The sequence below is a fragment of the Salminus brasiliensis genome, chromosome 3 (assembly GCF_030463535.1).
Source record: "Salminus brasiliensis chromosome 3, fSalBra1.hap2, whole genome shotgun sequence".
In the NCBI taxonomy this organism is placed as follows: Eukaryota; Metazoa; Chordata; class Actinopteri; order Characiformes; family Bryconidae; genus Salminus; species Salminus brasiliensis.
In genome coordinates this window covers 29,336,053-29,407,375 of record NC_132880.1, presented here as the reverse complement: position 1 = coordinate 29,407,375, position 71,323 = coordinate 29,336,053, and the positions used below count along the sequence as shown (strand labels likewise).

The 71,323-nt window shown below is 40.8% G+C and overlaps 4 protein-coding genes across 7 annotated transcripts; 1 reads left to right on the top strand and 3 right to left on the bottom strand.

The window, feature by feature from the left end:
• Positions 1-15,149: 15,149 nt before the first annotated feature.
• pdia8 (protein disulfide isomerase family A, member 8) lies at positions 15,150-23,656 on the bottom strand. The gene is made up of 13 exons (XM_072675853.1): positions 23,190-23,656; positions 21,870-21,948; positions 21,568-21,685; positions 20,778-20,885; positions 20,372-20,501; positions 20,076-20,189; positions 19,153-19,278; positions 17,741-17,923; positions 17,500-17,608; positions 17,237-17,365; positions 16,940-17,019; positions 15,882-15,939; positions 15,150-15,786 (listed from the first exon to the last, which is right to left on the bottom strand). Exons 1-13 carry the CDS (start codon positions 23,609-23,611, stop codon positions 15,697-15,699), a joined length of 1,746 nt encoding a protein of 581 aa, XP_072531954.1. The 5' UTR covers positions 23,612-23,656; the 3' UTR covers positions 15,150-15,696.
• A 60-nt stretch (positions 23,657-23,716) lies between these two features.
• gon4la (gon-4 like a) lies at positions 23,717-40,531 on the bottom strand. 3 transcript variants are annotated; one of them, XM_072675850.1, is made up of 28 exons: positions 39,828-40,531; positions 39,651-39,716; positions 38,925-39,136; positions 38,755-38,829; positions 38,599-38,649; positions 38,047-38,097; positions 37,856-37,951; positions 37,657-37,770; positions 37,108-37,278; positions 36,331-36,538; positions 36,050-36,151; positions 35,797-35,837; positions 35,564-35,673; positions 34,846-35,050; positions 34,626-34,712; positions 32,865-33,033; positions 32,474-32,603; positions 30,374-30,521; positions 30,096-30,257; positions 28,355-29,881; positions 27,848-27,935; positions 27,655-27,743; positions 27,329-27,526; positions 26,987-27,130; positions 26,416-26,682; positions 25,849-26,021; positions 25,280-25,382; positions 23,717-24,800 (listed from the first exon to the last, which is right to left on the bottom strand). In XM_072675850.1, the coding sequence occupies exons 1-28, from the start codon at positions 40,075-40,077 to the stop codon at positions 24,723-24,725; spliced, it is 5,115 nt and encodes a 1,704-aa protein (XP_072531951.1). In that variant the 5' UTR covers positions 40,078-40,531; the 3' UTR covers positions 23,717-24,722. The 3 variants fall into 3 exon arrangements, with proteins under 3 accessions (XP_072531951.1, XP_072531952.1, XP_072531953.1); XM_072675851.1 differs by having other exon boundaries at positions 30,141-30,257; XM_072675852.1 differs by lacking the exon at positions 23,717-24,800 and having other exon boundaries at positions 25,274-25,382.
• A 1,192-nt stretch (positions 40,532-41,723) lies between these two features.
• On the top strand, positions 41,724-42,428 carry LOC140551088 (C2 calcium-dependent domain-containing protein 4C-like). Its single transcript, XM_072674455.1, has one exon. The coding sequence runs from the start codon at positions 41,724-41,726 to the stop codon at positions 42,390-42,392; it is 669 nt and encodes a 222-aa protein (XP_072530556.1). The 3' UTR covers positions 42,393-42,428.
• Positions 42,429-44,476: 2,048 nt separating this feature from the next.
• ints3 (integrator complex subunit 3) lies at positions 44,477-69,839 on the bottom strand. Of its 2 annotated transcripts, none has more exons than XM_072675848.1 (29): positions 69,558-69,839; positions 64,902-64,985; positions 61,593-61,676; positions 59,964-60,077; positions 59,206-59,290; positions 59,048-59,114; positions 58,232-58,373; positions 54,624-54,753; positions 54,324-54,421; positions 53,237-53,428; positions 52,826-52,913; positions 52,604-52,683; positions 52,375-52,466; positions 51,791-51,897; positions 51,546-51,665; positions 50,965-51,094; positions 50,768-50,822; positions 50,364-50,467; positions 50,000-50,164; positions 49,361-49,514; positions 49,096-49,164; positions 48,903-48,978; positions 48,538-48,651; positions 48,220-48,268; positions 47,973-48,140; positions 46,683-46,813; positions 46,509-46,581; positions 46,180-46,333; positions 44,477-45,468 (listed from the first exon to the last, which is right to left on the bottom strand). In XM_072675848.1, exons 1-29 carry the CDS (start codon positions 69,639-69,641, stop codon positions 45,391-45,393), a joined length of 3,087 nt encoding a protein of 1,028 aa, XP_072531949.1. In that variant the 5' UTR covers positions 69,642-69,839; the 3' UTR covers positions 44,477-45,390. The 2 variants fall into 2 exon arrangements, with proteins under 2 accessions (XP_072531949.1, XP_072531950.1); XM_072675849.1 differs by having other exon boundaries at positions 46,713-46,813.
• Between the last annotated feature and the right edge of the window lie 1,484 nt (positions 69,840-71,323).

Genomic DNA, 71,323 nt, shown 5'->3' with positions numbered 1-71,323 from the left:
GAATGACACCAGGAAGATCATGATGTGAGCAGCTCCTGTTGGAAGTAGAAAACAGAAAATGAATATAATTGTTATAAATTCACAACAATAGTTCCCAATTTTATTTGTATATATAAAAATATATTTTATTTATTCAAATTAGAAAGTGGAACTTTATTAGAGTAAATTTGAGATTTTCTGAATCTATCTACAATCAATGGTAATGTATTATAATCTTGTTCATTTGTTTCTAGCTGCTTTATGACTTTAATGAGTAAGTTCTTCGTGTGACATGTTGATTCCAAGGAACACATAATCCCTTACCTTTGTAATAGCTGGTATTATAGACCAGCGCCCAGTCATCTAGCGTCAGCACTTGAAACAAGGTGGTGATCGTGCTGAAAATACCTCCAAACCTCTCCGGGTCTGTCTCACTATACAGGACCCGGAGGAAAATGGTAAACATGCTTATTACCATCAGCATGATGAGTGAGGTGGAGCCAATAGACCGCAATGACTTCACAGCTGTAGCCAAGATCAACTGAAGCGTGTGAAAGGAGCTGGAACAAGAGAAATAGTCCCAGAGTTAATATATGGGAGTAAACCGAACTTCCCAAAAATGATGATGGTACACTGACCAAAGCTGTTCATGATCATTTTATTTATTTATTTAATTCTTTGTTGATTGGTCTTTTACATCTGAACATATTCTATATTGTAACCTAATCTATCATTACCTAATCGTGCCAACATTATTAGTATAGATTACTTCTCTATGAGAGATAATAAACACTATGTATCAATTAGTAACTCAAAGTGATAGCCACAGATATGGACATCCGTAACTTCCTGATTAATACAAAAATGGAAGACAGTATCAGAGTGTGATCCACAAACTGCTAATTGAAACACCATAGTATTGCTTATTGGCTTAACGAGTTTGTGAAAGGTGTTGTTCATGCACTACAGATTCCTTCTTTAGTGTGGCTGTATCTGCTTTTGTGGTTTGAAGTAGAAAGAAAATTGACAAACTTTTTAGTCTGATGCCCGAACAACCTCGTTAATGATCTGTGTATGTTAAAGAGAATCTTTAAAAATGCTCTTGGCTCAAAATATAGACAGAGGGCTTGGATTTTGAGGATGTGGGTTTATAGTGTTGTGGATGAAAGGGTTTTGACGTATAGCTCTGTACGATAGCCTGCATCTAACTGCAGTTCCTGATTACTGCTTCAATTATCAGTGACATCAGTTCACTTCATGTCAATTGAGGTGTACTTTTCCTTACCGGATGGCTTTGAGCAAACGGAAAGCTCTGACTGCTCGTGCTCCTTTCATGATCTTCAGAGCCCGGAAGACGCTGGAGGTCTGTTTACCACCTGCGAATCCAGTGGTTTGCACCAATGGCAGTGTAAAATCCACCACACTCATAACAATAATGATGAAATCTGAAAGAACAAAAAGACACAAACAGAAAAAATCAAGACTCTGAATAAGTTCTCACGTAATCTTTTTGCTATTATTTTGGTTTGCAGGAACAGGCTGCCACTTTAGGACCATGTTCACTACTCTCATAAGAGATGGATCAGCTCACCCATGTTGTTCCAGGAGTTCTGGAAGTACTTGTGTCCCCACGCCAGGAGCTTAAGAAAGAACTCCATCAGGTAGATACCCAGAAAACAGGCATCTACCGCTGAGAACACCCAACCTAGTACAGCCATGAAAACACATCAGAATTTTATATTAGAATAATGACCAGACCTTTAAACATGACTTATGATCACAATACTGTATTAAAATAATCATGTCTGGCATGTATATGATAACGTTACCATTTGTTTAATATTGCAATTTACTGAACCACTGAATTCTGGAACATGTCTAGTCGAGTGTATCTACATAAACATCTGTGAGTGGTCATGTAAGCCACTGCCCTCATGACTCCATAATTACCAGTGATGAGGTCAAATTTTACCTCGACCAAAAGACAAAATGTGACAGAGTGAATATGAGCTCTATACAGTGTATGACCGTACCTGCTCTCACACTGAGGCTGGGGAAGGCCTGGGCGATCAGCAGCGTGGTATCAAGTACAACCACGAACAAGATGAAACTGGTGAACAGAGGCGTCTGAGTGAAGTTAAAGATCAGGTCGTAGATCTGCTCGACCCGCGTCCACAAACACTTCACTGAGGAATCATCAGCCTGAAATTCATCCCTGGATTCATCCTCTACAGACAGAGAAAGAGAGAGAGAGATAATGATGAACATGCCTGTTTGGGTATGTGTGTGTGTTAAAGAGAGTATAGGTGTGTGTGATTGTGGTTGAATTTCTAAGTAGATGTAAAAGCTCTGGCAGATTTACCGTCTACTGAAAGGCCGTCATGTTCAGGGCTGGAGTTGGTGTGTCGTCTCGACCGACAGCTGCTAAAAACGATGTGAACGCAAAGGATGCTGAACACGGTAATCATCGTCATCTGTAATCATATCATTTATCATTTTGGTGTTAATTTTTATTCTGAATTAATAGCTCTTCCACAAAAAATAATAGAATTCTAATCTATTCTATGGTGTAAAATGTTTGTAGGTATGGCTGAATAAATCCCTCACCCCCACGAAGAAAAGAGCTCGGTCTGGCAGTAGAGGAAGACCGTGAACATGCAGCTCGAAACGGGCAGAATGCTCACAGTACGTGCTCTTGTCAACTTCCCTACACACGCATACAAAAAAAGAAGCATTAGACAGATACTTAACACAATGCACTTACTCTTTGTCAGCCATCACCCTATCAACGATCTGAACACGTCAGTTCTCTGTTAAGCACACGTAGTGAGGAGATACTACCAGAACTTATCCATATTCAGAACAGAGAATTCTCTATAAGCTTAGGGGTCACGTACTTCAGGTGAATTTCCCCTACAAAGTAAATCTTACTGACATGAACTTGTGCTCACTCTACTGACTGTCTCTAGGTCTTATAAATGCTCCATGAGGAGGAGAGAAATGACTCAGATGATGCTGCCACTCATCACTATGAAGCCCCTCTTTAGTGAAGATAACAGAATTGAAAACAAGTGGACGTACCTGTTGGAGACCTCAATGATGAAGAAGAAGTCCGGACTCAGCAGACCCTGAGGTGTTAGGTCCCCACAGGGAGAGTTCTTCTGACACACCCATCTATACAACCAAACACACACACCACATACACACAAACACACACAGTTAATCATCGTACAAAACCACAGGAGGGAGCTGTTGCATCAACTCAACTCAGTCAATCACAGTTTCTCTCTCTCTCTCTCTCTCTCTCTCTCTCTCTCTCTCTCTCTCTCTCTTGCACACACACACACACATGCTTCATTTAAAATAAAAACAGCAGTGGGATCTCTCACCTGACCCAGTTGATGCTGCCATTCATCACTACAAAGCCCTCTTTAGTGAAGTTAACAGCTTCCTTATGCAACATCCACACAAGACTCTCCTCAGAGCTCACGCTGATACACACACACACACACAAACACACACAGGGGGAATTTGAGCATTATCCTAATAGTAAACATAGCAATTAGACAGACTGACATGTTTCTGTCCTGATTCAGTCTTGTGTAAAAAGCTACAGCAGCAACACAGTGATCTGAACTGTCACAGTAAGTCTATGTGATGTAGATACCTGTCATTGAAGCTGTTGATCTTCAAGATTTCCTCCTCACTGTAGTAATGGATGTTGCTTCTTGAATAAGGTCCACCGCCTATTATCTTAAAGGTGTAGCTATTGTGAAACACACACACACACACACACACACACACACATATTAAATATAAAAATAATTAAAAGGAGCCCATTTATGAAATCAATTATATTATAATAGACTGAAATTGATTACAGTGGTACATTATCAATACCTTACAGTATCATTTACACCCAGACATCAGTAATAGAACAAATATATGGAATAATGATTATAATTCTTACCTGCCCGTGAAGCTCTCCAACTCTCCTGAGATGTTATTCTTGAGAGCAAAGAATGGATAGAAAACTAGTAATGGAGAGAAAAAGAGAGGGAGAGAGCAAGGGAGAAAGAGAGGGTTAGGGTTAAGCCTCCAAATAGCACCACACCTAGCATACTATATACAGAGCTATGAGCACCTATGTAGCAAAGGAATATTTGGGATGTCTGACACTGATGCCGCCTTCATGTCTCCAGAATAATCATAAACATGAATTTCTGACCTAAAAAATGCACATCAACGTCCTTCGAGTCGTAATTCTAAGAGGGAATCTGAAAGTATTTGTAGAGTTTTGATTCAGAGTTTCGGTTTCTGACCTTTACTCATTCTACACGGAGGAGGAAAGGATGGTTTTAGAGCTCCATGGCAGATCATTTTCAATCTTAAACTGACTTTTAGGAATCACTGACTAGGCCTTAGACACTTGTTTACACATGTGACCTCTGAATTATGGAAGCAGTGCAGTAAGATTGTATTTTTACAATGGGGGGATATGTTAAAAAAGACCCCAAAAAGATCAGATGAGCTAATTGGCTCAGAGGAGCCAGCTTTGCTAATGGGAAACAGGAGCACCTGATGAGCATGTAAAGCCAGCATCACATAGGGAATCTTTCACACAGCAGGATTTATCAGTCAGATCATTTAAACCAAAACTGAGGACTGTCCTTTGAGAGGAGAGATGATGAAATTTCCTTTTGGAAAAACATCATATTTTTGTTGTGCAGCTTATTGAGAAATCCTCCTGTGTGAAGTTCTCCCCAGCAGTCTACAGTGCGAGAGAAGACTTACGGTCTTTGAAAAGGAAGCATGGCACGCCCGGCTCAGGTTTTGGGCAGGCAAAGTACCGCCGGTTTAGCCGGGTGCTCTCCTGAAGAGTGGCGTTAACGTCAAACGCCAGCTGGCTGCCCGGCAGACACTGAGAGATGCTCTGAAAGACAGAAACAGTGAATGGTTAATGCTGGCATTATTGATGGGTCATTCTCATGATGCTTATTTTCTGCTTCTGCATCCATGAACAAGATCAAGGGAACAAAAAGGATTTCATTGTTTTTCAGTTCATTCTAATCTGTTGGTGAAGGACCTGGACTGCTTCACTGCTGCTCACACCTCTCAGATCAACAACATAAGAACAGCTGAACAAACTGCACTTCCTGTTTTAGAAGGTGCAGGATGTTCTAAGACGTTCCTCTACGGTTCTGAAGGGAACTTGAGGACTATCTGAACCTGATACGGTATTGTAGGCAAGTGAATGCAAGAATATGAGAAGTAGAAGAAGAGACCCACCGTGTTCTTGTAAACATGCTGGTCCTCGAAGATGTCCGCCACGCTGCGCCCATTTACTCTACCGGAAACTGCACTCTGTGGGTGCTTAAGGCCACAGGAAACCACCAGGGCCAAAGCAAATAGAAGGGTCAGTATTCTGACCATCATTCCTAAAATACAGTTAAAAAATGAGAGTCAGTGTTTAAAACATATAAAATCATTTATTTTAGAATAAATGTAGAAAATGATTGTAATGTAAGTGATTTGTAGCTTCACAGGTTTCACATAATTAGTAGGGAGTTAGAACACTGTAATAAAAATGAACATATTTAAGTTATGTCTAGAATGATGAACACACTCATGTAGGACTTTAAACAATAAAGAAAAACTGCTCAGGATAAACAATGAAATTATAAATAAACTAAAACTCATAACCTCTTATTTTCTACAAGGTGATCAAATGATCAAAATGAAATTCTTAATTGATCTTTTTGACACTTCTTCCTCCAAACACTTGAAATACTGAATAAAACATCTAATGAATATCTAATAAAACTAAGAGTGAAGACTAGTTATACTGTTATTCAGTAATAATCATATCAGCACATTCCTCTCATTTCTGTTCAGAGAAGGACAAGTGGAGTTATGAAAGAACTACATTTTGGGAAGAGGAACATGCCTGAAGCTCCTCCTCTCTAATCCAACGTCCTAGAAATTCCACCTCTACCTTGTTCACTATACAGAGGACTCACCTGATCCCGCTGATACGTCTTTCAGCTCATCTGATGTGATAATGAGCTGAACGTCTCAGCTCGGTTTATTAGAACACTCTACCTCATTATGACGTAATAACTGTTACGTTCCAATGGAAGTTACTATGGAAACAATAATAGACTTAAATAGCTCATTAAAACAGACAGAAAATCAGAGAAAGTACATGAACACGATCGATACAGAAAACACACTGTTGGAGTAGAAAGTAAAGCAGCTGATTTTACACCAGTAAACGAAGCTTCCAGCAAGAAAAATATATTTATAAGAAAAAATGATCTAAGACTGATTAGACTAAGCTAAACTGCCTAAATTTCCTTAATGTGCAGATTCTCCTTCTGTGTCGTAAAAAAACAAGCCATGTAATTTAATGTCGTCTTCTAAATTATTAATTTAATTAATTATATTTTCTATAAATTATACATTATAAATTAAGCATTATATTTTGTTAATGTAATATATAAAAGGTGTTTTTTTCACCTGTGGTTATTATCGAATTATTCTCAAATTAAAATATTTGCAAATATATATATATATATATATATATATATATATTCATAAAACATTTTATTAATAATAAAAATAACATTAACGGTCAGAACATTAATGTTTAGAAAATAATTAATAAAAATCTCTGAATTTAATCATTTTATCAGGATCCACATGAAATTCAGTGCATTTATCCAGTACATAAGAAGCTCTTATTCACTAATTCATTTATTTAATCTCAACACGATTCTGTAAAGTGTTCATGTTCATCTAACATTGTTCGTTAATTACTGTAAAGAAATGAAACCAAATAAATCTATTTCCTTTAGGTTTTATTCAAATGTGTTTAATATATCTCTAAACTTACAGTTTTAGCATAAATGTTAGAAAACTATCATCAGTAGTGTTGGGAACTGAATTTGGTTGATGATCATTTAATCAGGTCTTCAGTACGATGTGTTGAGATCACAGTGCGGGTCACACAGGTAAGGACAGCGCATTTAGTGTTATTTGAAATATTTCCATTAAAGCAGAAAGTCTTCAACTTTTTACACAATGATGTGTTTAAATCACACAACCTGTGTCAGAGATACACTGTGTTGTTTTACTGGACTAAATTCATTCTGACCAGCTAAAAATACACCAACCAGATTAATTCACATGTATGAAAAGATTTCATAGTAATTTTATCAGTCGTTTGATCATTTATTCATTCATCATTATATTTGTATTTTCTTTATTATTATCATTATTATTATGTTTTTATTTAGCAAATTATCCATTAAAACGCCATGTCAACATTAATTTAAATTCATTAACTATTAATTAAAGTCAGGAATTTGTGAATTTTTACTTGTATGAATTTTATTAATCACAAATTCAATCATCAGGTGAAGAAGCTAAATGAGGCAGCTAGCTCTTTCAGAAGTGAGCTTCTCTAGAGTTAGATATCCAGCCTGTAGTTTTCAGCAGGACGTGTTTAACAGCTTCACCCACTCTCCAGAAGTTTCTCCAACAACACCATCATTTCTTCTCCATATAACTAGAGCTAGCTCTCCATCTGCTGCTGGAGTCTCTCTGAAGAAATGACTCTGTCTTTGTCAGGATTGTGGAGCTCCAGCTGACTACGTCCTTTCTTCTGCTGCTGCTAAGATGAGCTAACTTAGCTGTGAGTAAATGATCTTTCTAGAAAGCTTCGTTCAGCTCAGGATAAAGTCAGCTTTAGAGGGAATAACTACCTTTATCGTCTCGATGCAGCAAACACTGATGATCACATCTGCAAAGTTCTTGTTATTGATCCAGAAGAAGCGTTTCCAGAGTCTCAAAGAGCAAATTCTAGAAGAGAGAGACGAGCTTGTTCACCTTCATTTCTAGAAACTCCTCTGTCCTGGATGTCCCACCCTCACGGTTTGCTGTGACAGCGAGCGCATGGCCTGTCAGCTGTGCGCGGTCACGTGGAAGAGGGGCGTGGTCCAGGCTCACCCGCGGATGGAGAGTCATCCAGTGTCTGTGTTGAACGGTGCACGAGAGCGGGATCCCCTTCCTCGCCTCCCGCCGCACCTCCTCTCTTCTCTCCTGCACTCACGGAGACTGAGTAACGAGGACAACTTGGGACTTACCATCAACAGAACCAATCAGAAGGTACACAGAGTTCAGACTCTTGCAGTGCAGAATAAGTCATAGCTGTGTAATGGTTCAGTAATCTAACTAACCTCTCATTTCAGGTGGAAGCTGCCCAAGAGGATGAAGCCGAGTTCATCAGGAAGATCGGTAAGTGTGTAAGACAACATGGCTTGCTTTGTTAACAACATGGCTTGCTTCTCATTAGTGAGCAATGTTTGTACACAGCCATAACCACTGTGCATTCATTTCTTCAAGATGCGTTACTAAACCCACCTCTACTGAATTCAGCTGAACAACAAATAAGAACATCTGCATCTTAAGTTTATCTTACATTTGCCTACATTTAAGCAATTAAATATGTTTTAGTGTGGACTTATTTGTTTATATCTCTCTCACTTCAACAGAACTGGAGATAAGTGAGAGCAAGCCGGAGGAGGAGTCTGACCAGGAGGCTCTAGGAAGGATTTTCAGTGGACAGAAACACAGCAAACGGTAAAAGATGGGTTTCAGAAATACCCATATGTTGGTCCATCAAGCGTGACAATAAGATCAGCATATTATATTCCCATACTAATCAAAAGACCATTCTCTCTAATGAATTAGCGTTGTTTATGTTTATAGAAAGGTAGAGCTGATGGCAGACTATCTCAGACTATTGGCCAGCATGGAGCAGAGCCAATTCTCAATTGAATCAGAAGCCTTTCTGCTGAACAAACTTGTGGAAAGCAGCTTTAAGGTAAGGAGCTTTTCCATATCCATGCCATTGCATTTACAGTACAACTAAAATATAAAGGCCAGTGGACTTCAGCTGGTTTATTATTAACACTTTAACATTTAAGTAAAGAGTAAGAAACATTATTCAACTTTTTTAACTTTAAATAAGAAAAAAGAGAATTAATATAATTAAGAATTCACAACAATAATATTAGAAAAATCTTTATTAACAATTTTAATTAAACACAGTAATGTTTGTGTTAAGCTGTGTAAATGTCAGTGAGCCAGTGTCTTAAAGCATCAGTGAGCTGCATATGTGAGAGAACACCAAAACTACATTAGTCCTTATAGAGTTACTGACACAGTTCATTTTGTTTCAGGGCAGGGAAGAGGAGACTAACAGCGAATAACCTCAGACCTGCACCCAGCTGCTGACCATATGCAACACTCCACTCCACCTAACGTCCAAACACAGGTCTGTTCTGTCCATTTAACTCCGCCTTAGCTGCTGCTGCCTATGTCAAAATGCAGAGACTCTACACCCGCAGTAATTTCTTGAATCCGGTGTCAACCAGAGGAGGATGGGTTCCCCTGCTGAGTCTTGGTTCCTCTCAAGGTTTCTTCCTCACTTTTCAGGGAGTTTTTCCTTGCCACTGTCGCCCATGGCTTGCTCATTAGGGGTCTTGTCCCGGATTCCTATCATTAATTAGCAACACAGTGACACCCTTTTATCGAACACACCTAGTCTTCTGACTAGGTTATATGCAGAAGCCACTCCATTGTTCTGCTGGGTGACTCTCACGTGAGCAGTTGCTGTGAAACGTGGAGCAGAGTGATTGGGATAAACAGCCTGATCTGAACCCGATTGGTGGGACGTTTGTGGACTTCTGTGCTAGTCATAGGATGTCCAAAACAAAAACACCATGTTCAAACACAGGGTTGCTCAGAAGTGTACTTGGTACCAGAGCACCTTGGGCCAAAGGTCAATGATCAACCTTGTGCTCGTGTCATCTGACCTGAGGCCATATGTTTCGGACACTCGGGTAAAGAGAGGTGCTGATTTATCAGCTGATCACTCTCTGGTGGGGAGTTGGATTAGAGGACTGCCAGATTAACCTGGTAGGCCCTGACTTTTGGGTAGTCTCAAGGAGGTTCTGAAAAAAGCTCCAACAATTCAGAAGGGGAAGGAGGGACACTGCCTAAAATGCTCAGAACAGGCAGTGAAGCTCTGACCTCAGCTGAGGATATTGTTTGACGCTGGAATGAACACTTTGAGATACTCCTAAACCTGAGGAACATGCCGACCGTTCAGCATGCAAAGCTGGAGGTTACCAGGGGTGTCAGAATCCGGCAAATGCTACTTAGATAGTTGAAACTCTATCCTGTGGCAATGCACCAGGAGTGGATGGGATTCACCCCCAGTTCCTAAAGGCTCTGGATGTTGGGGGGCTGTCTTAGTTGACATGCCTCTGCAGTGTTGCATAGACCTCAGGAAAAGTACCTCTGAAGAGTTGAGTGCTGTTTCTCATTTTCAAAAAAAGGGGACAGTAGAGTGGGTGCCAACTATAAAGGCATCATACTCCTCAACCTCTCTGAAAAAGGTACTGGAAAGGAGAATCTATCCAATAGTTCAGATATAGGAGGAGCAATGCGGATTCCGTAGTGGCCTTTGGAACGATGGACCAGCTCTTCACCCTCTCTAAGATTGTTGCGGGGGCATGGGAATTCCCCACTGCAGTCTACATGTATTGTGTGGACTTGGAGAAGGCTTACAGCCGTGTTCCCCAAAACATCTAGTGAGGAGTGCTCTGGGAGTGTGGGCGGCTGGGGTTCTTGTACTCTCAGTGTGAGAGCTGTGTCCATATTCTTGGCACTAAGGCAAGCTTGTTCAGTGTTGCCATTGGACTCCGTCAGGGCTGTGCCTTGTTTTCACTCCTGTTTGTGGGTAAGAGGGCTTCTTTCAGAGGGTGTTGCTTTTCTGCTGCTTTTTGATGATGTTCTGCTGACTAGCTCTCTGAAAATTAAAATGATTAATGCCCACAATGCAGGACAAGGTTATAGAATGATAGCTACTGTTTTCAGGTAGTTTCCTCAGTTTGTAATGTGATTAAGAAAAGGCAGTTAACAAGAATGGTGGATGTAAACTTAAGCATTAGAGTTTTTCAAAGAAACCCATTTCTCCACCAGCAGTGTGTTTAATAAAGTTTAACATTTTTTAATTCAAAAATTTTAAGCGTGACTTGTTTTGTTGAAATGTGACTTTTTAAAGATATTTACTCACACTCTTCACATTTTAACCAAATGGTTCCACAAATAAATATGCTTGTGTTTGAATCCATAATTAACAGCAACTTTGATAGTAAGTGATTAACAGTAAACAATATTAATCATAATGAATTATTACTTAATAAATAACTGCAGAAGAAATGTAGGAATGTTTTTTAGTGCTGAATCATCATGTGTAACAACTGTGCCTGGGTGTTGGGTATTGCCCAGCAGCCAGAAACAGACAGCAGGGGCAAGGTTCAACACTTCTTAGCAGAGGTGCATTTAATGAATTAGAAGAAGGACTCTGGGGACACGGAAGAAGAGTCGCAGCTCCAAGTGGATTTGCGGAGGAGAAGGAACTCTGGGTAGAGTGACGTGGATCAGCGGATGGCCCAAACAGCAGCAGCCTTGTGTTCATCCGCCCAGCCCGAGTCCTCGTTACTAGGTCTCTGAGTAGGAAGCCGGTGTGCATTTTAGGACATCCTCAGCGTCAGTCCTCAGGCATGGACAGAACGGCATCATATCTCCTACTGAATGATTAGACAATACGACCTCAGACAAAAAGGTCTGGGAATAAACGCTGTCAGACAATCCAACAACTGTACAGGTGTCAGGCTGAATGTGTCGGAGCCTGGGAGGGTCAACGGGTCAAACCATAATTATTAAACATCATTTCAGGCCATGATTTTTAATTTGTCTCATGATTTTCAACTGTCCGCTTCCTCGTTTTCTCTGACTGGCACGAGAGACCTAATTCACCCATTTTCTTTCATATGTATGTTTGTGAAAAGCTTCCTGGGTTGTTTCCAGTTCATGCGCGCTCACGAGATTCCCACCTGTTCCACTGCGGTAAAGTTCATCTTCCACCTTCATGAGAGGCTCATTCGGCTCTTCCTCGCCATTTATCAAAACAGCAGTTTCGCATCCATATGATGAAGACAGCAGAACTACAACCTCAACCTTTACTGAATTTCACTTTTATTATTTGACAAACATCAAACCACGAACCGCACCCCCCTACACACTACCCTCCGTACTACAACACTAATTGTTGGTAATTAATAATTTATTTTATAATTAAGCTCAAAGAAAACATGAGCACGAATTGCAAATAGTTCCTTGTATTTATTTTTACCCGCGGTCCCTCCCAGGCTCCCTACCCTGCAGATATGTGAGGCGCATGCACACGAAAGGGAGTCGGATTGTGGCGGGGAGGTAGAATTCAGCACGACACCTGTACAGTTGTTGATTGTCTGACGGCATTTAGTCTCACACCGTTTTTCTGACAGTTTGCTCCGTTGTTCAATTACACGAGATCTGAGACCCGACTGTGGTTTTCCCGAGACTCGAAGTCGTTCAGTACGAGGAATGATGCCGTCCTCTCCCTGCCAGAGTACGGACACTGAGGGTGTCCTAAGCTGGACGAAGGGCACCGTTTAATGTGGAGATTCTTTCACTCATCAAGCCTCTCCGAGTTGCTGCTTTTATAAGGTCGTGGTGGGCTTGGGGAGTGCTCCTGGACCCTGCCCCCTTCCACGTGACCGCGCACAGCTGAAAAGGTAAATTTAACATATTTATCTAAATGTGTGTTAAATGCACCGCTGTGTGAGCTGAGTCACACATGGCGCGACTTACGTGAACTCCTCACGCATGCTGTATTTGTGTCCTGTTCGAGTCCTGATTGTAACAAACGGAACCTCACTGCCTTCTGTTGATCCCAGACCATAGTCTTCTTCCAGCTCATCCACAAAGTCTTTCCGATTAGCCACGGAGAAGAGCAGGCCTCGGGAGCTGTACTGAGATGCCACCTTCATCACCCTGACAAAGATCAGAGCAATGCCTGAGGACATTTTTAGATTTAAAGCACCTCTTACCGCTTGCTTATAGCAAAGCAGCTCTCTTACTCCCTCATGTTTAGCAGGTATTAGCTTACATTAGCTTTTGTGCATCACTGAAATGGAAGAAATAGAGGTCTGCAGCCTGATCAAGCCAAAACAACGGATTTAGAGACGAGTTAGGTCTGATTATTCCAATGCAACATCAGCCACAGGTCGGGTTCAGGTTCATGAGTTCTTTCTCTCTTTTCTTGTGCTCTTTTGAGGCTAGAGATTGGAGATTGGTTTGGGAATGGAAGTGGTCAGTACAAGTCAGGCCTGATCGGGTCTAGTCTCAAACCCGTGTATATTGGTCCAACTGAAGCTACGCTGAGGGTGACCTTCATTTACACAGTAGCCAAGCCTGTACATGAAATAGGGATTGAAGAAACTGGTAATGAAATAAATATTTATATATTGTAGAAAGATATTAAATCAAAACAAACAAGATAATGATAATATTAAAATGCAATATATATATTCTAAGTGTCAGAAGATCGATTGATAACACATAATACATAAATATAAGTGGAAATACATAAAACAATAGTTAAGCAGTAATTAAAAATAAAAGATAAGATTAATGAAAAGATAAAGGGAAATAAATAGAAAATAAAAAGGAAAAAAAAACATACCAAAATCATATAAAGGTAAATAAAACAGTTTCAGGCTGTATGGATGGTTAATAACTACTCAGTGGTTTGCTTGTAGGTTTTACAATTTAGTACTGTGTGTGCTTTCCTCATTGTTTGAAAAAACAGTTTAGAAATCCTGAAAATGTAATCAGTTAATACTCTGCAAAATATCTGTAGAATAATTTGAACTTTTACCTTTTTTTTTTTTTTTACAAACTTTATATCCCTACCTTTTATATTTTAGCAACGCTAACAACTGTCACCAGGTTCACTGATACAGTGATACAATACTGTGAAAAATACTGAACATTATAAGCCATAATTCCAGTCCTAGAATGAACGAGTTAGGTCTGATTATTCAATTACAACATCAGCCACAGGTCGGGTTCAGGTTCATGAGTTCTTTCTCTCTTTCTTCTTTTGAGGCTAGAGATTGGAGATTGGTTTGAGATTGGAAGTGATCAGTACAAGTCAGGCCTGATCGGCTCTAGTCTCAAACTCGTGGATATTGATCAGACTAAAGCTCCACTGAGGGTGACCTTCATTTACACAGTAGCCAAGCCTATATTGTAGAAAGATATTAAATGCAAAACAAACAAGATAATGACATTATTAAAATTTGACCGGTTTGCCTTTGGTTAGGTAGTTGTGCCGAATTCCGACTCCCCTTTGCATGCACTACGAGCACAACAGATTCTGCTAGAGATTACTACTGTTCTCAACTTCAATTCTCATGTCTGGCACAAGCACTCAGGGCATTTCTGTCACATGTCAGCATTCTCATCTTTGTTTGGCAGTTAAACTGTAAACAAAAAATCCTGAGAACGCACTGGATTATAAATAAGCGCCACCACCCCCCTTATCTCTCAAGTATAAAGCATTGGAACTAAAGTACTGGAACAACAGTGTCAAAAGTTTTTTCACTTTTCATACACAGATAATAAAAGAAAAAAGTAATTACCTGGGGAGATTGGTAATGATGTCAGTAACTACTGTTTTGGGGATGTTCTTCACAGCTCTAACAGAGTTTTCGTCATCCACTGCTGTTGGTTTCCTCAACCCACCAGTTCAGTGTCTGGTTGTAAGTACACCATTGTTTTTTTTTTGTTGTTGTTCAGGAGTCTTGGCTATGCTCAATGCTTCTGCAATAGCTCTGCTTTATCCTTAAACCTATAGGCAGCTCTGTGGTCTTCATGCTGGTTTGTCCTTTTTAACACCAGACGCAGAATTTACAGACTCAAACCAAGTGTAGACATTCAGAGCTATTCATTATTTAAATCATGCTAACAGGGAACACCTGCCTACAAAATGACACGTTTTTCATCCTTAAATTCCTAAATGATCACAATGGTATGAATTCATGCCACATGTACACAGCTGCCTTTACTTGTGAATGGAAATAATTTGAATTATAGAGAGTAAATCAAAATGCAAACAATAAAAAAAAGATCTTAAACTAAAGGCTCCCATACTTTCAGTTGAACAACTGCAGCTCATGTGTTTGTCAGTAAAGTAACAGGATAAGGAGTGATAAATATGATCGGTTTAATAAGAATATTGAGAAATAATGACACAGTGTGCAAATAAAAAGAAATAAATGTGCAACATGGACAAGTAAGCTGCCTCAAAGCGTAGCTGGTGGTCAGTCATGGGTAATGATAGAGTAGAGAAGGTGAGAGAATGCATTATGTTGTGAAAGATAAAGAAAGCAGCAGTAACATAAACAGAGGATCGTCAGTGCACAGCATAAGGCCCCAGGGAATTCCAAAGGTCATCCGAATGAATAGACATCTACGACAAACTCAAATGTATCTATAGAAAAATTCACAGGTTAAAAGTAGAGGAGACTTTTTTATGGCCCTGGTAAATGATGAATGGTGCAGTCCTGCCTTAACTTCTGCCATAACTTGTTGAATTCGCTCTTTACCCTCCATACTGCAGATCTCTGAACTGTCTAATTGAGTGATATGTATGGCTAAATTTCCCAAAGTCTTCAGTGACCAGTATTGTAGCAGACCCACACAAACAAAACCCTTTAAATCAACTGTATTTCCCAGCATCCCCTTTCCAACATTTCAGAGTTCTTCCTTTAGCCCGTTCAGCACCAAGGAGCTGGTAGCTTCTCGTTTTAAAAAGCTGATAAAGTCCTTCACTTCGCGGATGCCCTGAAACGGCAGCAACAAAATATAAATTTGTTTATGCTATGACTCGCTATGTGTGATTATAAACATCTGCATCTTGTGGTGATTGAGAATGTTACCTCATATCGCTTTGGTTCATTTTTCCTCCCAGCAGGAACAAAGTATATTGTGGGAAATCTGCAGGAAGTTCAAATTCACTTTTAAAAATACGTACAGCTATTAAATTAGGTGTTGATGGCAAAACAGTGACTACTATATAAAACACAATGCGGTTTCACAAATGACAAACCAGCCTAAGACAGGACTGCTGCAAACTTTTTACCATCAAATGTAAGACTACATAAGGCTTTTTAAGACAAAAAGAAAATACTACAATTTTTCTGGCAAAAACAACAAAAAACAGCATTCAAGGGGAGCAGTACATCGTTTTTCTTTTCATACATGGATGTGTGTGTGTAAAATTCTACTGTTTATATGGGATGAGGATGTATGAGGGTTGTATTGCAGATAGCTAAACAACTAAGGACTGCTGAAGCTGTAATTTTGACGGTGGTTTCTCACCAAGCATCTGGTAGCCTCGGCCTGCACTGAACATATGACTGATAGATAGTACAGAGAGAACTACTAGTGTTTGTTCTTTCATTTCAAATGTGAGTCAAGCACTTTACTTCCACATAGTGCCCTATTTGCAGGTCTTCTTGCACAATATGCATTTGAAGTTGTGTGGTTCAGTCTCTAACTTGCATATACTTTCCTTCTTTCTTTCTTTGTCCATATTTCTCCTTTCTAATTCTCTTTAAATGTGCTTTTAGCCATGTAGACAAAAACAGTAGCCATTACGCACATTAACTACAATGCTGACAGGCTTGCATTAAACATGCAAAGTGAAAATTAGAGTGGCACGGGCTGCATCTTGCCAAAGCTCATGGGATAATCAAGGCATGCATCCTCACAGGACATGTAACATCGTAAATAGTCATGCTTTTATTTTATTGACTGCTGAAACAGTGTATCTGATAACTCTTAATTAAGATGACATGACAATTAAAACAACTGTGATCTTAAATTAAGCAAATGTGTCCTCCCATTTTTTTAATTGTTAAGTTGAAATCTTAGTTAATCAATTATACATATGTGGTTATAAGTATATACAAGCCAGTGATTTAGTTTTACATACCCTTGTACATCATAACCTTCAGGGACATCGTTTGCAATGGCATCCATCTTGGCGATGACAATGCTGGGATCACTGGAAAGCTGAGGACAGAATAATAACCTTCAAAATGACTGGAAGGACAGATTTGTGTAACAATTTCTAGAAAATTCTAGACATTTAAAGGCATTTTAAGCCATCCAAAAACAAATAATAGTCATGAGAAGCTTGATGTTTAAATTTTCTGTAATGTGAGCACATTATGATGATGAAAAAAATTGGTATCATTGTTTGCACCAATTCTCTGTAAAGGCGGTTCACCTCCTGTCCGAGTTCTGTGTATTTGGGCTCTAGTTTCTTGCAGTGGCCACACCAAGGGGCATAAAACTCAATCAGCACATCTTTTTTTGGATCATTCACGATTTCCTCAAATGTATCCGCTACAACCACCTGCACACAAACAAAGTGATTATGAACAGCTGAGTAATGAATGATATTCAAACATAAATATTCACCAGATTTGCTTTCTAATGTCCTTTTACTCAAAGGTATATTCAAGTTGAACCTAAAACCTGTATACACACCTTGACTGGTCCATTGTTATTCGCTGGTACAGGCTCTGATTTGATATAGCGCTTCAATCTGTGGGCAAAATAGTCCTCCAAAAATCTCTCTAAAGACTTTCCATCTCGCCTAAAAAAAACAAAGAGTTCAATTAGTTCATTATTGAATATCATCATTTGAATAAGGTAAATTTAACATATTTATCTAAATGTGTGTTAAATGCACCGCTGTGTGAGCTGAGTCACACATGGCGCGACTTACGTGAACTCCTCACGCATGCTGTATTTGTGTCCTGTTCGAGTCCTGATGGTAACAAACGGAACCTCACTGCCTTCTGTTGATCCCAGACCATAGTCTTCTTCCAGCTCATCCACAAAGTCTTTCCGATTAGCCACAGAGAAGAGCAGGCCTCGGGAGCTGTACTGAGATGCCACCTTCATCACCCTGACAAAGATCAGAGCAATGCCTGAGGACATTTTTAGATTTAAAGCACCTCTTACCGCTTGCTTATAGCAAAGCAGCTCTCTTACTCCCTCATGTTTAGCAGGTATTAGCTTACATTAGCTTTTGTGCATCACTGAAATGGAAGAAATAGAGGTCTGCAGCCTGATCAAGCCAAAACAACGGATTTAGAGACGAGTTAGGTCTGATTATTCCAATGCAACATCAGCCACAGGTCGGGTTCAGGTTCATGAGTTCTTTCTCTCTTTTCTTGTGCTCTTTTGAGGCTAGAGATTGGAGATTGGTTTGGGAATGGAAGTGGTCAGTACAAGTCAGTCTAGTCTCAAACCCGTGTATATTGGTCCAACTGAAGCTACGCTGAGGGTGACCTTCATTTACACAGTAGCCAAGCCTGTACATGAAATAGGGATTGAAGAAACTGGTAATGAAATAAATATTTATATATTGTAGAAAGATATTAAATCAAAACAAACAAGATAATGATAATATTAAAATGCAATATATATATTCTAAGTGTCAGAAGATCGATTTATAACACATAATACATAAATATAAGTGGAAATACATAAAACAATAGTTAAGCAGTAATTAAAAATAAAAGATAAGATTAATGAAAAGATAAAGGGAAATAAATAGAAAATAAAAAGGAAAAAAAAACATACCAAAATCATATAAAGGTAAATAAAACAGTTTCAGGCTGTATGGATGGTTAATAACTACTCAGTGGTTTGCTTGTAGGTTTTACAATTTAGTACTGTGTGTGCTTTCCTCATTGTTTGAAAAAACAGTTTAGAAATCCTGAAAATGTAATCAGTTAATACTCTGCAAAATATCTGTAGAATAATTTGAACTTTTACCTTTTTTTTTTTTTTACAAACTTTATATCCCTACCTTTTATATTTTAGCAACGCTAACAACTGTCACCAGGTTCACTGATACAGTGATACAATACTGTGAAAAATACTGAACATTATAAGCCATAATTCCAGTCCTAGAATGAACCCACTGTACATCTGACAGTTGAAAACATTCACTCAATCTTTGTACCAAATCTAGTGTTGCTAGGCTGTTGAGGTGTCCACAGGAATAAAAAAAATTAAGACTAAAAGGACTATGGAAACAGCTGAGCTTCAATCAAACAAGGCGCCCTTGTTCTGACTGCCTAGAAATCAGTATGATTCATCTAGTACTGTTGCCTGGTGCCTACTCACCTGTTTCTCCAGTAGTTGGAGCCTTTGGGGTTGCGTAGGTAATCCAGGTCATAATATGCCGTCAGCAGGTCCTTCTTCCTCAGCTGATCCCTGTTCTCTTTGGTCATGTGTGGGCAGTTTCCAAAACTACATACAGAATCACAGATACAGTGTAGCTACAGAGGGGAATGTACTGCAGTGGGTGTGCTCACCAATGCAAGTGTGAAACTGAAATCATTTTCTATCCATTACACACACACACACCAAGACATTCTCTATATACAACATTAAAGCTTCTACTACTAATACTAATACTATTGTTTACTGCTTTCTTATACTCCATTTCAGTGCCTAAAATAGCATCAACCTTCTGTGGTGAGCTGAAACAGTGGCGTTAGTGGTGTCACAAAGAGATAGATAATTATTCAAATCAGAGAATTTGATTACATTTTCTTTGATGTTAAAGTACATTCTTAACACACTTTTGTGAACATCCTCAAAGCCAAAACAGCTAAATGCAAAGACATTTACATGTTACACAATATTTCTCGCAATATTATGCACCAGTAGTGGGAGATTTTAAAAACTGGCAGAGCTGACTAGCTTATGGATCCACATGGCTACCATATCAGGCAGAATCAGGAAAAGGATGTGTTATTCAATGTCATTTGCAGCAGGTCATAATAGTAAAAGGGAGCTTGCTCTACTAAGTACTAAAGACGCTTGTCATGAAGTTGAATGATGTCATTAAAATTGGCCATGTGTGTTAAATTTAGAGAAAGCACTTGTTCTATTAGTTGTGTTGAACTATTTAAAGTGGTCTTGTTTAGTTGATTTATTGCAAACAGCTGAACATTTGCACATTTTGCAAATTAACCTGATTTGCATTGGGGGTTGAATCATTTCGATTGCAACTGCAAAGCTATGAATATATAAGTACTCACATGTTGTCTCTGATGAAGCGGCGCAGGGCAGTGACAGAAAAAGGGCCTCTGTGTGGCACCACACTTTCTTCAAACATACTGGCCAGCCGTGGAGGCCTGAACAGCAAAATGCCCCTGCAGACAAACACAGCAACTTCAGATTACACTACAGCGACAGGTTTGACTCTGCACTTCTGACTTTTCCATTTATTTTAATATCCAAATATGACAACCACTGCAAAACTGTATTCCCCCACTGTCTTTCCAAGCCCCTCTGTCCCTACTGGCTGCCCACACCAGCTTTCCCCTGCTCTTACTCGGATGTAAGGTCATATTTGAGGCCAAGCTGCAGGTCAGTTGTGTGTGCAAAGCGGAAACTGTCCCGCATCAGACTGGCTCCTTTTAAAAACTCCACCAGCTGGGGGCTATCACTGCTCTCAAAGACCCCTGAAGGTTAGTGAGAAATAAAGAAAGACCCATGTGAAGAGAGAGAGAGAAGTATATCAAGTTAATAAAACTGCAATATCACAGATCATATAGTACTGTGCAAGTCTTAGGTATCCGATAATATATTTAAAATGTATAATTATACTAAGAAAGTTATTGAACTGAATAACAAGCAAATCAATATATATATATAGGTATAGGGTGCTACATGAACTAATGGAGAAAAAACCTGGGTATTGCTTTTAACAAGAGGAATCGGCAAGTTTACATACTCACCAACCACACTAGCGTCAAAGTGGTTGGCAAAAGCCTCCAGATCTTTTTTACTGTTCAGAAGCACTGAGTCAGGGCCTGCCTGCTTCTTCATATAGTCCACGATTCCATCTGTGAAAAAGAAATAAAAAATTAAAAAAAGGTTCAATTCTAATTTATTTCTAATCTCTTTTTGGCTTAAAGTTACTTTCAGGACCATGCCTGTTTACACACAGTAGTTGGAAGGTAAGCTGACGTATCAAATGAGTGGAACAAAACCCTTATTAAAAAATGAATACACATTCTCATAGCATATGCACAAAACCAGCGTCTCAAGAGGTTGTGCAGTTTCCAATTGTGTGTCAATACATACATTTTTATCAAGTTTATCTTGCTATTGGTGGAGTATCTGTCTCTACTGTCTAGGAAAGGCTTTGTACTACATTCTGGAGCATTGCTGTGAGGATCTGATTGGATTCAGTGACAAAAGCTATAGTGAGGTCAGGATGTTTGATAATAACCACCCCAACTCATTAAAGTTTGGAAGGTGCACGGTCATTCCAGAGGAAAAGAGAGTCCTATTCTATTGGCAACACTTCTCTACAAGGACTAGACACACTGTGTGGACATGGACATGCTACTCTAACAGCTTTGCTATATGGAATACTATTTTTAAACTTACTAAAATGGACTTCTAAGCAAATGCACATACATCTAAAACCTGCAAGGTATAACATGTTTGATAGTAACATCTTTAAATGTAAGAAATACCTAATTGAATATTGTGCTCACAAACATGCATGTACAAACACACCTGCTGAGCGTGGACCATCATATGAAGAGGACTCTTCCCCATTCCTGAAAATTTTAAGCGTGGGGTATCCAGTGACCCCAAACTTCCCACAAATCTCAGAGTTACTCGTACAGTCCACCTGTATAGTGCAAAGCAAGACACAGGCCACATTCGCAAAATACCCAAACTCAGTGCATGAAACTTCTTGTCTACAGTACAGTGACTGACCAAACAACAAGTCTATGTTTACAACAAAAAAAGAGCAGATGTAAGACTTTTCAGACTGGGCGGATAACTGCCCAGAGATTGTCAGATATTGTTACCTTGGCTAAAGTTACTATTCCTTTTAGTCGTTTGGCAGCAGTTTCAAACTCCGGAGCAAGTTTCTTACAGTGGCCACACCTGTGGAAAAAATGGGGGAATGGGGGGGGGGGTATATTTATAATGTATATTTATAACAGGGGAATATGCACTTACGTCTAAGGAATAAAACGGTGGCAGCTGTGTCTTAAAGGGTAGAGCAGTGGACTTGCTACTGGGGGGTAGCTGGTTCGATGTCTAGAATCGCAAGGAAGGGCTTTCTACTAGATTTTGGAGCATTGCTCCAAAGGACTTGATCACATTCAGCAACATGAGTGTTAGTAAGGTCAGGATGTTAGATGACCACTCCATCTCATTCCCAACTCATCTCAAAAGTATTGCATGCAGCACCACCATTCCAAAGAAGAATGTTCCACTGCTTTACACGTGAGGTACAAAGCCCACTCTAGCCCAGCACTTCTCTACAGGAATTAGACAAACTGTGTGTGCGCTTATTCGTGCGTCTCTGTCAGCAATGGGTGCAACTTCGCTACCCTAGTTCGGCAAGCTGCCACTGTTGGGCCCTTGAGCAAGGCCCTTTACCCTCTCTGCTCACTGTGCACTGGAGTGTGTGTGTGTGCTCACTACCCCTAGTTCACTAGTGTGTGTGTGTGTGTGTGTGTGTGTGTGTGTGTGTGTGTGTGTGTGTTCACTACCACAGATGGGTTAAATGCGGAGGACACATTTCGCTGTACATAGTACAGTGACAAATACATGCACCTTTACCTTTAACTTAAAGTTGCTAAATGCTTTCATTAGAAGGGGCGTCCGCAAACATTTGGACATATACTACATAGTACACACATACAACACATAGAGATGAAGTATATGCCCTTAAAAGGCAAGTATACCCTTGTAATTAGGGAACACACTCTTATAGCTGAAGACTTAAAACTCTACATCACTGACATACATCTATTTAGGTCTTAATGAGAAAACAGGCTTGGAGCCCTTTGTTTATGATGGGTCTGGTTGAGTCGATGAGCCTGAGGACATGATTTATGCTAGAACAGAAATACAGAAAAATCCCCAAAAACATTCCTAACACAGGCGACATTAATGAGCAGTAGGAAGAGCAGTGTTGCTGACACGCAAATAAATGCACAGCTTTCTGGCTGCAGGACTGGCTCGTGCAGCGGGCAGCAGTACCATGGACAGCTCAACCGCACAGAGCAGCAAAGCATGAGCGATTTATTTTTTTAGAAACTTAAAAACCGAGTCACTCGGGCACACCTGTAAATAGTTAGAAGCTGCTAGAAGGAAAAGGGGTAAGATGTGCTCACCACGGCGCGTAAAACTTTACCAGCATGGTTTCGTGCTCGGCGGCTACATAATCGAAGTCCGCGTCCCTCAATTCGACAACATCAGAGCGCGCGAGCACCGACCGGCTGTACAAAGACACGGATAAAAAACAGAAGACAAATCCGGACACTAAATTAGCCATGGGAGACAGATAAAACCTGTGTGAAGAGAAAGAAACGAAGAAAGAAAGGAGTAATCCACACTCTATTCTCCCCCTCGTTCCGGCCCTTACGAAGTCTCTACGCTGGGGGCGGGGCGAAAGAAAAAGTGAGTGGGGATTGGACGTTATTTCTACAGTTGGTGAGATGTAAGTCAGTGATTGGCGGATCCGCTTGTCCACTAGGAATTCCACCAATGCACGATTCAGTCTGCCGCAAGAGGTCAGAATCACAAACACTGACATCTGTTTAAAAAGCACGGTCTCAACAAAACTGGATTTAATAGAATACATCTATCCATATTTATATGAGAAAATAATTACATATCCTGCCCCCCACCACAAACAATAACTATATATATTATATACTTTTTATGACCCACATCTTTCGATGTATATATTTGTTATTTGAATTTATGTTTATACGTTCAGACATTTCTTATCCATATTTACTTGGCAAATAAAAAGGCAATGTAATAAATTAAAAAAAAAAAAACTTTTATTTGTCAGATTTTCATACCAATGGTCACTTACATGAGCACCAAATGACCACCCCAGATAAAATACAAATGTATTCTGCTGTAATCCATAGTGTTTCTGTACATGAATGTTTTCAGTGTTTCTGTGAGAGATCTCTCTTCATGAAGCTGCAGTCAATACAAAATAAATAAGGCACCTCTTCCTCTTTTGCTCTTTCTGGCTTTTTGCTCCTAAAACATCTGTGGATATCTGATCATTCAGTCAATCAGTGAACCCGAACACAATATATACAAAAATGTGCCAAGCCCCCCCCTCTCTCTCTATCACACACACTCACTCATCACTCAGTTCTTTTGCTCAAGCATATCAGGTAAAATGCTCGCAGTGGTCATGGAGATTCTTTTAAGGTCCGGCCTGCTCTCAGTGTTTTTATTTTTTTTAACTCATCAGCCCAGCTGACTCTTTTTAAACCAAGTCAGCAAACACCAGCAATCATAGCAATCACTAGGCTGCTTTTTGATGTCTGCAATCCTTAAGGTGGCCTTGTTGGTTTCCAGCCTCATAAACCATCACGATGCAGCTGATACTTGTTTAATACCATTCTGTGATTTATATTAAGGTGAAGAAGCTTAATTATGGCATGTTTTGTCCTCTGTTTTGTCTTTTTTCTTTTGTCCCACATTCTCAGAGGAACCAAAGGGAAACTTATGAGTGGGGATGGTTTTAAGAGGCTGATTATGTTCTCCATTAAGTCTACTAGCGACATTTGGTTAATCAGTTCACATTCTACTCCTTCTTAACCAAACTGGCTGTACTGAATTGTTTGTATTGGGAGAAGTTTAAGTAGGCGTGCACTTGGCTCTATCCTTTATTTGTCTCAGTCTGGTTCCTCTTCTCTGGGGCTCATGCAGGATCTGTGAAAGAGCTTTATGAGGTCCCGGTAGCGTGCACCAACCTAGGGACCAAAGTAGAGGCAAAATGAGGGTCTGACTGAAGCACTAGGGGTATATATATATATATATATATATATATATATTTAAATGTGCAATTGATTCACTCAACATACATACCTGTACAAAATGATTATAGAATATGTAATAGGGCTGTAGAGGTTAACAACTTATTTACATGATCAATTACAAGCCATTTTTCTTGTTTGATTCTTTGACCCTCTCTAGTAGTGCAGGCTAAAGCCCAGCTGCTTGTGCACTGTATGCTAGATATCTTAATAATAAAAGCCATTTCTGATTAAAAAATAAAGTCCAAAGGGTTCAAATATTTAATAATTAATAATTAATTAATTAAATTAATTAATTAATTAATTAATTATTAACCACACTTATTAGATTATTAAAAGTGTTATTATTTAACAATAACATTTTCATTTATTAATGACAAAGTTTTAAGTACTAAAAGTGCAGATGAAAATCATACCTCAGTGGCCGTTTTATTTCCAAGCTGAGTAGCAATAGAACTAAAGGTGCTTTGACTGGCTCCTTTGTGCTGACAGGTGGTGAGTATTACACGATCTGCCTCCCTGTTCAAAAAGACACCATTTAGAAGCTCTCGTTACACTGAAAAGATACTTACAACACTGTGCAGTGCAAGAACACTGGAAGTCCAACAGGCATGAAGGGAAGTAAATAGCATATGCCAGTCAATTTCCCCACATTTATATTTGCATCTCTACAACAATATGTAATTTATTTGCTAAATACCACATAAAATAGCACACAATACAGATACCACAATTGTTCTACCATACACCTATTGTTATAATAAATTCAATGTGATATTAAAGTTTGCCTTACACGTCTTATTCCAGTTGTACACATAAAAAAGCCAAAGGAAACCCACACATAAACTATGTACTTTTACCATGTGATATTAAATTGTAAATATTTTGCCAAATACATTCGTCATATTGTCTGGCCCAAGGCAACATATAATGAACCGGAGAAAGCCTTGAAAACCGCTAATACAATTAAATTTAAATTTCTAACCTTGTCCAGAGCACAACCTTTTCTCCGCTTGGCATACGTGAACTGTTCTTGGCACAGACAGGACTTCCTAAGGTTTGGTGGCAGCCCTGCACATTTCTCTCCCCATTAGTTTCATCCTCCACCTCTGGACCAGTAACACGGTACTCTGTATCCTGAGTTACTATGTCAACCTTCTGCAATGGAAAAGATATAACAACAGACCTCACAAACCTGGTGATGCAACCTTAGCTCAATAAGTTACATTCATTTTTTATACAATACAAATAATGTATACATTAATATTTATTCCACAAAGCTTAACAGCTTAACATGTCAGCATGGGAATCTAGTTTGTTCAGTATTTCCATCAATTAAACACACACATGTGGTTCCAACTCATCGCCAAATCATATGTTAACTGAAGAATTAAATAAGTATAGTCTACGACAGTTTTTGGCTCCTGGTACTGCACTGGTAGCATTGTGCGACAGGGGGGTGCTAGCTACTGGATGAGATTTGGAAATGACTAAAATTGAAAACTTTTTTCAGTTAACAAATGGAGGTAACAACATGTGACAAAAAGCTTACGTCTTTGTTGTGAGATGGACTTTTGTGAGCATCTGTTCTCTTTTCAGAAAGATGGGCACCAATAGGCCGACACTCCTGGTTTGCCGCCACACTGTGTACTGTCTGAACACTACAAACACTGTCAGTGTCATCACACTCCATTTCTTCCTCTTCCTCTTCATCGTCAGAACGACACTGCACAGTTGGATGGAGCCGCTCAAAAAACACCCAATACTCCTCCAGCAAGTGGGTGTGGTCACGGAAGAGCATGGCTATATGGGCTTTCATCTGGTAAAAAGAGGAAAATATCTAACTGTTTGCTGAAGCAAAAAAAAAAAAATCTGTTTGTTTATTTAACAGGGACAACACGTGTGTGTGTGTGTGTGTATATAAAGGATTTTTAAGGCAAAGTTATTTTACAGCCCTTATCCCTGGTTGGGCCTCCACAACAAACAGAAGTGTATGTACAGTAAACTAAATGCATTTTACAGCATTTTTTGCATTCAAAGAATAATACATAATTAAACATTAATAATTAAATAACTAAAATAAATCTGAATTCCTGAATGAATGCATACAAATGAAAGTGTACCTCCTTTAAACCACTAAGGCTTTTAGAGGGGCCTTGCTGCAGAGTGCGCACAACCCTCCTGTAATGGACTGAGTGTTCACCGAAAGTAAGTTCCAGCTGCCTCAAGAACCGTCTGCTCCGCTCAAAAGCTTGCTGCTCGGTCAGCTAGAATGAATCAGATAAAAATTTTATTATTTAGCAGCACCATGTAACATAATTTATCACAATACTGATACATCTGGTCAGATTGCCCAATCCTTGCTAACATAAAAAAAATAAACTCTTTTAAATTCAGTTGGTCTCATTTTAATCAGATACATCCTTACAGCAACACCTGACACTCCCTTTACGCTACCCTCTTACCAGGCCACACTCATTGGCTTGTTCAGGGTGCAGGAAGGCTGCAAAGTCTCTGAGGAGTTCAGGCCAGTCTTTTAGCACAGGCTTCAGTCTCATAAAGAGCTCCACTGATGTCCTGCCTTCAGGGTCCTGCTCAAACTCATACATAACCCCCAGGAACTCCTCCACCTTCCCTGGCACCACCTGCAGCACCTCACATGCCTAAAAAACAAAAAACAAACAAACAAAAAACTTTAAGGGTTTAGGCAATATCCTTTGATGTGAAACTGAAGAATAATAAAAAAAAAACCTGAATTCTTACAAAAGGCTTATGCATAAGCACGACTTGCCTTTTCCAGATAGGCCTGAGCAAAAGCAACATCTTTACTGTCTCTCTGAGGATCATCATCAGAGAAATCGTCATAGAGAAGTGCTTCCTCTGAGAAAACAGAATTCCACATAATTATCCAGACAGTAGAATTCACAGAAATTATAATAAAAGATTAAACATTTGTGTCTTTGTACATATATATTAGGACAAACCTGAGGCATCTGATTGGAGTTCATCTGAAAGTCCTTTACCATCAGACCTTGGTTCAGAGGCCAGCCTTGATAATTTCTCCATTGTCTCCTTGTAAATAAATGTAAACAAAAAAAAAGAAAAGAAAATGAAAAAATGATGGTAGGAGGAATAGATCTTTAACTTTAAAAGAGGACTCATTAGAGACACTGGTGGCAGAAGTTAGATCTTCGGTCTAAAGCACAGAGTTGGGGTGAGGCTCATGCATTACTGTCATATGTAAAGAAAAACAACCACAGGCGCTGTTCTACAGAGATGTGGAACAAGTGATTTAGTCATACGAGTCGTCCCTCACCACATTCTAAACAAATGGGCGAGCGCATGGGTGGCATGCACCAATAACAGTACATACCTGAATGCTTGACCACTCCAGTGAGGAATTCTGGTGGCAGGTTGTGGTTAGTGGCAAACATCTATGGAGGTGCAACGTCAACAAGGAGTTGATTACAAGCTTCCACAAATAAACTTACCTTAAGCTCTGGCACAGACAGCACGGAGGCCTCAGAAGCAGGTGACGTCACTTCGGTAATCTTCCCAGAATGTTCCTCTTCTGCTTTTCTCTCCATGATGTCTTCTTCCATCTCCCCTTCGGTGCCTTCAGGTTGCCTCTGTTCCCCTTCATCCTCTGCCATCCCTGTTGCCATGGCAACATCGTCCCCTGACAAACTAGGTGTTGGGCTTCCTGAGGATTCTGACAAGGTAAGGAATGGTTTTCTAAATGCTTCCTCTTCACACTCCTCCTGTTCTCTGTCTTTACTAATCATTTCATCTGTGTCCAATTCTTCTTCCTCTACTGTTTTATTTTCATTTAATGCATTGTGTTTAATGCTGCCTTCCAGATCTTTAGTTGAGGGTATGTTCAGTACAATTTCACTAGAAACCTGAATGCCCTCAGAAATGTTCCCTAAGGGACTTGGATTAATGCTTTCTATGACTGTTGTCTCTTGAGCTAAAGAGGGTCTCTGGTTGTGAGTTGTAACAGGTTTATAGTTCTGATTAGCATTCTGACAATTTGCACTATTTGTGAGTATACAGCCTGGAGGCAGTATAAGAAACTGATGCAGAGTATTTTGCGACACAGAGAGTGCCTTTTGAGGATTTGTGCCCAGAGGGATTCTTGGTCCTGTGCTTAGCCTGAGCAGAGTACCACAACGCTGGCTTATGTGGTCTTTAGCCAATGGGGTGAAAGATACAGATGTTTGAGTTACTACCTTAGTGATGGGTGTAGGACATATAAAAGCAGTGGCTGCTGGAGTAGTGGGTATGATTATAACATTTCCTTGGTTTGGCCCTGGTGGTGCTCTTTCTGCAGTACTAGGGCCTGTAACATGCATTTCTGTAGTTTGTACAGCTACATCCCCTAGAGAAGGTAGGCTCAGACTGGTAGCTAATGGAGCAGTGGGTAAGGTGACAACATTCCCTTCCCTTGGGTCTGTCAGAGCTACTTTTGCAGAAGCTATATGATGTGTTTCGCCTACAGAACATGAGTTCACTTTGGAGGGTTCTGTTTGGGTTTCTTCAGTTCTTTTCCTGGTTACAGGTCCAGAAGAGGAGGGGTTCATCTTTGGTCTTCTCCTACACCGGATATTAACTTGATTGACCTGATCACCAGGTTGATCAGGATGAACGACTGTTTTCACAGAAGGACTTGCACATTTAGGCAAAAGGGGTGGGAGGCGACTGAGGACCTCCACCACACCTTTTGGTGGTGGAGAAGGTTTGAAAGGTTCGGTTAAAGTTTGTGCACAAGGGTCAGAGTTCTTTTTTCTACTGGAACCAGGAGGAAGTGGCTTCAGAGTTACAGCAAGAGTCTCCGGCAGCCAGGGAGGGTAGCGAGTACCCGGAGGAAAAGTACAGGATGGAGAGGTAGGTTCCGAAACGGCGGAAGGAGTAGCAGGAACTACAGTAGTGTCTGCGCCTTCCAGCTCGGTGGTTTGAAAACTGGCAAATGGTTGGTTGTATTTTCTCACTTCTTCAGAAATCAGTTTAAGGTTTTCCTGTTGGGCAGAAAATAAAAGTTGTTACGTATAGAACTATATAGCAATTGTGTTTTACAGAAGTCAGCAGAAGCTATAAATTGCTAACAGTATAATGTGTGGCTAAAACTTTGCAGCTAAAAAAGTTTTTTTTAATCCCAAATAATATTTACGTGTACATTTGTCCACTGAAAGCTTTAACTAGCAATTTTAGTAGTCCTTATTAACCTTTTACCTGTCTACCCAAGGTTATTCTTTCAGACGCAAGAAGAATTATTACCAAAAGCCAATAGGGCATAAGGCGTCTTTCTCTCTCCACTGGAGGACGCAGGTCACCAGCACGGACTCTCTCACAAGCTAAAGGCATGGGGGGATATACACCCTCTAGAAAATAATTCTGGAACACAAAACACAGAGAGATCAATAAAAGACAGGCTGAAAATTATGGTATCACAGGATAAACATTAAGCATACAGTTTGCCACATATTGTGCCACAAGAAATGTTCACAAACCTTGATGATGTTGGGGCTTTGTTTTTGAAATGCAGAGCGAATGTGGGTTCTCAAACAGACAAAGTTTCTAGCCACAAGCAAATAATGACACGCCAGCTGCAGTGGGTGTAAAGTGCCCTGGAAGTGTTTATGGCCCAAAATCACCAAACTGCAACAGAAGAAAGAAGTGCAGCTTTATACACTGTATTTGTATCGCAGTATACTTTCATAAACATGCCATGAGCATTAAAACAAGGTATTAATATTAGCAATCCGGTGACAACAGTTTAAAGACGGTTCATTCAGTATCTGATTTTCTTTTGGTACAGAACAAGTAGTGGTAAAAGTTAGGAGCAATATTTATAAACTTCAGATTCACTTACTCCAAGGGGACAAGAAATTGACTATATGGTGTACTTTTGAATGCACTGCCCCATTTATCTTACATAGTTTCAACAGGTAACCAGTGATACCTAAACTACTGGCTCTGTCCTTCTGTATTTAGCCCACTAGATGGGGTAGAGGAGAGGATTGGATCCATCCCTTGTCCCCATTAGTGAATCACACTGGTTTTAATTTGTGTGCTTTTAAATGTGTGTGCTTTTTAAGTGATTTTAAACAGGAGTCCTGTGCCCATCTGAGGTCTTTGAGCTGAAATGTTCGGTTTTTAATACCATGAGTATTGTCACTACTACAAAAACAAACAAACAACAATTTTATATTTTTTACTGCCCAATTCCATAAACAGGGTTGCAATGTTATGAGATTTTCACTGTATGATAACCATCTCTGAAAATATTGCGGTGTCACCGCATTTTCCAGGTTTTTCCACTGTTTTTAAAGGCATCAGGTCCTTGGCAATAAAATATGCTATAGCATGCTTCACTTCTTTGTTTTGTTTAGATAAGGGATCTAACTTAATTCCCTATGAACATGACTGTGTGACAGTTGGCTGAGCTGGATCAGGAAATTATAATAAATTATAAATAGATAGTAAAAGTACTAATACTACACTTTACATGTACTCTTAGAAGTAAAGGTCCTGCATTAAAAAAGTTTGGTACAATTATGTATCACCATAAAAATATTTAATATCTGAGAAACTGAGTCTGGGTCAGTGCCTGATCAACTACCGTTGTAACCATCCGTTTTACTGCTAAATTAGTGGGAAATAATCAGATACTGCTGACAGAGGGGATTATTTCTGAGATGATCCTCATATTTGTCTTTTAAGGCTTTCACACTGAGCCTGATTTTAACAGATGAAAAATAGGCATATTTTGAAAATGAACACATGTAAATTTTGATTTTTTTTCAATTTTGAGACCGGAAAAATCCAAATCGGTGTAAAAGGGCCTTAACACAGACATGCTTTTGCTGGTGTTTACCGCATGGATTAAGCATGAGGAAACAGAGATATGGTTTATAGTCGAAATTTCACACATTTTTGTTAGGGAGACAGTTATTAACAGGACACATACTTTGATTTGCACAGAAGGAGGGTGTTCTCATAGATGGGAGAACAAGTTTGAGTTATTCCCTCCTTAAGCTGCCACTTTACTTCCACATTGATTGCAAATGGGATACCCATATTCATGTCCGTTTTGCAGGTATCAGAAGTAGTCCCACACTGCTGATTTCAGTTTAGATTTTTTAGGGGGATGGAGACTGGTTAAATCTGTCGCTGAGAGCTTGAGCATTGCGCCAGTGACTGAGGTGGAGCAGAGCTGCGCATGCTTTTTCTTCTTTAGTACCGGTAATAAGCAAATGCCCACGGCATGATAACTGTGCATTTTAATACCGTGGTATACCATGAAACCAGTTACCGCTGCAACCCTATCTGTAAACGTAAATTCCTTTAGTTGTTGCTCGTGTGACACTCTGCATTCCATTCAGGCTAACAGACTGCTAACGAGCACTTTGGAATTTTACTCTTCGTGTCCCATATATTCTCTGTGCAACTGCATGCACAAAACCATTACTGTTAAGTATGAAACTTGCACTTTTACAGCAGTTCTCTGTTGTACTTCACATACCCAATGACACTTTTGAAAGTACACATGGACATTTTTAACTTCTGAAAATTATCATAAAGGAGTCTGGTGTGGAAATATGACTCACCAGTTCTCTGCTGAATTAAATGGTGCCTTGTAATGGAAAGTCAACAGGTCAACCTTCGGAAGCAGCTCAGGGTAGAGGAAAACAGGACGTGTGGCCATCAACCACACCAAATGAGCTGGAATCTGAGTCCCTAGAGAACATTACATAAAGCCTAAAATGTAAATATGTTGTGTTTTGAATTTAATTACAATTTTCCAGATTATTTAATTAGTTTGAGTCCTAAAAGTAATTAGTTTAGATGAGTTTAATAAAACTTCAATAAGTGAATCTATTACTAATATAACCGATGATAACAACTCACTAATTGTGAGCAGGAACTACCTATGCACTGTGCACAATAGTGTTTTTGTACACTTATACTTGGATTTGAAACATATAAAGGGCACTTTACCTGGGAACAGTGGCCCGTGTGCCTGTGGGTCAATTTCAGGAGAACTGTCCAACTCCTCAAGCAGGGAGACAGCAGCCTGGAGGTTACAGGCTCTGAAGATACTGACAAAGCCAGGCTCTATCTCACTCCGACCCTGCTCTCCCTGCTGGGCAAAGAACTGCAGCTCTGCCTAAGAGCGAGAGAGCACGAGAGAGATAGTTATCAACTGCATAACACTAAAATGCTTTTAAGTGTAATACTAATCACAAGTTACAACTCATTTATTGTGTTCAATACCATAAAAGAGTGACTGACCAAAACAATCTAAAAAAACAAATGTTCTCCATACACACACATATTTGACTGACCAAGACATGTCTGATTATCTTCTTTACTATTGCTCTGAAGCTAAAGTAGCTAAAAGCAATGAAAGTGTGCCACCTTTTACCATCAACATTTATTACACTAGCTTTGCAGCTCCATTGCGAAACAAAGGAAACAAACTTCAAACACCAAACATGTCTAGTTGAACCACTACATCTGCGGTATGTAGCTTTTCCTGTAAACTGCAAAAAACTTAAAATAAATGAATAAAAAAAAATACTGTTCTTTGTACCATAAAGAACCATTTTTGTAAATGTATGCATAGCTATATGTGTGAAGAACCCTTTAAAAAGAAATGTAAAAGATTTTTTACTCTTTAACTCTTTTGGTTGGTGCTTCAAACTACTTCACTACACGACTGTACTGAAACTACACAAATCGATCTCTTGTAATCATGAATGTTTAACTCGTTGTGGTTTGCACACTACACAACTGTTCAACGACAGCAGGTCACACATTACACGATCGTTCCAGGAAAAATTGCAGACAAGCCTGTCTGCTTTTGTTTTGTCACGAAAACACGCAAAAAGAAGTGACAGAGAATGATGCGATACCATGCGTGAGAAAGTTTTTTTTCTGAAACACATGGACATGGATGTCTGCAAGAAACGAGCAGTTAAATTTGTTTGTGTGCTGATATGCACTGAAAAAACTAAGAATATGGGTGAAGGAGTGGGTTAGGATGCAAGGCCAGTAGGGATTATCTGTTCTGCAGAGGGAGCTGGAAATAAATAAATATAAATTTTTGCAATAAAAAAGTAGGTATTATGGTTGAGTGTAAGCCAGGGCATTCTAAAATAAACTATATTATGCCTCTGCACCACACACATGTAGATACATGACAAGACTGGATTTAGGGAGTCCTTTCGCTTCTTCCTTGCTTTTGGCTGGAACACAACACCGCACTACTGCCAGTCGTAACCCAGTTGTGACAACTTTTTTCGTAGACAGGTCCAGATATTTAGCATGCTAGATTTTTTTTTTTAAACTCACGGGGTCAGGTCAGGTTGTGTCTTTGAACAATTCACATTTAGCGATCTAGAGCCGATCTTTGAACCCAGAGCAAACACCGATTTGCCGCCGATGTTTTTCTCAGAGACTTCCAAAACCTGTTAGTGAGCGGAAATCAGGGCTAAATTCGTAGTGTAAACTTGGCATTGATGTGTTACAAGTGTCGAGTTAAGAGGAGATTTATGGGCCGTTAAAATGAATGCCTCCATGTTCCATCAACAAATCAGTCATATGACCAGCAGGGACAGTGACACAAAAAGCATTAATGAAACTGTCAAAGATAATGTGGAAAAACAAAATCCATTACATTTAGTGGATTTGAAAAACTGTAAATACGTGAGAATGACTGAGTGAAGGTGTGTAAGTGAGAGTAAGGACATGTCTCACCAGAAACTGTCTAGCTGTGCAGGCCTCAGTGTGTAGAACTTTTACGGATCTGCTCAGCATGTTCACCTGAGTCAGCAATTGCACATGCTGTAATACACATTACAAAACCTTTTTACAACCCAGCAAAACCTTAAAAAAAAACACAATACTCTTAAATCACATCACAATGTCCTACATGTTTTTCTTGTCAGTATTAGACTGGAGCTTGTCTGTCTCTGACCTGCTGAATGTGCTGCTGGAGGTGGAGTTTCTGAGTCTGGGTGAGAAGCAGGGGACCAGAGGGACTTGTGGGGAGTTTAGGTCTAGGGGAAGGTATGGGTACACCTTTACTCTCCAAGAGAGCCTTCCGCTTGCGGATAGCTGCCAGCTGTTCTTTCACTGTTCGGTAGCGCTGTTTCAGGATGTCTGCCAAAGGGTCCTCGTACCTGCACACAGGTCAGATACGGTTACACGCACACGCACACTAATAATAACAATAATAAAACAAAATAAGGAATTAGGAGTTAAGTCTAATAGTAGAAGGTTAAGTAATGTTAAGGAGTGATATGTTCTATATGAGATGGTTTTGTAATCTTATGCTTGAAGCAATTTAAAAAGACACTGTGCTGAATGACCTGCAAAAAATATGTAGTATTCCTTACCATTTTACTCGTTCACAGACCAACAGAAACAAGATAAAATTTTTACTTGTACATATTTTTTTATATTGGACTTTACATACCATACATAATTCAGACCAATTCTTATCTTATATATTTTTCCATATAATTTAATGTCAAAGCATTAGACTGTGTGACCAATTTTTATTTGATGTGTAACACAAACATTTACTAAAAAACACTGCTAACTACACAATAAGTTGAAAAAGATATGTTAAGAGATGTGTTTAAGTAATGCAATCTCTGTGCATGACTAAGGGTGGCAATAAAAAAGCTTACTGAAGTGTTTCCAGAACACAGGGTGGTTCCTGCTGGGTAGTGTCGTCATCTTCTTTTTCTTCTTCTTCCTCGTGGCCTTCTTCATCTTGCCCCCCTAATTCATCCTGAAACTATGAGATACAGGCAAATTATTCAACAGAGACAGATAGAATATGAAGAATTTACAACAAAAAGAGAGCAATAACTCATTCTAATATATTGAAAATTAGTTTTCAATAAATTAAATTTCTTACTGCATCAAACAGCTCTTCCATCAAATCATTCACTTCCTTTTCTGGTAAAAAGAGAAAATTAAGAAATATTTAGCAGGTAAAGTCAGTTATACTGTACAATGTAGAGAACCTATTACCTGGTGCAATCTTTTTTTTATTTTTGGCGTTACATTGAAGTTACATATTTCATAATAGCTTATTAGAGGTGGTCAAACCCTAAAAGGCTCTGGGCAGATGTGAGAACACAGAATGTTCGTATAAGTTGTTTACTCACTGGTGATGCGCACTGCCTTGTCATTTCTGTAATCCTCCACATCCGGCTCATCAATGTCAGCCAGAAAGTTATACTCTGGATCATCTTCATCATCACCCTCCTCTAACAGGACACAGTGTAGGGTGTTGGAAGCAAGATGAGTTACATTCATTTATGAGATCACCAACCATTAATAAACACTGCTTCATCTGTGTTCGCAGATGAAGCATCATTTGACAGTGGCACAATTCAGTTCACAGTACACAGTTTAGTTCAGAAGGGAGACATTTTAACATCCAAACCTTCATTCTCTACATCAGAACTCATTAGGCCCTGCAGCCACCGTGTCCACTCTCTATCCTCTGTGGCGGAGCCAGGCTCATACATGTCTGGCGTGATGTCAGGAGCTCGCAGCTCTGCCTCCAGACGACCCAGTGGCACGTCTCGCAATGGACGTTTGGAACGAGTGCGAAAAGCCATAAGACTGTCCTCTCCACTGCTGCTAAGAGACTACGAACAAGGGGATTGAGAGACATTATATTCATTATTATATTCATCATATATTATGTGGATAAAGTATTGGGACACCTGCTTATTCATCAAGGGTATTAAAAAAAACCCTGCTTTTGATGGATTACCTGTCTCTACTGTTCAGGGAAGGCATTCTACTAGATTTTGGAGCATTGCTGTGAGAATTTATTTGCATTCAGTAACAAGAGCATTATGTGCGTTCAAGATGACCATCCCACCTCATCCCAAAAGTACACAGAAAAGACCCACTGCTCCACAGCGCAACGCTAGGGGGCTTTTTACTCCTCTAGCCTATGCCTGGCATTAGGCAAGGTGTCAATTGTTTCATGTTTATCAGCCCCAGAGAGTCCTATTCTATTGGCAAAACGTCTCTACGGACAAAACAAGCTCTGTATGTGTGTGTGTGTGTATATCTGCACATCTGTGTCAGCAATGGTTGCAACTTAAAGTAGCTGAATGCATTTATTAGAAGGGTTGTTCACAAACAACACACTGTGTGTGTGTGTGTGTGTGGGGGGGGGGGGGGGTCATGTGAATATAGGAGCTACCTGGAATGTGTCAATAGAATCCGATCCGATGGCCAACTCCTCATCCACAGCATGAAGTTTCTCCATGAAGCTGCACTCTTTTGATGGCCCCGGAGGCTCGGGGCCCTGAGGGGGTGGTGGGGGGCCCATGGGCACCACCTCCACTCTCAGATGCCTTGCCCTGCGCAAAGTCTGGAGGGAACAAGTGAGAAATGTTGCTGTTTGTGTGAGCCATTGTATGTCTTTACAGAAAATAGGGCCCAAAAAATATAAACATTTACCATGTGTTCTCACTTCTTAAGGGACTCAAATTACAGGTGTAATTTTATCATTTTGCAGAAAAACGTATTGAAGGCTATGATCTTCCTCATCAGTTTACTTAACACAAAATGTATTCAATGTAATTCAGCCAGGACATATGTTACATAGTAATGAGGGTGGTCTCACACTGGGCTCCGAGCTGGCACAACTGTCTAGGGTTTTACCCAAATATCCAAATGCGGAAGGTAAAAAGTGAGGTGCTGTAAGGGATAAACAGGGGGCGAATATTTCTCTGCAAGTGTGAGATACCTGTCTAGGGCTGCAGCTGTTTTCTCCATCATATTCACTGAAGGATCTGCTGAGGCTTTTCCGAGTGCCCCGTGGTGACGAGGCAGTACTCTCCAAATCACTTTCCAAAAATGTCTACAAAAACACAAATCCTATATTTGCACAACAGAGACAAAACAGTTGTTGATTGGTGTCATTTGTCTGCATACAATATTCTTACATCTTCTGCTGTCTCATCATCTTCCTCTTCATCAGGGCAGTACTCTTCATCAGATGAGTCTTCCTCCTCTAAAGGGATGTCCACAAACTGGGGACCCTTAAAAGAAAAAAGAAGTAAAAGAAAAATCCATTAATGCAACATTACTTTGACGTTAACAATCACTAATTCTGCAGTGGAGTTGTTTCTTTTACCTTCACTTTGCTGGGTTTCTTAATTGGTGAAATGTTCCAAGTGGGAATGACCTACAAAATAAATAATTTATCAGAATCAGATTCTTATAGGCTTCAGATAAACATTTCTAAGGGTGTTGCAATTTCAGAAGAGAACTAAGAAAGCAAAAAATTATTGTTGAAAACAGTGTTGAAATTTCGTGCTGTATCATCAATATAATCCATTCATTCCAAGGTCCTTTACGTAAACCACTGTCAAAGAGCAAAACTAAACATATACACTCAGTTGGAGTGATCTGGGCAGTGAGAGGGTCAAACAGCTGTTTTTTATTTTAAAGATGCATCCACACTTAAAATCTGGAAAATCAAATCTTGGCATTAGAATTAAAAATTGTATTTGAAATTGTAATTATTGAAAATTGAAAGTTCATTAAAAGTTTGACATAATCAATATCTATAAATCAACAAAAACAGGTATCAAAATGAATATGTAATGATTGAAGACACTGCAGCACTCAAGATGTATTGTACTGCTCCTCATAGACCACAAATAGAAATGCTCAGCAAACTTACCACTCCCTTCTCCACAACTTCCTTTAATTTAGAGCGAGTCATCTTGGGCTCCTGAAAAAGTCAGAAAGGTGGCCCATGAGTAAGTCAGATCTCAAAGTCAGGAACATAATACAGTTAAAAATGGGATATACTTTTAACTGAGTCGCTAATACTCACAAACAGGGGAACAGGTTCAGTGTCATTGATGGCAGCTTTCATCATGGCCACAACATGCTCATTGGTAATCACCTCCTGTGGGTATGATTACAGCAATGATATGACCTCCCTCAGCAGTAAGTAGCTTGTATCGTTTTGCATAGGCTTTTGAAAACGGCCTTCGCACTTACATGTATAATACTGCGCACGTTGGCTGAGGTCAAGTTATGCTGCCGTGATTTGTTCTCAAGCTCCCTGTCAAGCTCTTTGTCAATCTCAACCTCTGGCTGTATTTCATCTTCCTCTTGCTGGCACCCTACCTCAGAAGTCCCACTCATCTCACGTTTCCTTTTTACACACCCTTTTCTCCGCCCACTTTGCCGTGTGACGTTTAGCCCATGATCTGGAAGAAGAAAGTAAGCAAGTAAATAAATATGCAAGCTTGATTCAAATAGTTAAAAATCCTACTGAACCACTAATCCAAACACGTTGGCAGCTCAGTGTGGATGTCATGGAGTGATACGTTTTGCCATTTAAAGTGTCTTTTACATTTTCTTCAATAAATATAAGTCCTCCCTAGTGCATACCTCTTTCTTTCATTATGATTCATGAATCTCACATTTTTAAGCATGTAAACGGAGATGGAAAGAGAGCCAAATACAACAACAAAATACCATAATAATCTAAATTTAAAAGATAATATCCCACGTCTTCACTTTACACCAAACATTCACCCCTATTCCTGTTCAGCAATAATTCTTTGTTTTGTGTTGCTATGCCTGCATTCTGCCTGGACTAATGTAATTCTGTTCTGTGCACAAACACAAATCTCAAATCTGTGATTCAACCAATGCAAAAAACATTACTTACAGATTGTTATGTCTTTATTAAACAAATAAATAAATACACACACTCACCGACTGTGATGACCAGGGTCTTCTCAGTTTCATCCACTGATGGATCCATTGCACTCTGCACCACACCTGTTAGGCAGTTTAGGAATATGTAAGTTAATGATAGTCCAAAATTCCACCTACAAATTGAGACGTTATCTTAAAGTAATCATCCACATTTTACGCGATGTCTCGCCTTACCCTCACTGTCAGAGCCTGGACAGAGTTCTTGGGTGCAGGTTTTGCTATTTTCTGCTCGTTTCGATGACACTGTGTTTTCATGATGTAGCGTTACCAGCTCTGGGGGCTGGGAGGAGGCGAGCACTCCGTCAGGACAGGGGGGCTGGGTGGTTGCTGCTGGCTTGCAGTCGTTCTCTTCATTCTTGTTACACTTGGCGCGAGAACCAGCGGCTTTGGCAGCGTTCAGCCTGCGCTTTCGGCCCGGATTCATCTCAGCTCCACTGAAGCTTCCAATACATGTCAAAACGGCTACACCTCCCACTTTCTGAATCTAGCTCACCTACTTTAACCCCGGCTTCAGCGACTACTAACTCTACTGAGATATACTGTCTGCCTGTTTTGGACTCTTCTCACCCACTGTTAGTAGGTCCGGGTTTTAACCAGTTTTTAACCTTAGCTTGTTGGCTAACTACCCGAATTCAACACCACTACAAATGATTCGCTGGAAAAGAAACTCCAGTCTCTTCCGGTTCGCTCATGGACTTCTCAGACCACAGAGACGAGCTGTGCTAAACTGCACTTATTGGTGGTGTGAAACAAGTCCACAAAGGTAAACAGACAGACACACACACACACACAGAGACACACACACACACACACACAGAGAGAGAGAGACGCGGTGTTTCTTTCTACGCGCCACTCCATCCCCGGTTGCGTCACCGGGTAAGTGGGACAACAATAAAACGCCACTTCCGGCTCGACCACCAAATTCAGAGTGTTTTAATATTTAAAAAATCTGCACAATTTTTTCAAAATATTATTTAATTATGATTCAAACGTTTTTTTTTTTATTATGCACAGAGCTTAACGACTGATTGCTGAATAGACGGATATATGTATGTGGTATATATTTCATGAAATCACAAAAAAACAGTGGAAGTTATTTTAGCCTAGTTAGACTTGCTGGACTGTTTTCATATTAAGTATGAACTCTTTTAAAGTTAGTAAAATTATGTTTACTCTCATGAAGTGTAGCAAATGTGTGGATTAAATACATCGTGTCTTGACTTCTACAAATGCTAAAACGTTTTTGACATAATATGTAAAAATGTAAACTATAAATGTGATCTATAATCATATTACAGGGATTTCTACAAGACTCTCGGAAACAAAATCTGTGGTAAAGTTGGACACAATAATGATTATAGAGACATTATACAGAGTTGGAAATATAGTATTGCTACAGTAGTATTAAAAATAGTATATATTATTACATCCATTAAATTGTTATTATTATTATTATAAATAATAATAAAAAAAAACCTAGTGAACCAGTGGAAGCCTACAATGTCAAAACTAAAGTCTATAATACTCAACAGATCCTGCGTCGGTGAAAATTATGGATTCGGAATTCAGCCAAAACATCTCAGACATGTGCTTGAGCTCAAATAAACTTCATCATCACTTATAATTTGGCGCAAACGATTAACACAATGGATCAGCTGATTTAATGTTCGTACCGTCTTACAGCACAGGGTGAACTGCCAAAATAAAAGTCCACACTGACGAACTGAATGAACAGTTCACTCAAGAGGAAACTTGAACTCAAGTGTACATGCGATCTGTCGATCGATAAATAAATTAAAAAATTAGTAAAGGTAAATCCTGGCTGTCATTGGTGTTTACTCAACCTAGTCTACCTGTGGCCACGTGAAACTCACTGAAAGAGGCGGTGGACTGGTGGGGTTACTAATAATGCACACCTGAAGCTCATTAAAGTGGCGTTATTAAAGGCTTAGCATGTGCTCCCCGAGCTTTAAACCCGCCTCTTACTCGAGTGTGGCCCAAACTACAGCTTTCCTTGATAACCAGGACAGTGATTTGGAAGACTTTGGGCTTGTTCTGTGAGCCGCGGAGATGTTCAGTTTTGGCTCAGATGTGGTCAGTACAGAGAAGAGCCCAGCAGCTAGGGCGAGGTCTTGGCAGAATGTGCCACTAACTCCAGGAAGAATCCCTAGCTTTATTATTCCTCCAAAACTGCACCTTGCTATTTCTCCTCGACTTGGCATCCGGCAGGCCAAAGAAGATGAGTGCAGACTGCTGCCCCCCAGCAGCCCAGAGAAACCGTCACCTGTGCTCCACTCCTCCGTGGACTCTCCACGTTTACGTGCCAAGTTCCGGATCACTCCACGCTTCAACCGAAAACGTGCCAAGGAGGACCTGTCGGACCCTACTACTCGAGCAGCGATGTCTCTGGAACACGTGGAGAAAGTCACCACGCCATATGGCTTCTGCACTTTAGCTGCCAGCCCTCATGTGAAGCGGCGAGAGTCTCTGTTTCATAAAAGGACCGCAAGTGCAGGAGAGGAGGGCTCCTCATCGATGACCCCGCTACGCTGGGGGTCTCCCAGGCCCAGTGTTACGACCAGAAGCGCCACGCCAAGCCGAAAAGCCTGCTGCTCTGTTCCGAAGCCCGAGAGAAAAGGACTGAAGCTGCTTCTGAAAAGCCCAAGGGCTGCTCTGAAGACCCTCACTCCCAGTCGGATAAAAAAGCATGCAAGAAGACCCCAGGAGGAGGAATTCTAGAAATGTTACATGTTGGACTATTGTGTGCGTTTGTCTTTAAACCTGGATTTTTAAATAATATTTAAATAAATTCAGTGTTTTTAAACTTGAGGTATAGTTATTTCTGCAACCCGGAGCTCCTCCTAAAATGGATTGAAATGCTGTGCTCGTAGGTTGCTCTGAGTTTATACCAGGGTTGTGTGACTGAATGGCTGAGCAGGTTGCAGAAACCGAATGCAGGACTGTTCAACCTGCAATCAGATCTGCATCCCTTTGTTTGGTGGGCAAAGAAAATGCAGCCATTCTGACCATTTTTGGATCAGGGTAGACACCCACCCTCAAATCAAAGGGGGAGAAAAAAAAATCCTTATTACTATGCCAAATCTTTAAACTCTGTCAGGGAACTCTTAAATTTTTACAGGACTGGATGTTTCATATGTGTAACTCATATGAAGCTATATATATTTAGTCCATTGAATGGTGACGCTCCATTGTTTAAAAGGCTAAAATCTGAAGCCACTTCACTCAAGTGTCCTACATTCAGTACTGTGGAATAGTATTTCTCTTTCTGGATTTCAGAATTTGTTTGCTACAATATATTTGGTTGAATTGTGTGTGTGTGTGTGTGTATATATATATATATATATATATATATAGTGTGTACCTTGAGCTCTAGTACCCCAAAGCTCATGTTTTTGCTGTACAAGGCATAAATTCTTTTTTTTCTTGGGGAGTAAAAAGGTTTTTACCAATTATAAAAACCTTGATTAGTAATCTGTTACTGGTGGGAGAGCTTCAGTTAACAACCTTGATCAGGAGCAGGTGTGCTGAATCTGAGCACTCCTACATTAGACAGTGCATTTTAGGTGTGTGTATGTATGTGCTACTGTAGGTAATCTGAAAGCTTTTGCATCTCCAGATTATACTGTCCCCCTATTGATAAAAGCCCACCACATCTTAAACAAGATGATCATTCATGCAGTTTGACTTCAAGTGCATGTGCAGCTTCTTGTGACTGCATGTGTTTAGAGCTGTTTATGTGATGTATCAGTGCCCCGCCTGGAGTTGTGGAGCAGCTGAACATGCAGATCCTTGAGTGGCTTGAGCCTAACACTTAAGCTTTGTTTTATGCCCTTTCTTGGAAATTTGCAAGTATGCAAGGACCTAATTATTCTGAAGATCAAAGTGGACATCCTATTGCACTTTCATTAATCTTACTTTTACATGTCCACGCTTTGAACTCATTTCTGCAACAATTTTGCTGCTCAGTGCTAGACTAGAATCAATTTTTGTGGGTGATTTAGTTTTTGTGATTCTGTTACAAATATGGGAATCTGATCCAAGGTCATCCCTAAAATTAATGACTGCTCTGTGAATATAAGCCCTAGACAAACATAGCGAGAGTGTTCAGTGTGATGCTTCTGCTGCCATTTCATTTTCATCTCTGTTTGACCAGTCGACTGAGCTGAACATCTATGGGTGTGGCCGTGGAAGCAGGTGTAGACTGACAGTCAGACTCTCCTACTACCCGGCTCAGACTAGTTGCCCACCCTTTAATACTGATCACATTCCAATTACCGCTGTTATTAATTATATCTATTACTACCCCTAATCATTACTTTTCATATTCTTACCATCTACTGTGATCAAATCAGTACACGTGTGATGGTGACCATCAACAAGGTAAGAGTTTTAGTTTTGACCAGAGGAGGTTGGTTCCCCCCTTGTAAGTACTCTCATCGGCTCTGAGGGAGTTTTCCTGGTCATAATCACCTTTGGCTTGTTTACCAGGGGGTTTGTGTTGTCGTCTTTTGCCTTATTTCATTTCTATAAAACTGCTTCACATCAGTTGTGAAAAACATTTGATTTGATTAGCTTAACATTAACTGTCCTACATAAAATGTTACCAAACTATAACTGTCTGCACAGATCCAGGTGTCTTGGCCCTACTAGACGATGGAGGTACAATATACCACCCTGATTTGGGTTGGGTTTAGGGTTCTTATACATTTGATAATGGAGGACTTCAGGACCTTGTGAATGTCAGAACATTGTGTGTATCCATTCAAATTCTTCAGCATGGTAGTACAAGAAATCCCCATTGAAAATGTGATAAACCATAAAGCTTTTTTTCCCCCGCCTTTTTTATTAATATCATAATCCTTTAACATAGTTATGATCTTTTTTATGAAAATAGGTCAGTAGAAAGCAATTTTCTTAAAAAGTCTGTCAACATGTCAGAAGTCTTCCATTTATACAGTCCAATTTCTGCATCTGTGTGCAGCGCAAACAAGGTAAAAATTCACTGAGGAGGAGTGTCTTCCTTCCTGCAAAATCCCTGGTCCCGCCTCCAGTGGGCCACAACATCCAATCAGGACGAAGAGGGACTTCTAAGGGACAAAGCGAATGACTGTTCATCATCAAATGATAAAATACGTCTTCAAGGACTTGGAGTACTTAAGTTGCTGTTTTTCCAACATAAACTTCCATGGCAATACTGTAAAATCATCCCTCTGCTCGACCTCATGTAGCAGGGATTTTACTTTCGTTATCTACATTTCAGGGCTTCTGTTATTCCATTTACACCCAGCATGAGAGTGCTGAATCATAGTAGGGGAGTCAATAAGTACAGCAACACTAAGTGTGCCTCCTGGGTAGATTCTTCCTGTAAGGCTGTCTGTATGGTTGTGGTTCTGTCAGTCTGTGCCAGTCTCAGTTTCGAGGTGCAGCCCATCCCGTGAGCCACTCAAACCCAACCTCACCCCTAAGCCCAAATCAGCCAATGAGACTTGTGCTGAGGAGGGAAAAAAGAAAAGAAAAGAAAGGGTCTCCCGGCTCCAGCCGACGGCATTTGAGTCCCAGAAAGAGAGAGTTCCCCCTTTTATGAATGGGCAAGATGCCCTGAGTGGTTGGAGAAGATGATTGGCTGGTGGTTTATTCTCCAGTGACATCACGACAGAAGATTGGCGCGAATGTGGGGATGCTGTGGGTGGGGCTTGTAGAGATTGGGTGTTTCCTCTCAGTCACTGTCAGAGCCCACTGCAGACGAGCCTTTCCTTTTCCTTTTGGGGGCTTTGGGTTTGGAGTCCTCTTCCTCCTGGAGGTGATTGAGAAAAGAGATTCTATCAGTTCTACCGGTCTGCTACAAGTAACTGTGTAATTCATTAATTACTGTTTTTTATGTCCCTGAAAACACGTCCAGGTGTTTATTAAAGTTGCACAGTCTAGTCAATGTGGTCTATGGCACAATATGACTTAATGTGCACAACCAATTAACAAAATGTTACTATACAGCTCAATATCAGAAAAGCTGTTAGACAACAGATGTGTTGAGTTCCAACACCCCTCAAAACACCTCAAGATTTCAGCCCTTTCCATTTACAATTAGTCTGGAATTTTCTTTCAGAGTCTAACTGGAAGGGGGAGGGAAAATGCTGTCTATGATTGTTCCCATCAGCATTTAGCTACACTGAGTGTTTTTCAGCGAGTCATAACGTGCTTCAAACCCCATAACCAAGTCTGCCCCACCTTAATAATGACCAGGCTGTGGTGTGAGAGGGTTAAGAGAAGTGTGCGTGCACATGTTTACAGAAAAGATTTGAGGAACTACTGATATCTAGTATTCTTCAGCAACAGTGCTAAACTAAGCAGCAACATCTCCAGTGTTAAACTAAAATAGCAAAAGTTTGACACCAAAGATGTCCAGGTTGATGGCTTCACTAATAAGGTAGTGCTGAATTGCAGAACACAGATGCCCATGAAGCAGGGTACGAGGTCATGGCAATGACACAATAAGACAGAAACTCACAGAGGCGCTCGATGAGGCGCTGTCCTCCTCGTTGTTGGCTGGAGGGGCGGCACCCTTTCGGGAACGGGGGGAGGTGGCTGGAGCTTTGCGTCGGGATTTGGGAGGCTTTGAGGAGTCCTCATATTCTTCAGCCAAGGAGAAGAGATCGCTGAACCTGCCAAGCAGCACGGACGGACGGACACCCCATGGCCAGAGATAAGCTTAGATTTCATGTATAGAAAGTGTATATATAGTCTAAAATAAAATCTCAGTACAGGTATACTGCTGTCAACATCTCTCAGTGCAGAAAAAAAAAAACAACAACAACAACAACAACAACAACAACTCACCTCATCTTATGGGCTTCATCGCAGCTGGCCTGAACATGCTGCAGGGCCTGCAGGATGGGCGTCTGGGTAAAGACTTTATACACACAAACACACACACGTTAATGTACATGCCACTCAAACACAATGTATAGCAGAGATCGAAGTGTAATGCATAAATGAAAAGCGCCTGCTTGCCTGAAGCAGGTGCGAGTGTGCTGGACGTACAGTTATTCTTGGTGTTGCTGAGGCTGAGTCTCAGACAGTCCAAATGCTCCAGCATCTGCTCTAGTGTTAGCTGAGCTAATTTGCTGCTGGAGCTTCGCAAGCTGTAAGGAAAAAGAAATTCTAAATAAAAAAACATGAAATTCCTCATTTAACAGCACACTGACATCTGAATGGGTGCCTGTCTCACTAACTTTAAATTTAGCTTGAGCTAACTCTGGACACACATCATTGTAGTAACTTACACTAAACTTGACCTGCCCTGGATCATGTTGTGCCTTCAAACAGCTCCTGGGCCAGTCAGGGCCAAGCTTCAGGTCTGAGCTATTTCTGGTCTATTTTCTGAGGAGCTGCTGCATGTCATAGGCTATTACATTGCTTTATAGTACATGCAATTAGAGAAGAATATAACAGCGAGCACTTAACTACTCAATAGCACCACCATAAACTCAGTCACAGTGGCACTGGTGTAAATGCTATTCTAACTGCCAAAGTTCCATATATAGTAGAAGTCCTTATTCCTGAGAATTTGACAAATTTCATGCGAATGTGCCCAGAGATAAATCCTACCTTGAGTATCTAAACCTGGGATAAAAACAGGGGAAAAACTGTTAACCATAATCATAAAATGACTTTACAGTGGATGCGATTGTTAAGGTTTTGGAAAGCTGCCCAGGACCATTCGAACTGGATTAAATTTACATGGGGTCCTGGGGTAATTCTAAGATCATCAGTGATTCCATGTCAGTTTGAATTGACCATGTTAGTGTTTTTCCATCTTGTCCTCACAGAAAATTACCTTTTGTCTGATTTTGTAATGTTTTTCCACTGAGCTCAGCAGTGGTCTGATCATTGTCTAGCCCATTCCATCTGGATTGACATCTCTGCGTTTTTTCAGGCAGATAGCAACTTGTTTTTGTGCTTGGAGGAAAGCGTAAGTGCCATATACCTACCCTGGAGAGAGCGATCTTAGTGGCCCGGCTGCCGATGGCTAACAGCATGACCAAGACTTGAACTAGCAATCATCCAGTCATAGCCACAGCACTTTGTTCCGCTGGACCACTTTTTACCCACTCTGCATCAAATTTAATACTGATTTATGCTTCTGTATCGAGCCTCAGATTTATGGCGCTAACAATAACGCAAATATAAGAATATGGGATAACTAATGACTGAGATTTGCAATAATAACCTGTCCTTGTAATAAATACAGTTGTTTAAAGCAAGTGACAGCCTTTGCTATTCTGTCAGGCGGGACGTTACCTCTGGCGTTTGCGGGGCATGTTGTTGTTCTTGATTAGCAGGGCCTTTATGTGCTCCCCTAGCTGGTCGTCATGCTTTGCCGCCCAATGCCGCAGGATACTGGTGGTAAACTGGTCCTCTGTGTGACACGGTCGACTTAGAACCATCTTCACCATCTCCTCAGTGGGACTGCAAATAAAACCAGATTATTATCACCTCATGTCATTAGGGTCAAGCTAGACAAGATTTTAGTGAGTTTGAGACTTACTTCTCTCTGCGAAGTTGCAGCAGCAAGCAGGAAAGAGCTTCTGGATGCTCTATAGACAGAATGAGGAAGAGAGTGGGGGGTTTAATAAAACAGCACTTGCTCCAACTCAACCCAAAACCTAACCCCTAATGCTAATGATCGCCAATAGTTTAATTAGGTAGTTTTGTAATAATTAGAGCATTTATAAATAAGCCCCACAGAAACAAAGGGTGACCAACATTTAATGTAACTGAACACAACACACATTAAGCTAAATCAGGGCATTGTTGCTTAATGTATGTGTGGCATGTTATGTTGTGAGGGAAGTGCACAGCTCACCCTTGTATTTGAGGTGCTGTAAGATGGGGATAATGGTTTCCAGTGGGATGCTGTGAGCCAGGAACAGCTGCCATGTGCTATACTGCTCAAACGTTTCCCAGTCCAGTGACTGAACTGTAAAACAACACACAAAGACGATGCTCTTAGTCACGTTCTCAGTCAGCCATGCAACTACCTAGGGGCACTGACATTATTTGAAGAAACTTTACTCAATTAAAAAGCAATAAAGTTTGATACACAACAGTTTTTTACACAAGTCAAATTCTTAATTTGTGGCAAAATAATTAGTAGTTTAATTAATATTAATGGCAACATAGTGACATACAGTAAAATCTACAGAGTTCCCACCACGTGCTAAAACTTACTGAGAATATTGAGCACAGAGTCTTTGCGGAACATCACCAGATTCCCCATCATTACGTGACACATAAGTTCCTGAAGCTGTGAGCCGGGCGAGAGAAAGAGAAACCAGATATGGACGCGTGAATTCAGTGAAAATGAAGTGTTCACAAATGTGCATTAAATCACTATAGCTGAAATTCGATATTAAAGACTAACCTGTGTGGAATCAATGACCGCCACAATCATATTAAGAAGTTCTCCGCTCCGCAGGGTCTCATCCGGGAACTGGGACAAAAATCAGAGACACACACACAAGGTTATTTTAGACCTACACGCACATACACGAAGGACACTGTATGCAATGCTGATGCAATGTTCTGTAATAATTTGTTCTGGTGAATGGTGCTCTGGCAGAGCGCTGGAGGTAACAATGGCATGGTGTCAGGTGCATTAGCATTTGTGTGAGTATGTGTATGCATACCTCTGAGTAGATGGAGGGTGTGAGGTAACATAACAGTCTCACGTCGTCCTCCTGGCAGGCCTTCATGTCCATCATGAGGCAGGTGTGCAGGTCACCCAACGCTGTGGCCTGAGCGAACGACTCATACAGACTCATCTTCCCCGCTGCCGCTTTACTACAGGCGAGAGTTAGTAAGTATAGGGTTTTTAACATTCCAGCTCTTAAAGTGAACACGTCAGCACATTTTAAACCAATCTCTCTATGCAATGTCCGTAGTGCTTATTCATTTTGATGCCTTTCACTGTAACAAGTTAACCTTAAACATATTTTCAGCGATTAAAGTCATTAGGCAGCACATATGTATGCCAAACATATATTTGCATCATTCAGTCAAAATGCTAGCTTCAGTTAAAGCAATATTACGTAGTATTTTTATACCTTAAAATAATAACTAAAAATCATGCTGATACTCACTAAATTGTAATAGAGAAAATAGTATCACGATCATTGCAATTCCGGTCTCAACATGCTGCTTTTATTAAAATTTTGAGCAATGCTGTGAGGATTTGATTGCACTCAGTGATGAGTGTTAGTGAGTTTAGGATGTTGTATTGGACAGAGAGCTGTGGTTTAAAGTGCCATTATGAACAGCACCCCCACCTGGCTTTGAGGTAGTAGAGGAGGTGATAGCCAATTTTGGGCTGCTTCTGGTAGAGCTCAGCAAGCATGTCCAACAGAACAGAGAAGCCACTGTTATCCTCCTGCATCTGACACAAGTTTCTGAAGATCAGACACACTGGTTTACACACTGACTCCTCCAGAGACCTACACACAGCCAGAGAAAGAGAGAGAGAGAGACCGAGAGCAAAAACATTAACACCATGACATACAAATCAACCAGTCTCATCAGTACCTCTAAAAACTGTTGAAGTCCAGGTTCACATATACAAAGACAAAAAGAATAGACAACAACAGTATATGCTCAGACACAGACACACACACACACACACACACACACACTTACTCTTCAGTGATTTCCTCAGGCAATACATCTCCTCTGAAGTGGCTTTTAAACAGCTCAGAAAGACAGGAGGCCAAAGCAGACATCTGCTCTGAGTCAAAGTCCTCCTGAGAGAGAGAGAGGGGGAAGCAAATTAAAAATTTTATATACATTATATTTTAATTTTAGGGAGTTCTGAATCACTCCCTACATCTAAATATGTACCCTAACATATGAAGATGGCTGTTCACCAATTTCGGGATAATCTTTTGTAATACTTAACAAAAATATGAAAAAAAAACCTTTACACTATTAGAATAGAAATTGAGCTACATGTTTTATGGGCATTTTGTTAAATTTTTTTGGGGGAATAATATAAACATAATACAATCATTGTGAGGTTAGAGCAAGCTGCTGATTGAACGCACCTCCAAAATTAGGTCCACTATTTCTTGCATGACCTCGCACTGTGTTTCTGTATCGCTGGGGGAGAAGCAACAGTGACAGTGAAGTAAATTACTTGTTGTGACATCTTAAAGTAAAACATCAAGACAAATAATAATAAATGTGTGCTTAATTCTGGAGACAATCAAGAAGCCTTTAAGGACATGTATAGCTGCCTCACCTGCCCTTCTGTAACTGTAACACTTTCTCCTTTAGTGTCTCATCTAGTTGGTCCACATAGGCTGTGATGTCAGCTGGCTCATCTATATAAGTCTCCTTGATCTGGTGGAACCTGAACTCACGCTTTTTACCTTGGGACAAGAAACATTATTAGAACAGGACGCATAGAATGAGATCGGGAGAGAAAGAGAGAGCGCGAGCGAGAGAGAGAGCAAGAGAGAGAGAGCAAGAGAGAGGCAGTGAGCAGCAACTGTGACAGGCCTTGAGCACTGTCGAGCGAAGAAGCAAGCAAAGAAGCCATCAAAACTGTCCGGCTATTATTGTTCCACTAAATTACGCTACACAGTGACTTCTAAAAAGATCACAATAGATATGATAACATGGCTGGTGTCCTTAGTTTTGCACAGGAGACACAAGGCTAATGTAGCTTCATAAAGTAACTGGAGCATATATATACACATCAATTATTTGTTCAGGTCTAATAGACTTATGTAGTTTCTAGTGTTGTTTTGGCTTGTCTGTAGCGTGGAAAACATCAAGCATGTTTAAGAAGATCTTGCACATGTATCTTCCAGGTCTTACCCTTATTGTTCAGCTCCTCCTCATCATCACTAAAGGTAGCGTCTGTGTTGTCATAGCAACCGTCCTCTTTATCCAGCACATGATTGTCCATCTCCAAGGGAACGGACTCTTCCATTTTCACTAAAGTGAAGGAGAAATGTTTCATTTTAAAGACAAACCAGAACAAGTATTTCTACAGCTCAAACATTGCTCGGAGCATTCTGAAAAGCGGTGAGTGAGTGTATGGAGGCGTTTGTGATGCAAACCTTCTGTGGGTGGTGAGGGTGAACTGCAAAACTCAGGGAAACGTTCTCTCAGCATGGAGCGCAACTCACGGTCCAGCTTGGGGTTGTCAAACAACGGAGCCAAGTGTCTGAGAGAAAGATAGATAGTTTAATGGAGGATGTTTAGAATAAGCACATGCAAGTGAGAGAGCAAGACAGAGACAGACCAATCAAAGGAGAGAGATCAAGAGAGAGAGCGCAAGAGATTGATGGAGGTAGATAAAAAGATTAACAAGACAGTAAGAAGAGGTAAATAAAAATAAAAAAAAACAGAGGAGTTCAATAAAAGATAGAGAGATAGAAATGAAGAGTGAGAGAGAGAGAAAGACAGTAAGAGGAAATTAGTCAGAGATAGAAAGACAGCATGAGAGAATGTTAGAGAAATATAGATTAAGATGTAAATATAAATGGATATATTATATAAAACAGAACCAGTGAGAGATAGACAGAGAAAAAGGTAAAAGGAGAGATGGATGAAGAGATACAGTATCGAGAGAGATAGAGATGGATATATAGATGTGTGTGAACATTCGTGACAGAAAGAGAAAGATGTGAAAAACACTCACGCCAGAACTCTTTTCTCCATGATAAAGTTCAGAGAGTTGAAGACGCCCTGACGCACTTGACCCTCCAGTGGAGGAAAAAAGTGAGGGATTATCTAAGATAAAGAAAAGACAAAATATGAATACAGGAAAAGAAGAGAAACATAACCAATCAATTCAAATGAGACTGAAGGTCAATCATCAACACAACACAGACAAAGTGTGCATCTTGTTTAAAGCTCCTCTAACTCACTCGACACATGAAGTCCAATAGTGTGGCAGTGATGGCTGGATGGGGCTTCATGGAGTGGTGCATCACCAGAATGGCTGGCTCTACATATGTACACATATATATATATATATAAAAACCAAACAGAGAGAGAGAGAGAAAATATGAAGAAAGAAAACAACTGACTTCCTTTGTAGCAATCAGTAACATTTATATCAGAAGCATTCTTTTTAGTTTCATCCTCACCAATATTCATGATGCTGTCTTTCTCCGGGTTGAAGAAGAGCCAGTCATAGAACAGGGCCAGTTTGGCATTAGACGCAGCAACATTAGACTAGGCAGAAGAGAAGAATTGTACAATAAGCAGAGGTTTGCTCACCCTGGCTTTATTTAGATGATAACATACTAGGGCTGAGCACATCTAGAGCACATCCTGCTCTATAATGTTCATAGTGAACAGCAAACTGTCAAAGCTCACGTTTCATAATGGCCTCTATTGTTTTTTTTGCACCTTAAAAGAAAACATGACTTGACAACTTGAATGATGACAGTGCTGTGCCAAGGACAATGTAAGTGGACAAGACAGGAATAGATAACTGCAGACTGCAGAAATGACCATTAATGCAGCTCCATAAACAAATGGCTTTTAAGGTTTACCGTGCAGGTGGTGAGCAGCCAGCCAATGATGGCCCAGCGGGGAAGGATATCCGAGCTCAGGACCTCATTAGAAGGGTGGACCACCCCACAGATGTAGCGGATGAGATCGCAGCGCAACGACTGGCTCTCAGCCGTGGACAGATACTGCCTCTGGAACCAGTCCTGATAGCGTTTCTGCTGCCCAAATCGAACCTACAGCCAGAGAGGTAAAGAAAAAAAGACACTGGTCAGAAAATAGTCCAAAGTCCATGTATCTCTGTACTACTTTGAAATTAAAGCTAACACGTCTCACTTTAACCTCACAAATAGACAGAAATAAATCAAATGTATCCCCATGCAGTTACTAAGGAACTGCACTGTAGGTCATTATATAACTGTATGTCTTCGTTTTAGGAAGCAGTTCTGAGAGTGTTTTCAAGAGCCTGAACATGGGAAAAAAATTCACCACTGCGCTTTTAAACACATTCTTCAATGGACTGCGTGGCACAGACACAGATTTTCACTGTACAGAACTCAAGTGCAAGTGCAACAGTAAACAGAGTCCACTGTGGCAGATGCACAGGGTCGTATAAAGTCCAAATGTTTTCAACTTTTGCACAATGCACATCGGCAGAGTCTCAGTGCAGCCAATAGGTGAGTGGGTCAGGTAGTTTCCTCCAACATGGAGGAGAGGCTTATTTAGATCTGTTTCTGAACATGAGCTGAAATCAGTCTAAAAACCTAATGTCACTTATAATAAAAGGCTTAGCATGGTATCAGGTGTCAACCCAAGCTGGTCTACTAGGTTTGTATATACCAGCGTTTTAACTAGCTAAGAAAAGATAGCCTATGAAATAAATAAATGTGCTGTCTCCATCTAGCCAGTACACATATGCAGACCCTCCTTTGCTACAGAGAGTGCCTTCATTTTTACATCCAACCGGCAAACGCTGTGCATACCGCAAGTGGTGTGGACAGCAGTTTGCCCAGACATAAGCGACGAGCACAGTACATACTACATCCAGTGTGAAAAACGCTTAAGCTGAGCTAGAGAGCTCTTTGTAGGTCAGGCTAAGTGTGTGGAGTGTGTGGGAGCTTTAGCTTTTACCCTTGAGGTCATGAACAGTAGCTTGGTCTCCATATCAGGGGTAAGGCGGCAGGCCAGGAATTTACGAGATGTACGAGAGGTGAGGAGCTGCAACAAACCTACAAATGGATTTCACACAAGCATGCACACACACATTACAGTTACAAATATACACCAGCAACATCCCTATACTATTTCAGTTACATTAGCTGTAAACTCTTTGCAACTTTGCTTTTTGCTATGTTTTCTATGTTTTGGTGACGACACTATTGTTATATCCTTGCTATCTATCAGTCTGTCTGTTTTCCTAAAAACACATACCTGTAAATTGTGGACTGAGGGTCTGGGGGTTGTGCAGCAGGTCTTTCCACAGTAGTTCCATTTCAGGAATACGAGCAACATTTTGTAACAGTCTGACCAGATCTCTCCCGATGATAAAACACTCCATAAACTGATAACAGTGACAGAAATGGACAGCGATCAATTTTTATTTACTTCTTTTTCACAGTTGGCTTTCATTTGCACGTCATTTTCATTTGTAACCTCCACCGGGGTATTTACATCAACAGATATCCAGATATCCAAGATGGCGCCGAGGATGGCAGCCACGGTGACGAGCTCCTCCGTGTGGTGTTTGTTTTTGTTTGTTAATGTTGTCTATTGTACGTCTAACTCAGCTAGTTGGAGCAGGGAACAACTACTGAGCTTCAGGAACAACATTTCCCCTGAAAACATCCCGGAATTTGTACAAGAAACTTCAGTTTGTGCGGAGATCCTCGCCACAGCCGCGCTGACCGCGCTCGGCCTCGCCAGGAGACTGTGGAGAAGCCGGCGCAGGGGCAGACGAGCCGGCGCGCTCGTGCGTCTGAGGCGGCGCGGGGCTCGCACACCTCTACCTTCATTATTCCTCTCCAACCTCCGATCTCTCAGCAACAAAACTGAGGAACTACTCCTGCTTAACCAAACTAACAAGGACTTCTCCACTGCTTCTGCGCTCTGCTTCACTGAGACCTGGCTGACCGAGCTGACCCCGGACAGCGCGCTGCACCTCCCGGGCTTCCAGCTGCACAGAGCGGACAGAGACGCGGAGCGCAGCGGCAAGAGCAGAGGAGGAGGAATCTGCTTCTACATCAACGAGCGCTGGTGTAGAGACACTACGGTACTGTTAAAATCCTGCTCCCCTCATCTGGAGTCTCTGTTCATTACCTGTAGGCCGTTCTACTCGCCCAGAGAGTTCAGCTCGTTCATCCTAGCCGGCACCTACATTGCGCCGAGCGCGTGCACGAGCGACGCGCTGAAACAGCTGGCGGAACAGATCACGAAGGTGGAGCGGGAGTTCCCGGACTCACTCCTCATCATTCTGGGGGATTTTAACAGTGTGAACCTCACGAAGGAGATGCCCAAATACAGACAACACATCGCGTGTCCAACACGAGAAGGCAACACACTGGACAAGTGCTACACCTGTATCAAGAATGCCTATCGCGCGGTCACGCGCGCAGCTGTCGGGCTCTCCGATCACAGCCTCGTTCACCTCATTCCAACCTACCGGCAGAAACTCAAAACCAACAAGCCGGTCATCACAACAGTGAAGAGGTGGACCAGTGGAGACATTGAGAAGCTGCAGGGCTGCTTCGAATCCACAGACTGGGCTGTGTTTGAGGAGGCGACAGACGGACTGGACGAATACACAGACACTGTGACGTCATACATCAGTTTCTGTGAAGACAGCTGTATCTCAACTAAATCACAGGTGAGATACAGTAACAACAAACCCTGGTTTACTGCTGAACTCAAACAGCTTCGGAGGGAAAAGGAGGAAGCATTCAGGAGTGGAGATAGAACTGTCTTTAAGGAGGCCAAATACAGACTGGAGAAAGGGATTAGAGCTGCGAAGAGCAAGTACTCAGAGCAGCTGAACAGACACATCACTGCTAACGACCCATCTTCAGCCTGGAAAGGCCTACAGCTTCTCACTGGTCACAAGGTGAGAAAGACCCCCCTCCTCCTGAACGACCGACACCTCACCAACGACCTGAATGAGTTCTACTGCAGATTTGAACTCACAAAAGACAATCGGACCGTCTACCACCCATCACCCCCCTCCACCTCCACCCCCACACTGGCCCTCTCACCTCTGCCTCCTGCTCATCTCTGCATCAACCGGCAGGATGTTCACAGGCTCTTCAGCAGACAGAAGGTGAGGAAAGCCCCCGGGCCCGACTCAGTCTCTCCATCCACCCTAAAACACTGCTGTGACCAACTAGCTCCAGTGTTTACAGACATTTTTAACAGATCACTGGAACTCTGCTCTGTTCCAGCCTGCTTCAAAACCTCCACCATCATTCCAGTTCCCAAGAAATCCACCATCACCGGACTGAATGATTACAGGCCTGTCGCCCTGACCTCTGTAGTCATGAAGGTCTTTGAACGCCTGATCCTAGCCCACCTGAAGTCCATCACAGATCCCCTGCTGGACCCCCTGCAGTTTGCGTACCGAGCAAACAGGTCTGTCGATGATGTGGTCAACCTGACCCTGCACTTTATCCTGCAACATCTCGACAGCCATGGAAACTATGCTAGGGTTTTGTTTGTGGACTTTAGCTCGGCCTTTAACACTGTTGTGCCGCAGCTTCTTCAGGCCAAGCTCTCCCAGCTGTCAGTGCCAGACTCCATGTGTCGGTGGATCGTGGATTTTCTGACAGACAGGAGACAGCAGGTGCGGCTGGGGAAGCACAATTCAGACCTCCGGACACTCAGTACTGGAGTCCCTCAGGGTTGCGTTCTTTCACCCCTTCTCTTCAGCCTCTACACTAATGATTGTGTCTCCAAAGATCCAGCTGTAAAGATCCTGAAATTTGCAGATGACTCCACTCTGGTGGGCCTCATAGCCAACGGTGATGAGTCTGCTTACAGGAAGGAAATTGAGCAGCTGGTGTCCTGGTGCAGCAACAACCACCTGCTGCTAAACACAGAAAAGACTGTAGAGATGGTGGTGGACTTCCGACGCAATCCACCCACCCTTCCCCCCCTCCACATCAACAACACTGCAGTATCAATGGTGGAGTCACTCAAGTTCCTGGGCACCACCATTTCCAGAGACTTGAAATGGGAGAAAAACACCATCTCCATCATCAAGAAAGCTCAACAAAGAATGTACTTCTTGAGACAGCTCAAGAAATTCAACCTGCCACAGACCCTGATGATCCAGTTCTACACAGCGATCATCGAGTCCATTATCACAGCCTCCATAACTATCTGGTTTGGTTCCTCCACCTCACAAGAAAGAACCAAACTCCAGCGCATCATCAGGACAGCAGAGAGGATCATAGGATGTAACCTGCCATCACTTCAGCAGATCTACTCCAGCAGGATGAGGAAGCGGGCTGGCAAGATTACATCTGACCCCTCACATCCTGGACACCTCCTCTTCCAGACACTCCCCTCGGGTAGAAGACTGCGGTCCATCAAAACCAGCACAACACGTCATGCTAACAGCTTCTTCCCCAGAGCTGTAGCGCTCCTCAATCACAGTGGTCACCTCCCACTGTAAACCTCTAAACTTACAACTGAACTGTACCAAACCGGACTGAACAGTTATTTGCACTCTGCCTATTTTGCACTATGACTATTTGCACACCTGTACAGATGTCCTTTTCTTTTCTGTAAATATATTTTTCAGCTCTTTATTACCTTTATTACCTTTAGTACTTTCTACTTTTTTTAATTTATCCCCTACCCTATTTATTGTTTAGTGTCATTTTCCTTTAGTTTAAGACTGTGTTCTGTGTTTCTTTGTTACTTGTCATGCGTGTTGCTCTCACCAAGACAAATTCCTTGTATGGGTAACATACTTGGTGAAATAAAGAGATTCTGATTCTGATTCTGATTCTGATTCAGATGAATAAAGCCCTGCAAATTGATCTTACCCTCTCTCGCAGGAGGCCGATGCAGAAGTCTACCTCTCTCTGGCGAAGTGCTAATAGGCTCTGGGTTCCGTGATCCACTATGAGCCGCAGGTACGTGTACACGGACATGGCCACCAGCATACCGCTCTTGAGCACCCACTCTCTACATGAAGAAACAGCAAGTACAATGCATCAGATAAAGCAGCATTTGCAGTTGAAGTTAAAGGCTCTTACATACCTTGCACAATGTGAATAACTATACCTGTCATCAAACTCACTTGATAGGTTATCATTATCAAATTACACTCGAAAGATGTGACATTTAACAATGTACTGGATTTCCTAAATAAACACAACTGATTTAAACCAGAGATTACGGATGAACCTTCTGTTCGTACTCTATGTTTATGTGCATGTTTACGCATCTGTGCACTTTCTGTGAAAGCTTATGGACACAAATGGAATGAAGGAGTACCACTGGAAATTGTGAGGGCATTGTAGTAAATAGTTTAAGTAAGACAACTGTTGCCATATGGACAGAATAAGGAAGATACTAAAGGCACAATTTTTTTTTAACACCACTATTACAAATGTTTATACCGCAGCCTCTTTAGTCTGTCTTATGGTAAGTACTTCATCGTGACCTCCTCCACTGTCACCATGTTTGTTGTTGTCAGAAATGTTTAACTCTGAACTGCCCCCTAGTGGATGTATTGTTTAGGATCCATGCAAACATGCGAACGCACAGAAGTATCTGGGCAGCGATTGTTACAACGTATGAAATAGACATTTAATTTTAACACAAAGGGAATATAGAGTGAATTATTCTCCATCTACCTTTGTTCAACCAAGATGTCCAACACATTTTCAGCCAGCCACAGGTTTTTGTTGGAAATGTCACCTCCTAAAGAATATAGAAACATCAATCAACTTCCTTCACCACTATAAGCAAGAATGCAAAAGCATGACCAAAGTGTGCATGTGCACAAACATACCAGCGATCTGCTTCATGAGAGTCATGAGGACTCCGTCCGCTCCTATAACTCCACTTTTCACCAACTCTCTCACCAACCACACCAACTGCAAACAAAGAGACACATGTAATGAACAGAAACAAAAATACTTTCTTCACCAATTCACCATGTTCTTAACTGGCATAAATCAAACTGGTGTAGGTTGGTAACACACAATATTTAAAGGTTCATATGATGGAAAAACAAATTTCTCACATTTTAGAAAAACTGTTTCATGCAATTTGTAATTTTGGTTACATTCTGCAAGCTGAACCATTCAATCGACAGTCCATGTAAGGTCTGTTTTGAGTTTTTGCAAAGTGATGACAACCAATAAATAAAAGTTTATAAAAAACTGCTTTTAGAATTAAGTGCAACACATGAAAGCCAATGAGAACAGTCATTATCGGAATACAACGTTAAAAGCATACTAACAAATAAATAACACACCACAATCTGTTTAACTATATACTTAGCAGTACCGGGTTACTTGATTACTGAGGAACCCCTTTGTATGATGTGAGGACCTTGAAAATTGTTATGTACAAATGAATAACTTTTTGACAGACACACACAGTAAGTGAAACTAATGGAACAAAGTAAATGGAAGACAAATATGGGTCATGGGTCCTGTAAGATCTGAACAAAGAGGTTATAGAACATCCAGGTGCAAACAGACTGAAGCATCAACACAGGTGTGATCAGTGCTAAGAACACTCCCTATGCAAACCAAGGCTGACCTGTGTGCGGCACACGTCCTGAAGTTTGAGAAACTTTTCCATGAGTATCTGGTTGATCTTGATCAAAACCACATTCATGCCGTCTCGGTTGACTAGCGTCAGGTCTCTGTAGCACTGCACAGAAGGAGAATCAACATTTCACTAAAGTAAACAGTACAACAGTGCCAAGCATACCACAGATACCCCCATCATAGTAAGGTGAAGGGTTAAGAAGCATTTTATGAAAGCAAATAGATAGGAAAGAAAAACTATACATTATAATACTAATATTAAAAGCATCACTGCAGCTTACTCACCTGTAACCTTGCAACTGCCACCAGCCATTGCAACATATGGAACTAAGAGCTCAATTACATCTGCTTGTTTCATGCTATTTGTATAAGTCTGTAACCATGGTCATTTACACACTGTAGTCAAATGCAGAAAATGTCTGCATATGCTATATGGTGCGTAAAATGCAAATCAGCTCATTCTAGGACAGCCAATTACTTGAGTAGTTCCTAATTTTTTCTGTTCTATATAATAATTTTGCATGGTGGTGTTAATCTTATATCAGCATTTAAGGTTTGCAAAAAAAGATTGCTAATTAAGTAGCTACACTATATGGAGTATTTAGAAAAAAAATCTATGTTGCTTTTGCTGGAGTAACTTTTCAGTAGATTTTGGAGCACTGCTGTTCATCAGCCTCAAAGATTCCTATTCTATTGCCAATATTTCTCTACAGGGATTAAAAAGGCTGTGTGTGCATGTATACATGCATGTATGTATGTGGGCAGCTACTCAAAGTAGCTGAATGCAGTGATTAGAAGGGGCAACTTATTTCAATAAGTAACATCCCAGTTAAACGGCTGCAGTCCAGATGGCAAAAAAAAAGAAGCTATCTTGGCAGGTGAGAACACCTTATGTCTAGTTCATACATCTATTGCTTCTCGTTATTAGATTACTGTTAGAATATCTTAAGATTGCTAAACATGTTTTTAGTCGTTGTATTATATTTGCACATGATTTTGCTTGTTTCGATCATGCTGGAAATTAGCAAGACTACCTGCCAATGGAAAGTACGACTTAAAACAAGTAAATTATGATTCAACAGGGGGTGGTATTGTCCCCTTATATCAACCAACAGGGGGGATCTGCTGCTACAATACTGGGAGGGTTATTTTCTTTTTAATTAAAGAGATGTATTTACACATGTACACCATTTGATTAAAATGTGCATCCTGCCAACTCATGTGGTCTGAGTAACAGTTACACCAACTGGTATATAATGCTGCTAGACATTATGCTGATCGTAAAGACACATGGCACAACTGGGTCAAATTTCTGGGTTAATCAATTATTGTTTCAGCAGGTGATTAAAAAATATATATCAATCATAAAACTGAGGTATAACTGAAATAATACACTAAGGCCTAGTGCCTACAACTACAGTACACCAGTGGTAATTTCTTTTACAGCAATCCCACTCATTACTTAGTACATGGCGCAGGATCTGCCTTCATACAGAGCCTTCTGAAGTCATAGACGCCACCAGGCACAGTGCTGTCAATGAGGACAGAATGCAGAAATGCTCATGATCGCATGATGAGTCTGAATCACAGTGTGTGTGTGTTTGTGTTCATATCTTACTCGCTGTGCTTGTGGAGGCTCTGTGAGCAGCAGAGTGAACAGGCCAAGGCACACTTCCTCATGCTGTTGAGGACCCTTACATACCTACACAGAGAAAAACATAAATCCTGTCATACAAAAGTCATACACCATCACCGGTCAACAAAAAAAAATCAATTAAAAAAAAAAAAAAAAATGAATTTTTTAAAGGCAAAGTCTACGTAAACAGTACAAAACTGTAACATCATCAAGTAAGAGCCTACCCAAAATTCAGAGAAATTAATCTCTGGAAATAGCACACACAACATCAAGATTAAATTTTGGCTGACCGACTCATTTCAAAACATTACTCGATGATTAGAATAACATGAACTTCTCAACATCTTTTCTTGCTAAGATAAAGGTCAGACTGACCAATCAACCCTATTGTTTAGGAACAGACTGTTTCTAAAAGATTCCAATTCAGTTTCCGTAAGCTCTCCTGCTGAATTTCAGCACAGACATGAGCAATCTAATGTAGATCCTATGATTTCTTAAAACCAAAAAAAATATCAGATAAGGCAAACTAAAAATATAATAAAAAGGTTCCTATTAAAACATTCCAATAATATCATTTAGCTTTATCCTGTTTCTATTGGTGGATTTAATATGATCAAGACTACGATTATTAACTCTATATTTATTCTTGTTGCCTCACTATTTTTTTCAAGATCTAGTAGTTAACCTGTCCATCAGTCGTTTTCAAGCTCTAGTAGTTTTCAAGATCTAGTAGTTAACCTGTCCATCAGTTGTTAACTCTGTAAACAAAGAACAAATTGTCAAAACCAAAAACCTCTATGCCAAAAAACAAAAACAAAAAAACCCCCAAACAAACAAAAAACCTGAACGTGGCTGTATGTGTGTGCATATGCTCGTCTGAGTCAGCAATGGATGATACTTAAGAGTAGCTGAATGCAGTCATTAGAAGGATTGTCCACAAACATATGGCCATATAGTGTATATGAATTAGTCATTTTTTTTTCATATCATGTGTGTTACAATGTAACGTATGGTAGCAAGGTAGACAATAACGATGTTGCAAAGTAAAGATCACCCAAATCTGCATTTTAAATAAGCTGACTCAGCGAGCAGGCCGGTGAAGAAGGCTATTTATTTCCCAAAAGAGAAACTCGTTTCAGTAACTTAACTGGGAGGAGTGACGTCTCAGTTAAATGGCAGCATCTTGCCATCTTGGCAAGGGAGAACAACATAAATATAGTTCATATAGCTATTGCTTCTCATTATTAGATTACTGTAAGGATACTTTATAAGACTACCTTTCAACAGACATCATATAAGATCAACATATTTTTAGATTTTAGTTGTTGTATTATATTTGCACAGATCATGCCTAGAATAAACAGGAAAGAGCTTAAAACAAGTAAAAACATCCCTTACATTCCAAGAAATAAATGTTATAATTGTATAATATTTGCACAACCATCTCAACTTGAGAAATATTACAGATCACTGTAAAATAACATGTCCAAAAAAAAGACTTTACAGAAGAAGCAATGCACTTAACTTTGAATGGATAATGTAAAAAAAAATTCAAAGTAATTTAGAACATTTCTATTGGTCTATTCATCTATAGATATGTACACAGTGTACAGAGCAGCTACAGGGTTCAAACTATGGTCACATTTGGTTGGTGTGTTTTATACTATTGCTAATCGTGTATACACTGAATCTCCCATTCTGCAACATGCCAAAAGTGTTTTACTGGTTCCAAATCTGTTAACTGAAAAGGCCACTGAAGAGCACTTAACTCATTGGCATGCTCATGAAACCAGAGTGAGCCTACTGGAAGCAGCCATTAGAAGATCAATTCTCAAATCAACTGTGGTCATAAAGGGACAGCAACAATCATTAAATAGGCCGTGGCATTCAAGCAATGACTGCTTGGTAATAACAGACTCCAAATGTGTGCCAAAGAAAAGATTCCCCACACCATTACATCACCTCCACCAGCCAGACTGTTGACACAAGGCAGATTGGGTCCATGAATTCAAGCTGTTTGTGCCAAGTTCTGACCATTCTACCATCTGTGTGCCTTAGCAGAATGCGAGATTCATAAGACCAAGACTGCATTTTTTTTATCTTCAACTGTACAGTAACATCTTTCTGTATTTGGCTCAGAGGAGTGGAACCCAACATGGGCTTCGGTTGCTGTACAACATCCACCTCAAGGTTTGACGGGTTGTGTATTCTGAGATGCTTTTCTGTCCACTGCGATTGTATAGATTAGTTATCCAAGTTGTTCTGTCAGCTCTAATAACTTTGACCACCTCAGTTTCCTGCAGAACTCTGCAGAACTGCCACACACTGTTTCTTCATGTTCTGAACTGTTATCTAAACTCTGCTGTGCATGACAATCCCAAGAGATCGGCAGGTACTGAATTTTTCATGTTATGTTTTGTTGAAACAAACTGCTGCATGCCAAATTCAGCCAGCTGGCCAATGAAAGTTCACGGTAGTGCCAAGCTTCCTCCCTTTCAAAAATGAAAGAGGCCACTGTGGTTCTGGGTACCCTTAAAGCCTAAGATATGGTTTTGCATCCCTGCCATGATCTATGCCTTGCCAATTTGATTTGAGGAGATTCCCTGAACAGGTCCTCTGCCTTCATGGCTTGGATTTTGTCCTTGCAATGCTGCATAAATTGTGGTGTGTGCCTTTCCAAATTATGTCTACACATCTCAAAGACAATTAAAGCAAACATGATCCACCAGTTTTTTTTTTATTACAGTATACAGTACTGGCATTAACCCACCCATTCTTAGCTCCCCTTAGAACTAGCAATGCTCCTGACACTGGGAGGGTAAGGAGTTGTCTCCTCCGATATATGCGAAGCCAGCCTCTTCCTTTTTTTTGGAACTGCCGCCAACACGGCATCAGCAGACAACAAATGCACTCTGAGGAAAGCTTTGGATTTCCAGCTCTGCCCCACCAGCTAACAGATAACCAACACTGCTTTAAAAGTAGAGGTGGAGTCTCTCTCAGACTCTGGATGCTTATGGCAAAGTGACATGGCTCGGGATTCAAACTTGCGACCCCCGTGCCACAGTGGCAGCTTATTAGACCGCTGAACCACTCGGAGTCCCAGTTTTTCCATTGCTAATTAATGTTTGAAACTTCTTTCTAAAATGTTTTCAAATAGCAATTATATTCAGCTAATTCTAAAACACAAAATGTACAACACACAGGTAGCCTGAATACTAATAATCTACCATCTACATGCAAGTACAGTATGTATAAAAAAATAAATGAATTAAAAGAAGTAGTGTAACTCACGTGGGCAGTGAGGGCATCATTGGCTTCTCTTTCAGACAGTCCACTGGTAATGGATGTGGTGATCGCTACACATCTTTCCAACCGCTGAAACACAAAAAACACACACACACACACACACACACACACACACTTAGATGCATATATAAAATAAAACATCGCAAACAGATACACTTCCCACCACTGGCTACAAACGTAACTATAATCCAATTTTTCCCCAGTGAGGTCTATTATATTACTGACTTTATGTTTGCGCATGCAGCACCACAGCTATGAAGTTCAGAAGGACAACATGCCCACAAGCTGCAGCCTTTAATTACATTTGAGTTGTTCTGAAGTCCCTCCTTGTGGCTTTAACCTCAGAGCAATACACAATGTTCAATTTAAAATCACATTAAAACTGAGATGGCTGGCGAAACCCAGTGTTCAACCAAACAGACTTTCTGTTCCTGCATTTACAGACACATCATTTCAATCACATTCACTCCTGGCAGCTTCCATTACACATAGATCACTGTTTTCATGCTGCCCGACAAACTTCTTTATCAAACTAATCTTTATATTTAGAAATTCAATAGGGGGGGAAATATGGGTCAAGCACAGGGAAAAAAAAGAACCCATCAGAACAATCCTGCAATGAGGGCCACAATAGCAGTAAATTGGTCTCATGTGTAAAATGTCATTCATCACCTGGACGTTAGTGTTTTTTTTCCCCCTTGAAAAATCTGAAAATGAGTTGCCTTAAATTATGTGGAAGACCAAACCTAAAGCTCAATGTAAAAACTAAGACATACCTATGTTTGCTCTAAGGAAAGTTACACTGTATTGTATGCAATGGAGCTGTGGATAATCTCTGCTCTACATATTTATTCCATTTACTGTTAGTGTAGTAACTTTGTCTGCACCTTAATCATCCAGCCTGAACATGTACATGCACATATATATTTTGTATTTATTGTCTTTGCACCCTGTCTCATGCTTTCTCTAATGTCCTACCTATTTTGCCTGAGAGGGGCTCAGCCTAACAGTGTTCTGTTGTACTGTACAACCCTGTATTAGTAAAATGCCAAAGTTATACTGAAAAGAACTTTTTACAAAACACAACAGATTACCTACGCATCCCAATCATCTGAGCATCTAAACAGATGCTGCTCAAAACACGACTACTACTACTACTACCACCACACAGCTAACATCACATTGTTTTTTTTTTCTCTTTAAAATTCCATCCAGCAATTTCTGTTGATATTGACTTGATGCCCATCCATCCTGAGACACCATCTCTAGTCTGTTTTATGTGGTTCTGAATTTTCCTTTGTGCTACAGAGCTTTTTAGTCTGTTAGCACAAGTGCTGTGGATACTACCAAGAGGCCTTGACTGAACGTTTTATGGACATTGCAACAGTTACTAAGGGAGAAGGTTCACTGACATCAATATACATTACACAACAAGTGTCCGGCAGCTTCTCCAACAGACCTGTTCCGAAATCCTACTGAACTTTGTTTTTAAATCCGATTTCTTCTGAATAGTGTTTGACATGTTTCTGCTAACTGACAAAGATTTAGAATTACAATTTCCATCAATACACTTCCCAAGAAAAGGAGATCCAAGCAAATGCTCTGAAATAACTAGTACACAAATGTACTGGGGGCTTCCAATGTGACTTGTTTGTATCATTACTATCATTACAACTGACTGAGGATGTTTAACTTTGAGATTTCGACCCTGTTTACACCTGGTCGCTTCATGTGCCTTGAGTATTAGGATTATATCTGGATGAGGCCAAAGCCACATTAAAAAATACAAGTGTAAACGCACCCAAGACTCATTTAAACCAGATACAAATCCCATCACTCAAACCACTTCAGGAGGTGGTGTGAGAAGCATTTGAGCCACGTTACAGCAGTGTAAACATAGCCGTCTCTCCAAGACGCAACCAAACCCTTCCTAGTACAACCGAAAGACCAGTAATAACGGCAGCGTAACAAGCAAATTTGCATATTCCGTCCCACACAGTGATCAGTGTTCAGTCTGACTAACCAAAGACGCAACTGACTTCTGAGTGTAAATGCATGTGGCTAAAATCTCATCAGAATACAGTCCAGATACTAGTCACATGAAGGGACCAGGTGTAAACTTTTTTAAACATATTGGTAGGTAAAACTGAGATATGGCAAAACATAAAAAACTGTCAGTTTCTACCACAGATCTACCAAAAGCAGGAACAAGTCTGTGTTTTCTTTGTCGTTTACCTGCTAACTGACACAGAAGAGGTTTAATGTAGAACTGTGTCAAGATACATTAATCTGTCTCAGAAACAAAAACACAACAAGATGTGTCACACCTCCACTGGCAACTTCTAAAACAGAGAAAACGCTGCTGCTGTTTCACTCGCTTTATCTTGCTGTAAAACACCAAATGAATACAAGACTTGACAAAATGACTAGTGCAGGTGGTTTGTTCCACTAAACAAGCTTATAAAAGGCCTGGACCATTTTGATCAAGCCTCGCTTGCGTTAGCCAACCAGTTCAGTCTAGACTCACTGCATTCCACTAACAAAACCCAGCTAAAACAGGCAGCAAAATGTATTTATTTTTTAGAGTTGAATGATCTGAATTCCTTATTCCTCTCACAGACTGAAGAGGCTGAATGAGAGCTCTAATACAATTTTAAATATTGAAAAGGTGTTAGCAGTCATTGTCATCATCCACTCAGACTGCAGCTCTGTGTAAAAGTGCAGCGGTTACTCCCGTCACAGGCTCTTAGTGGGGTGATTAGGAGACGTTGAAGGCAGTTAAAGCTTTAAACAGGCTCTGAATAGAAGAACCAAGTTGCATCCATTACTGACACAGATGTGCAAATTTGCACACACACAGCTTGTCTAGTCCCTGCAGAAAAGAACTGCCAATAGAATAGGACACTCTAGAGTAGAGCCTAAACATGAACAAGTGGGCACTGTGCCTAATGCCAGATGTGGGCTAGAGGGGTGTATATATAGCACTGAGCTGCGGAGCAGTGGAACTGTGCTCTCTGGAATGATGGTGGCACTCCATCCTATGCACGTGAGACTGGTTGGGGATGAGATGGGGTGGGGTGGTGATCATCCAAAATCCTTACCTAGCTAACTCTCGTCACAGAATGCAATGAACAACGAATGAACAGGTGTCTCAATACTTTTGTCCATACTGCCCATCTTCTCTATATTACTGTAAAGCGACCAGCTCTACATTTTAAATCATATGCTTTTTAATGTTTAGATTTACACAGTATTTCTGGAGACACCAAGACATGGCGGATGTTTGTTCAGGACATGCTGGGCTGCTCAAATTCGTCTTTAGTCCAGATGAAAATATTAACAAAAATAATTACTGCGTCCCTCACGCTCCCCTCAGAGCTTACTGATCACAGCGCAGCGCAGCGCAGCCTGACTGACTGACTGACTGACTGAGCGGCAGTGTAGAGGACAGTCGGGCGGGACGAGGTTCCCGAGTGCGGGTTTAGCCCGCCGGGCCTATGACGTCACACGGCGCGTCCAGCGGAGAGGGTCAAGCTTAGCTAAGCGTCATCTTCAGCCTGGCTCGAGCAGCTCCGTCCAAAAGCACGTGTTACCATAGTAACTTAAGATCGGCCAACACGAGCCGGGCTGCCTGAGCCAGCCTGCTGTGGAGCAGCTCCCAGAGAGCCACGAGCAGCTTCCATCAACACTGCTGCTGCTGCTGCTGCTGCTGTTTTCGGTCTGACTGACAGAGAGAGAGGGGGTTTTAACACGAGACTGAGGGCTGAGGAGAGCCGACTAAATATTTATCAGTATACCGCACATCACATCGAGATATGGCCCAACTTCACGAGATGATGATGATGAGTAAAGACGTCCGTTAGCTACAGAGCTAGCTAGCTAGCGCACAGACAGGTTGATGGTGTTCCTGTGGTGCGGTGGTGTTTTCAGTCTGACTGACAGAAAGCTGGTTGAATACAGCTAATAGAGGTTAAACAGTGAAATCTGGGATTGAGGGAGGACTGAAGCTTGATTTCTCTCAACATACTGCAAACAAAACTGAGATACGTCAAAACTTTGAGACGTCTAGAGCTGGTAGCTACAGCTAGGTTCACCCACAGCAGCAGTGTTTGCTCCTGTTGTGTGTTTTATTGTTTTCGTCTTGTCTGACAGAAAGGTTGGAAACTGTAGCTGGTTTTTTTAATCATATTAAAAATGGTAGGTAGCTATCTATAATTTCAAAGCTATTTGACCCGAACTATAGGTGACAGACATGCAGTATGCAGTATACAGCTGCAGATACACTGCATAGCTCCCATCACTGTTGTTGATGTAAGGTAGCTAGTTTAACAGGAGTGTTGGAGATAGCACTGCAGGTCATTTTTATCAATATAAACCGGATTAAAATCAAGATGTGTCAAAACTTTGAGAAACTACTAGCTAGCTAGTACTCAGCTTGTGTCTCAGGCAGACCCAGTCCGCCGTTGTTGCTATTGTAACTATTAGCTATAGCTGTTTTAGCTGAGGCTCTCGCGCTGACTGGCAGAAACGCTGTTTACTCTGTGTGTGTGTGTGTGTGTGTGTGTGTGTGTGTGTGTGTGTGTGTGTGTTGAGAGTGCACTGAGTGTTATAGCTAGGGGGTCTGAGTGGCTCCGTTCCCACCTCCTCCAGCTCGTCTTTCGCGTCCAGGCTGGTGGCCGCCAGCAGGCGCCCCTGTGCCCTGCCTTTGGCCGCTGAGGGCTCCATCGCCGCCGCCTGCTGCTCCACTTCAGGCTGAAGCGCCGCGGACCCGGGGCCTGTGCTCGAACCCTGCTCCCCCGGCTTCTCTCCGAGAGTCCGCTTCGTGTTTATCCCCCCGCTTTCTCTCCTCCGGGTTTCTCTCGCTGTGGGTTTTTGTTTCTCCGCCGCTTTTTCACCCTCCGACTGCAACAATTCAACTTCCGCAGGGCATGCTGGCCTACAGGAAGTACTCCCTTCTGCGCAGGGAGAGGGCGGGGCGAGGGCGCAAGTCTGTGATCGCGTCTCGATCCGACAGCTCGGTCCCTAAATCATAGCACACTGACTAGGGAGTGAGGCTTCTTTCCAGAGTTGGCCCGCCTCAGGCCAACAGGATACAGGCTGTGTCTGAAACGTAAGAAATGCTGCATAGTCTATCTGAGTTCAGTGATCTAGCCTTCTACTTTATTTTGGCGGAAATGCTAAAGGATAATGACCACACAGTATCCTGTGTGTCTCGGTTTTAAAGAGACCGTCATCGCTACACTGCCTTCTGAGACAGTGCGGACATCGAAACAGCGAGCGCTAGCTACTTCCAGTTTTGGACACAGCCAGACTTTTATTGATATGAAGGAATTGATATCCCTCAATAAATAAATAAATACACAAATATTTATATACGTAGAGAGGCAGAAAAATAAACAAAAATAATATGTGGTGTTTGCGTACACATTGGAACAGGGTTTTATTTGATATTATTATATATTAGTTATTTTATTTAAAAAAAAGCTAATTCACAGACTACCTGTCATTTTTATTTGATTTATTTTTATATTTTATTTATGTTTTGTGTAGAAACTGTGTCTCAGTATTACGTAAGAAAATCTAGTCTTCTTATTTTCCATAAAAACATCATATTTTATATTACTGCATTCAAATGTTATTTAACTATAGGTGGTATTTATGCATTTCTATAAATCACTTTATGAAAACTTTAAAGACATTCAAAAACTCATATTATAGTAATTTTATTTTGCTTATTGTATAAATAAATAGTTTTGTTTATATTTTTTATTTTATGCTTTTATCTCGTTGAGAATCAAAATAACATTTTGATTTAGTAATTATTAGTATTATTTTATAATATAAATGAGGTTTGTGAGAGTGCCTCAAGTAAGTTGCTAAAGGCCCTCAAACGTCCAGAAATGACCCTGGACTAAATGGACTACAGGCTATTATTTAAATTAGGATTCGCTAACAAGGTAACTTAAGATGTGGCAAAAACTCAGTTTAGGCTCAAATGTAAATTATTCCGCAACAGATTTAGTCCCCTAAAAACCTTAGCGAGTCACCTTCGGTCTTTCCCTAGATAGTCAGTGTAGCGGTTGGTTTGAGACGCTGTCAGAACGACTCGTCCGCCGACCGCTTTGATTGACGTGGCTGTTGGCCAATAATCGCAGAGCTCGGTCTCGGCGGACAAGGCCTGTCACAAAAAAAGCTCCCACAAAAAAGCGCCCTGAAGTCTCTTCAGATTTTTTTCAGCAGCCCCTCCGAGGATATACAGCTGAAAAGCGTGAAGCATAAACATATCAAACATTTTAACGAGCAGAAGATAAGATACTGAATAAATCGCTTTGAAGGTGCGAGCAGGTTGATGCTGGTCATGTCGCCGCATGATGGCGCTGTTTCTGTAGTGTGGGTTCAGGATCAAG

What these genes read in the sequence shown, in the direction of transcription:
- pdia8 (XM_072675853.1), bottom strand. Translation starts at nt 23,611, where the DNA reads ATGTCAGTGTTTGTGATTCTGACCTCTTGCGGCAGACTGAATCGTGCA. An exon ending in TGATGGTCCACGCTCAGCAG is followed by an intron (nt 20,886 to 21,567) that starts GTGTGTTTGTAC and finishes TCTTTTTCACAG; the next exon opens with ATGGAATCGTGGACTATATG. An exon ending in ACACAGAACTCGGACAGGAG is followed by an intron (nt 17,020 to 17,236) that starts GTGAACCGCCTT and finishes TTCTGTCCTCAG; the next exon opens with CTTTCCAGTGATCCCAGCAT.
- gon4la (XM_072675850.1), bottom strand. Translation starts at nt 40,077, where the DNA reads ATGAATCCGGGCCGAAAGCGCAGGCTGAACGCTGCCAAAGCCGCTGGT. An exon ending in AAGTTGTGGAGAAGGGAGTG is followed by an intron (nt 38,098 to 38,598) that starts GTAAGTTTGCTG and finishes TTTATTTTGTAG; the next exon opens with GTCATTCCCACTTGGAACAT. An exon ending in CAAGGCAGTGCGCATCACCA is followed by an intron (nt 35,838 to 36,049) that starts GTGAGTAAACAA and finishes TCTTTTTACCAG; the next exon opens with AAAAGGAAGTGAATGATTTG.
- LOC140551088 (XM_072674455.1), top strand. Translation starts at nt 41,724, where the DNA reads ATGTTCAGTTTTGGCTCAGATGTGGTCAGTACAGAGAAGAGCCCAGCA.
- ints3 (XM_072675848.1), bottom strand. Translation starts at nt 69,641, where the DNA reads ATGGAGCCCTCAGCGGCCAAAGGCAGGGCACAGGGGCGCCTGCTGGCG. An exon ending in AGCCTCCACAAGCACAGCGA is followed by an intron (nt 60,078 to 61,592) that starts GTAAGATATGAA and finishes CCTTCTGTGCAG; the next exon opens with TGCTACAGAGACCTGACGCT. An exon ending in CTCTGTGCTCAATATTCTCA is followed by an intron (nt 48,652 to 48,902) that starts GTAAGTTTTAGC and finishes GTTGTTTTACAG; the next exon opens with TTCAGTCACTGGACTGGGAA.